The sequence below is a fragment of the Cryptomeria japonica genome, chromosome 5 (genome assembly GCF_030272615.1).
Source record: "Cryptomeria japonica chromosome 5, Sugi_1.0, whole genome shotgun sequence".
NCBI lineage: Eukaryota > Viridiplantae > Streptophyta > Pinopsida > Cupressales > Cupressaceae > Cryptomeria > Cryptomeria japonica.
This window is the reverse complement of record NC_081409.1, coordinates 873,560,958-873,633,046: the sequence shown is the minus strand read 5'-3', so window position 1 is coordinate 873,633,046 and position 72,089 is coordinate 873,560,958.

Here is a 72,089-nt window from a genome sequence, read left to right as displayed (position 1 = left end):
GTAGACCTATCTGGAGACATCACTACACTAGATATGGATCCTCCTACAATCACAAAATTACATGTTGCATCAGGTGATCAACCGGGTAATCAACTAAAAGTGGTTAGTGAACTGGCAACTGAACAACTGGAAAAACCCCATTCTCCACCGGTCATTGAGACTACTCAAAAGGAGTCTACTAAGGAAGCTACTACTTAGCAAACAAAAGATACAACAAAGAAAAACATAGAAAGAGCCATCATTAAGAGTATACCTCCTGAACTGACAAAGCAAGAACTACTTAATGATGATGATGAAGAGTCTTTAAGTATCACATGACCTATTGACATGAATACCCTGAGTGCATTAGAAAGGATGAAGATCGCTAATGTTATGCAGTCTCAAGAAAACAAGAAGCAACTCAAAGAGAAGAGGATTGAAGCAGAGACAATCTAGAATGTAGTAGAAATTTTGTCTGGTTTACTACTAGAAACTTATGTCGCACATCTTCCCACTCCTATCAACAAACTTGGTCAGTTAGTTGTAGATGCATCTGATCAAATTAAATCGCTTGAAGATTCTGCTCAAATATTTGCTGAGAAGAGTCATAAGAAGGCATATGGAGATAAACTAGCTAAGAACATTGAAAATAGCAAAATGGCTTTATCTCATAATGGCAATCTATTAAAGAAAGCTATTGAATCTAAAGGAAAGTATCTTGCCTCTACCTCCAATATTAGTTTTTTTTAATTCTGATATTTCCAAAAATCAAGTTGAAACTGAGTAGGAAATAGAAAGGTTATGCAAGGCATATGTCCCAATCCAGGACTCCATTCATGCCTTTAACCGGTTTATAGATGAATTGCATGATAGACTGAATAGGAATGATAATGAGAAAGCTAAGAGATTTCAATCTCTAAGAGAGCTCAAGAGTCAGCTCACCTCATAGGTTGACATTCTTAAGAGAGCCTACTCCAGTGTAGAAGCTATTCTTGCTACTCCTGAAACCTGCACGCTTGACTCAATGGAAGAATTCTATTCCCAACTGATGTCTACCTCTGAGTATATGGATAACATACTAGAATCTTGGAAGAATGCTCTATCCCAGATGAAGCAGAATTTCAATAATATTTTCATGAGAATAGATAATGCATAAACTTGTTTAAAATTATATCATGATGAACACTTTGATACAAATTTTCTATATATATATATATATATTTTACTTTATCATTTTGGCATTGTTGTCAAAGGGGGAGTAATAATATGTATGTGTGTTTTTGAAAATTTTGTATTTATGCATGCATTAAGGGGGAGTATTGCATTAAAGCGGAATATGAGTACATATGTAAATATGTTGTGTATGCACACTTAGCGGTATTGTATTTTTTTTTCTAAGTGTTGTCATCAATGCCAAAGGAGGAGATTGTTGGCTTGACGATGATTATCATGTATTCATCACATGTTGTCATTGATGAAACACTCTCACACACACATATGATTACATTGACTACCGGTGTAACTTCATTGATTTACATTGTTAACTGGTATGTTTAAGGTCTATCTCTAACTGGTACTCTATGTCAACCAGTATGTGCCTAAGAGATAACCTGCAGTTACATTAAGTCGGCATAGAAATGAAGATAAAGTTAAAGATGAAGATCAAGTGGAAGATTCCAGGACAACGGTTCACATATTGTGGTCCAACCAGTATTGACTGTTTTAACTGATATCCATTTTTGTGATGAGTTATATTTAAATGTCTAGATACACTGTGTTGGCATTCTACACTCTAATGAGAAATGATAGTGTTGTCACTGATCGCAACCTTCTGGCAACCACCTGACATTAAATTGGTAAAGCCACCGACAGGCATCGACACCGGTATAGACATCTACATACACCGACAAACACTTCACCGGCAGTGCCTACAATGTATACCGACACTCCAGCTGACAAGGAATAAACTTTTGTTTATTGTATTTAATGTTGTAGATAGGAAATGTCGAAATCATCAAAGCAATGTAAACATTAGCCTAGTTCAATCATGAAAAAATCAATTGCAATGACCAATCCTAATTACATTTAATGAAAACGTGAAAACAAGACATTAAATATGAAATCTAAGAAAACCAAATGTAGATCTCTCCTTCATGTGGCTCTATTGTCCTTCTTTCTCCTTCAAATAGCTTTGTTTTGTGGTTCTCACGTACTAGTGCATAAGCATGGTGTGAAAGCAAGTAGACAAGACGAGACAACAACATAAGGGTACTAGAAGCGTGATTGATTCGACCAGGGCCTTTGATTGAAGAAATTCATCCAATTTATAGATAAATTGGAGAAAAGACAAGATTAGCATGAGGAGATTTGAAAGGAAAATTCAAATCAAGAATGACAATTATGACAAATTATGACAAATTGACACTTTCTATGCAAGATTGATTGATTGTCAATTATGACAAATTGCTATGTCAAAATTGATTGATTGTTAATTATGACAAACTATGACAAATTTGCTATGTCATTCCCATGAAATTAGGAGAAATATAGGAGAAAATTGAAATTAGATGAATTAGAAATGAGGAAATTAGGAATTAGGAAAATTAGAAAATGAGGAAATTAGGAATTAAGTGAATTAATTAACAATTTTCCATTTATTAATTAATTCACAAAGAGGGAGGAATTAGTTAGCCAATTAAATAAACATTTAATTGTGACAAGACGACTTAGGATAAATAAATAAATTATTTAACCTAGAGGGAGAAATGACAAACAAGGTTAAATGAATAAATCATGAAACCCTAGAAGATGAATTAGAAATGCAAGGATGACAATTAGGTCTTGATTGAAGGATCGATTTGATCATGATTTTGACTTGATAAAAGACCAATGCTGATAAGTGATTTGATTGATAAATGCATCAATTGACGAGGAACAATGACTAATTGATCCAAATTGACATGATTGAGAAAGACGACAATTGATGACAAATCAATCGCAAAATGACAAAATTGACAAGACAAGGATCGATGACAAAATAGATTGCAAAATGACAAGATTGAAAATGACCATGATCGATGACAAATCGATCGCAAGACGACAAGATTGAAAATGACAACGATCGATGACAAATCGATTGCATGATGATAAGATTGAAAATGACAATGATCGATGACAAATCAATCGCAAGATGACAAGATTGATAAGAGGACAAAACCCTAATTAGGATTGACGATGTCCAAAATGAAATCGAATTGATGATGTCAAAATATGACAAATGATCATGCACATTGATGCGACAGGATAAGATCAATCAAAATCATGATTGAAGATTGTTATTGACAAGACCAAATTCGAAAGCAAAACAAATGAAGAATGCAGAAGAAGGACTCGATGCTCGCAAATGATAAAGACCAAGTGCGCGACATAGGAGAAATGTTAATGCGATGCAAAAACCCTAAAATAAGGCAATGCGCAAATGTTAAAGTATGATTCCGCAAGCATTGACCATTTTTAGACGTCTACATTTTGCCCCTCTTTGAGAGAATGCGATTCTAAGTGTTGTTTCAAAGAACAATAATGAAAATGCCCCAGATAATAACAATGACATATGCATGCCCCCTCGAGGAATTGGCCGGAAACATCCAGAAAAGAGGCCAATTGATCGATAAGAATGATAGAACATGATAGGAGAAAACAAACTGACAATCAGAGACCGGATGCACGAAGGAAAAGCAATTGAAGGTGCAAAAGACCACAACAAACATAGGATGGAAAGAGTGCACGTCCATCTATGTACTGACAAAGATCTATAAATGAGACAAAGAGAGTGAAAATTGCTCATTTGCACTAGCCAAAGAGGAGAATTTGTTGCTCTGGAAAAGGACACTTGCAGAGAGATGGTGAACATTCCAATGGTAGATCACCTTGGAGAATGTGTATGTACCTACAGATGATTGGATGATGCGGGAGTAGCGGTATGTATCTCAAAAACCCATATTGTCAATTTTATGAATTTGACTTGCTTGCGGGACATTGCGGGGCCCACAGGGAATGCAGAAACTGACTTCTACGCCTGTGTGAGTGCATCCTGCACTTGTGTAGGGTATCTTGCACTTGTGTAGGGTACATAGGCACAATTTGTTGCTACATAGGCACAGGATACAACACACAAGCATAGTTGTGTACTGGGAACTCAATTTTGGTCAAAAATAGCATGCGAATGATCCGAAAAGGGGGGATAAGGGTAGGATAGGTCAAAATAGATTGGAAACACCTTGATTTGGACATGAAACAAGGAAATGTGGCCCATAGGAGTAAACTCTAAAATTGACAAAATGTGCCCCAATTGTGATGCAGAGTCGACAGTATCCATTGATCACGTGAGAGAACCGACCAGACTGCTTCATGTTACGACATAGACTTAGGAGCACAGACAGAGATACATTAGCAGGACTTGGGATATATTATATCACATTCATGCCCAAGATTAGGGCAAACACAGGACTGTTTACTGCATTGGCAGAGCGATGGCATTTGGAGACCTCCTCATTCCATCTGGCAACTGGAGAGGCGATTGTGACACTAGAGGATGTATGGTGTATCCTCCGCATTCTGCTTCATGGGGAAATGATAGAGTATGACCCAGTGATAGGGAGAGACTCTTTATGTAGATTATTTGAGTGTGACACAGATGATCTAGATATCGTAGAAAGGGAGATCGTCTAGGAGACCATGGCATCAGAGTATGATCGACGATATGTGGTGATAGCATGCCTACTAGCAGGGGACAGATGAGGACATGGATTCCCTATTGGATGGGGAAGAGTGCTAGAGAGGATGGCGATAGAGGGGATAGTGTACACATGGGGACCATGTGTACTTGCTATGCTATATTTTCAGTTGCATCAGATAGCATATCAGGGGGTTCAGACTTTGCGCTATGGAGTCACACTGTTACAGGTATGGGCATTTGAGCACATAGCCATATGTCGACCAATTGCAGAGAGACAGGTAGTACCACATCGACCATATGTGTACTACTATAAGGGAGCACTGAGATAGGGTCCTTTTGAATACATACTATATTGGCGACATGAGCTAGACAGATTGAGAGAGTTCACATGGAGGCCATATCTTGATTGCCCTGGATGGTTCGATGATAGTGATGAGCTATCATATTGCAGACAGGAGAGATACCTGATTGGGTGACTAGTGAATCACCAGAGAGTGATTGAGATGTACCTTCCAGAGAGAGTTAGACGATAGTTTGGAGAGAGGTAGGATGTACCTAGAGGGACTGCACACTTTGCCCGATCTCACAGAGAGACGAGTCAGTGGGGGAGGATGATTCAGCCACACATAGCATATGCTGACTTCACACAGCTACAGCAGAGATAGTGGGATTGGAGATCAGATGTGGTGGATGTCAGGATGATAGAGGAGTATGAGCGATGGTTTGTATGATGACGACCAGTGCCATTGACAGATCTTGATATTCCGGTACCGAGGAGACAGGAGGACTTCCCACTCACAAGAGAGGAGGGAGATGATGAGGACAAGGAGGATGAGGGTGGTGATGAGGATGAGGGGGATGATGAGGATGGAGATGATGATGAGGATGATGACTATGAGCCAGATTCAGCCAAGTAGGAGTCTTTGCAGGTAATACCCATAGAGTCGGAGACAGCTAGGATAGAGGAGATGGAGATGTGCAGGGCTAGCATAGCAAGTCAGCAGGATCACATTGCAACATTAGAGAGACAAAATGCCATCTTGAGGATAGAGTAAGATCAATTTAGAGTGGAGATAGCCAGACTTACAGCGGCTCGAGATACAGCAATAGCCCAGGCACAGTGAGAAGAACAGAGAGTCACTGAGTATATTGGGTCGATTAGGGATACCAGTGCACGGGAGATGTCATAGATGTTGGTAGAGACCAGAGAGGAGATACGTCATTGGAGGACACTATATGAGAGTGCAGTTCCACCAGAGCAGAGAGAAACATCATATTGGGCATGATCAAGGACAGAGAGCAGGGCATGCTCTCGGAGGTCAGTGAGTAGCATGGGGGTGAGTGGACCTATGAGACCACCACAACCAGAACCTTGGATAGGAGGGACATCATCCTTGAGACATGGCAAGGATGAGGAGGATAGAGGGAGCACCCAGTGATAGAGGCACATACTCCTTATGATAGACAATTGAAACTATGTAGTGTGACATTATGTAGTCAGTCTGCGGGCCATACTGAGGACAGATAATACAATTTTGTACTTCGATATTATCTTGATATATGATATGATATGCATCGATATGATGGGATGCAATGTGTTATGACTTATGGTTATTTTCCATGTATGGATGGCTTATGCACTATTTATGTACCATTATGGAACATGTATGGATATATTTTTTTATGTGCTTTTGATGCATTTATAATATGAAATGGATAAAATGCTTGATGTGATGCTTGATGTAATGCAAATGTACTAACCAAATGGATGCAGGATACAACATATGTTTTTGGAGATCAGAGCACTAGATCGGACTGATTGCCCAAACTAACAGAAGAAATGTGAGTAAGAAGAAATGAGACAGAGGACAGTTAACGACGAAGAAAAACTTGCTTTCAGTAATGCACTTTGTAGGTGAGAACCTTTATTTAATGTAGCAAAACAGATGCATAGCATCATGGCATTGAAGGCCAGAGCTGAAACGTAACCCTTTTTGCAAAAGATAGACACATCACACACAAGGAATGAGTGAAGCATCCTAGGGTGCATACATCAAGGGTCGAGGTATGTGTGGTGTTCACAAAGCAAACGTACTTATCATAGACACCCAAGGATATAGTTACCCCAGTTTGTAACAATCATTCCATAAATAGCAATCATAGCAAAAAAGAAAGGGACCATGAACCATCCCGGTCACTCTAAATCACTCAGTGACATCATCCAGCAACATAGGAACATGATCAAAGATAAATCAATAAATGATAAGACTCGCTAATTCCAACAAGTCAAACAAACATCTTGATCTTCATTGTCAAAAGTTGAAAGTGTTGATAGGATGATCATGCTATCTGGTTTCAGGGAATGCGGTACCCTGTCTAAGACAGGACACAGTCTGGTTTCGAGTATACCACACCCTGTATAAGACCCATGATAGTGTGCCAAGGACGAATGATATTAATGTTGATGTTCGATTGATAAGACAATTGTGATTAGTTTGAATGTCTGGTTTGATTGAAAGAGTTCATTTGTTAATGCGTGATTTCATGAAAGCACAATGTTTGATTGATTGTGTGTCGTTGGAGGGATGCTCAGTGATCTGTCTATGCACAAAGGGGATATTGTTTTGTTTTTTGCTTTTTGAGTTTTTTACAATTTTTTTGTGTTCATTTTTTCAGGACTTTATTTGACTTTTCGGGGAGTTTTTTTCAGGACATTATATGATTTTTTTATGATTTTTTTCAGGACATTTTTCAATTTTTTAATGATTTTTTCAGAACATTTTTCAATTTTTTATGATTTTTTTAAGGACATTTTTTAGTTTTTATGATTTTGCCCCTAGTGTCTAGCAAGGAAAGGAATATGACAGGTGAATAAATAGGCTTTTTGAAATATTGGTGGATAGAGGGAAGACAAAGGCCTTTTATCATGAAGACAATGCGGATGCAATTTTCAAGGGCTATGGATAGGATAAACAAGACCAAGAATGGATAAGGGACATGGACTAAAGGTCGGGATAGGATACGGGATAGGCTAAGGGATAGTGGCAAAAAGTTGCAATAAGCTAGGGAATATGGATGAAAGGTTATAATAAGCAAATGGGTAAAGACCAAAAGCTATGATGGACTAAAAGCTACAAACAAGATGCATGATGCTCATGAATATCCTCAGCCTTGTCAAGATCAAAGGTGGAAAGAGGAAATGGACATGAGGGACAATAGGATATGAAGGGTAATGACAGGGGTTTGATAGGATAATGGAACAATGAAGGACAAAAGGATATGATAGGATAAAACTTGCCCCCAAGTGTGGTGTGCAAGAAGTTCATAAATTACGCATGACACCTGTTTGCCAAGTTTTCATCATGGTACTTGCCCAAGGTGCCTGTTTGCCAGGTTTTCACCAGTGGACAGATTATTTTTTTGCATTACATTTTTTTTTCTTTTTTGTCTTTTTTCATCTTTTTTTTTTTTTTGGCCTTTTGACTTTTTCAATAGAAGATGGACAAATGATGGGGGATGGAAGAAGGACTCAAGCGTATTATTGTTTGGATAGTAGCCTTGAAAAAAAATGGACCATGACCTTTAAAAGTATGCTCAAAGACATTGGTAGGACGAGGACATGGAAAATAAGATGAAACTAAGGCAAGGATTTATGTAAAGGATTGGATCAAAGGGATCAAAGGGAAAAATATGCATTGGATAATGGATAGGGTATTGGAAGAATTGTGCTTCACTGGATGGAAATGAAGGCAGGATCAACATTGGCACACACATTGAGGGGAGATGGACTGATGGAGGAAAAATGTATTTTGGATATTGAGATTTTGACGAAGGAAAGGCTATGGATTTTGGGACATAAGGGCCCAAAATGGATGAAGGTGGTGGTGGAGGAATAGACTTGGAAGGTTTGGATGGAGGAATAGCAACTTTGGATGCCAAGTTGGATGTTTCTTTAGGCTTTTGTGCTTCAAGGAGCCATTTAGGAACCCACATTATTTTTGATTTTTTATGCTTTTGTGGTTCCTTGGAGTGCATTGCTTGCACAAGGGATTTAGGAACCCATATATATTTTGACTTTGTTTTATTTTGTTCAGTGGGCCTTTGTGCCCTTTTGGGTTTTTCCTTTTCCTTTTGGATCATATTGTTCTTTGTTTTGACATGTCGATTATATTGGACATGTTGATCCTTGAATACATGTGGATTTCTAGACTTATGACTTTCATACTTGGCATCCAAATTGCTTAGAGGGGGAAAGGAATGCATGGATGGATATGAATGAAATGGATTTCTTTTGGATGGATGAAATTTACTCAAGGATGTGTGCCTTTGCTGACCTTGCATAGAGGATGAAGGGATATAAGGACCTAAGATGGATGGAAAGTATGATGGGGAAGGTGTATGTTTTGATTTTGATGGAGGGATACCAACGTCTTGAGAGTGAGTTGTGTAGACATGACCGTTAAGATCTTCTTTGATATGGAGGGGTTCTTTCTCATGAAGGTCTACTCCTTTGCCTTTATGAATATTTTGACTTGTAGGATACTCTTTTCTTTGGGAAGAAGACGCGAGTCCATTATGAGGTGGATATGATATGAGATAAATAATGAGATCATGAAGTGGATCAGATTGGACCAAAGTGGAAGAACCCATTATGCATGTCGAGGGTTCATGAACATCTTGCACTGACATGTTAGAATCATGAGGGGGATTATGTTCATGAGGGGGACTAGGATTGTGTAGTGGACATGGTTCAATGATAGGTTCTTCAAGAGATGGAATGGGAGAAATAATGGGATCATCAAAAGAAATATGATCTTGGAGTGTATATGGAGCATTAAGACAAGGAGATGGAGGAACAAAAGGATCTTGTGGAGGATTTAAAGAAATAATTTGATCTTGACAAGGAGGAAGATCATTGGAATCCTCTTTAAAGTTGTTTTTCTCTTGACTTTTAATGGGATCATCAGAAAGGATGGAAAGGATATCTTGATCTTTCTTAGGAAGTGGAATGCCAATGAGATTTGAAAGGACATTTTTTTCATGAAATGGAAGGGGATCGTTTGGGATTGGATGGACTGGGATATCTTGATCTTGCCTGGGGAATGGAGTGTCAATAGGACATTGGATAGGATGGACAAGAATAGGGGAATCATCGTGAATGTCTGGGAACATGGGGTCTTGGTCAACAATTGGATGGGATGATAAGGTTTCGGGATCTTGATCTTGATCTGTTTTAAGACACGTTTCTTCATGCTCTAAATTATCCTCTTGACATGAGGTTGGACTTTGGATATGCATGGGGGTTTCTGACAAGGAATCAATTTTTTGGCATGAAGGAAATGCACTTTGAACATTTGTGATGGATTCTAGCAAGGAATCAATGCTTGAACATGAGGAAGAGGGACTTTGAATGGGGTCCTCTAAAACAGGTAATGGCAATAAAGTGCATGGTTTCATTGGGTCTAGTATTTCTAAAACATGACAAGGATGTGCATCATGAATTGGATTATCATGGCAATCAATTATGGATAGTCCTTGGATAATTTCATCCTTGGGTGTATTGTTTGATGAGGACAATATGGAAGGTTCTTGTGAAACTTCTAAAGGTGTAGGGATAGATGCCACTAGAGAGTCAATTTGTTTGTGGGGGGATGAGGCATTGCTAGACATAGTTGTATTATCTTGATCTTCCTCAAAGAACTCACTTGGTAGTTTCCTTAAGATCATTGCAATAAAGCCACCTTTCTTTCAAGGTTTTGACATAGTTGTATCTGGAATTTGAACTTGTTTGGAAAGGAGTTGGTTCTGGTCTGATGTCATGTTTTGATTTTGAACTAGATGTTGATCAAATTGGTTTGACATGTTCAAAATTTGTCTTGGTGCATGTTGCAACCTTTGTTTTTGAATGTTTGGTTGTGGTTGTTGACATTGATATGTTGATTGAACTTGTTGATATTCCACCATTGGTTGAACTATTTGTTGACATTGTATAGTTGGTTGGACATATTGTTGAAATTGAACCATTGGTTGTGTCTGTTGGAAATGTTGGAATTGTTGAACCATTGGTTGTGATGGTTGAAAATGTGATTGATAGTAAACACCTTCTTGTTCTTGTTGTGGAGGCACATAATGTTGAAATTGATGTTGTCTCTTTTCTTGAAATTGTTTCATCATCTCTATTTGTGAGAGGAGAGCTGGTATGTCTGATCATTCAAGAAGAGATCTTACATCAATTGGCTCAATCTTTGGATTTCAACCTAGAAATTTTTGAAACATTTTGGAGATTTGTGATCTATTCTTCTCAATGTTTTTCACTCTTTGTTCCAAAATCTCATTTTCTTGAGCTAGTTTCTCCTCTAGTTTTTGTATTTGGACATTTACATCATCATGATAAGTTTGATCGATATTGCCTTGTTGTTGTGTTGGATATAATTGTGATTGTCTTGTATTAAAATTCGATTGCATTGTCGGTTGATACATCAAACTTTGTTGCATCATTGGTGCTTGAAACCTTGTTGCAATAGACATGTCACTATGCAATGTTTTTGGGATTTTTTATTTTAAAAGGATGATGTATGATATGCAACTAAATGCAACCTAAATAGATGAAAATGTAATCTATGGCAAGAATGAAACCTATGTTTTTGTTCTTTTTTCAAGATTTTGACAAATTTATGAATGCAATTCTAAAAATGAGACCCTTAGGAAATTGAAATGATGTCTAGACCTCAAAGGACAAAAGGACCAAGTGACAAAAGGACAAAATGACAATGTCTCCCCTATATGCTTGGATACTAAGTGTGAGATTTTGCCAAGATCAAGAGGCAATGGAAAGCACAAATAAGAGAGAATAAAATAGAATGACAAGAACAAACTGTATTCTCATCAATATGCAAAATGATCAACTGGATTCTTTAATACAATGAAAATAGGCCTGCTTATATAGGCAAGGCCATATGGATGTATGACATGTGAGATTTTGCCAAGATCAAGAGGCAATGGAAAGCACAAATAAGAGAGAATAAAATAGAATGATAAGAACAAACTGTATTCTCATCAATATGCAAAATGATCAGCTAGATTAACCAATATAATGAATATAGGCCTGCTTATATAGGCAAGGCCATATGGATGTATGAGCACACAAATATGACATGTGGCTCAATGAGAAACAAGGGTAGGTAATAAATACTAAGGGTAGGTAGGAGAAATAATATAATATTCAACAGGAGGTGGATGACCCACTGAATGTGGAGTGTAACAGCAAAATAAGACCACAAAAGGTGGAATGTCTCCTACAAGCTCTATCCCTATGTGCACACTTCCCTAAGTGTCTCAAATCCAAACTACGAAGAGATGCATTATCCTAAGTTAACTTAAGCAAGTGTAATAATATCCAAAATGAATATTTATTTACACCAACACCCCCCCTTAAGTGCAACTTAGGGGAATGAAGACTCAATTCAATAATGCAAGATGGGTCCCAGCTACTAGGCCATGATAGGTACCCATGTACAATATGCAAATGCAAGCAAAACTATGCAATGCAATCTCTCACAAACGGAGAAAGGGAGAAAACCCAGTGGGAAAAAACTCCCCCCCAAAAGAGAGATGAATGTACAAAAGACTCTCAAAGAAGAAGGACAAAACCTCAAAGAGGAAAAAGTCCCCCCCATAAGAGAGGAAGGAGAAGTCAGCTGAGCCCCCCTAATGACACATCCTGCACCCCCAAGAGAGCTCACAATTGCTGGAACTTACACTCGGTGAAAGGTTTGGTGAATATGTCAGCAACCTGCTCTATTGTAGGACAATACTGCAAATCAATGACCTGCTCCTAGATGAGCTCTCGGATATAGTGCATATGAATCTCAATGTGTTTGGTCTGCTGGTGCTAGACCGGGCTCTTCAAGATTGCAATAGCACTCTGATTGTTGCAATGTAGAACTATTGGTCGTGGAGTGGTGAATCCAAACTCGGTGATAATCTGTTGGAGCCAAATGGTCTCAGTCATTGCATTAACAGCACCTCGATACTCAGCCTCAGTCGAAGAGAGAGCAATAGCATGTTGCTTCTTGCTCTGCCAACAAATGGGGCCCAAACCAAGGTGAAAACTATAACCAGAAGTAGACTTATGATCAACTAGATCACCAGCCCAATCGGAGTCTATGTAACCAACCAAGTGAAGTCCTATGCTTGCTGCATAGTGAATCCCATAGTGATGTGTACCTTGGATGTAATGAAGGATGCATTTGGCGTCTTTCCAATGAAGCTCATGTGGTTCCTGCATGAAGTGGGAAACCATGCCAGCTGCAAATGAAATATTAGGGTGTGTATGAGTCAAGTAGATGAGACTACCCACAAGATGACGATACAAAGTGGCATCAACTGGTGGAGAAGAACAATGAGCCTCAAGCTTGACTCCTAAAAGAAAGGGAGTCGGGGCAAGCTTACAATCAGCCATATGAAAGCGTGCAAGTAGATCAAGAGCATACTTGGGCTGTGATAGTGTAATCCTGGAAGATGACTGTGAAATCTCTATCCCAAGAAAGTAGTGCAAAAGACCCAAGTTAGTCATCGCAAATCTATCATGCAAAGCAGATTTGACCCTGCTAATGATGGATGAAGTATTCCCTGTAATGATCAAGTAATCAACATAGAGCACAAGTATCAAGTGAGAGTCATCCTGTTGCAAAATGTAGACATTTGGATCATAATGACACCTGGTGAACCCTACGGAGAGAAGAAAGGAATCCATCTTGGCGTACCAAGCCCTGGGGGCCTACTTAAGGCCATAGAGAGATTTCCTTAGTCTGCAAATCAAGGAAGTATCCTAGATGAAACCCTGTGGTTGCTCCATATAAATCTCCTCATCAAGATCACCATGAAGAAAAGTATTGTTCACATCCATCTGATGTACAGCCCAACCATGAGCTGCAGCAATAGCAAGTGTCAAATGAATGGAGTTCATCTTGGCTACGGGTGCAAAGGTCTCAGTATAGTCAACACCTGCAACCTACGAGAAACCTTTCACAACAAGCCGAGCCTTATACTTATCCACACTTCCATCTGCTGCAAACTTGGTTCGATAGATCCACTTACATCGAACCATCTTTCTCCCCTTAGGGAGATGAACTAGATCCCATGTGTTGTTCCTCATCAAGGAACTATACTCTTCCTCCATAGCTTGGTCTCACTTAGGAACCCCTGATGCTTCCCTAAATGTCTGTGGATCAGAAGCCATAGCAATGAATGCATGTGGAAGATCCTAATGTTGTGATCAAGTTCTCTGTGTATCTGAAGGATCCCCAACAAGAGAACCTGCAGACTCAAGTGTCTATCAAGCCCAATGAGGTCTAGGTGGAGGTGGAGAACAAGGCTCCTCAACTGCAAGTGGACCCTACAGAGGTGTAACCCTGCGAGTTGGAGTTGAGGGAGTCTCATCATCTGAATCACTAACATCACTATCCACAATGGAGAAAGGTGGAGGAGGTAGAGAGGCTAAGCTAGGAGAGCTTTGCTCAAAGTGAACACTCCTCTCAATGAATACCGCATGTGTCTCTGGATCCATCAATCTGTATGCCTTAACACCCTCAGGATATCCAACAAATATGCAAGGCCGACTCTGAGGTTCCAATGCCTTGCATTTCTGTAGAGGTATGCGAGCCCATGCTGGACACCCAAAGACTCTGAAATGTCTCACAATTGGTTTCCTACCAGCCCAAGCTTCAAATGGAGTAATACCTTGCAAAGCTTTGTGAGGAACCCGATTCTGGATATGTGTGGCACAACTGATAGCCTCTACCCAAAAGGCGGGATAAAGAGAATGTGCATGTATGATATAGCTAGCCATTTCTTTGAGAGTTCTATTCTTGTGTTCTGCAACTTCATTCTATTGTCTCTTTTATGCTTTTCATTGTGCCCTTGATCTTGGCAAAATCCTACATGGTATCAGTGCCATTGGGGCTTCATTGATCGGTTTTTGGAGACATCGTGGAAGGCTTCTATTTTTGGATTTGGGGATCTTCATTTTTTGGGGGGGTCATACAGCAATTTGGACATCACCGTTGAATCCAGGAGGCCATTTCCATAAATTTCGACTATAAAGTCGACCTATTTTGGTGAGAAATTTTTTTTCCCCATTTTGGCTATTATCGTACGGATTTCAAAAAAAAATTTCAAAAAAAAAAATTCAAAGGCAATAAAAAAAAAACCAAAAAAAATATATTGCTGTGTTTGGGGGTCTGCAGACCCCCCGTACCTGCATGTCGCAGGTGTTGCAGGTTGTACCTACTCTACCGCCAGTACCTACCGGTCTTTGCACCCGTGTACCCTCCAGAGCCCGCCGCCGCCGTCGCCGACTGTCCCATCCTCCTGGCTTCCTCCACGTCACTGCTCGCCATCGCCGCCCCCGCTGGCTGCCTTGGCTACTAGCCCACCACCGGCCTCCCCTCGACTCTCGATGACCATGGCTCCCGGCCGGCCGGGATATTCCTCTCCGACAACGCCCCCTTCCGCCAACATTTTTTAAATCAGCGACCCACATCTACCATGTGGCCACCCTACATAGTGACACGTTAGGTCCGTATGCCATGTCACCCGCCACGCAGTGCCACATCATATCCATATGCCCTATCAGCCGTACTGCATAATCATCTGCCACATCAGCCTGTCCGTACAGTACGGATGCCCAGTCAGCAGGGAGGGAAGTTTTCGCGACGGTCATACGGTCATCAAATTTAACATAATGAATTTCTGACATCAGCACCACATCAGCACTTTTTGGAAATTTTTTGACCCCTCTCCATTGGGCTTTTCAGTTTTGCAGTCCAACTTTGAAAGGCCATATCTTGCTCATTTTTGCTCTTTTTTAGTTGCAATTTTTTTTGAAATGGGCTAAAATTTCATGATCTTCGTAGTGGTGTGGTTATTTTCTGATTTTAGTGCACAAGGTTTTTAGAATTTTTGGATTCTCTCAGCTGTACCTATCTAATCCTCAATTCTGCAACTTCAAAGGCCTCGTTTGAGCTCATACGACCTCCTTTTTAGGTGCCATTTTTTTTAAAGTGCTTATTTTTTTGTCTACTTTCATAATCTATGATCAGATTTCAGAGATTTTGAGTGGAAATTGTACTTTCAGATATTGGTCTTATTTGGCCTATTAGGTACTTGTAAATTGCTTGGATCTTAGTTAGATCTCTTGCATTATCAGTTTGAGTCTCTTTTTGGCCTTATTGAGGTAGTTGTAAAATTGTAAATTAGAAGTCCACTTTGCCTTTTTTTTGCAAGTGGCCCATTGTATATGCACTACTTATAAAGTGCCAAAATCATCACATTTGGGGGGGTGTCTTGTGTGATTGTGCCTCTCTTTGTGCTCTTTCCATTTTTGTTGCAATGAGTCCTAATAAATTTCCACCTTTAACTCCACATAATTATGCATCATGGAAAATTAAAGTATGGAGTAAATTAATGGAAAAGGGTCTCACACACTACATAGATGGAACAATAACAACACCACCTAATCCTAAGGCTGATCCAATTGCTCAATTAGAATGGCTCACAAATAATTGCATGGCTCTTGGAACCTTACGCAAGTATGTATCAAATGACCTCATTTTTCACATTGAGAAGTGTAAAACAATCAAGGAGGCTTGGGATATGTTTCAGAAATTGTATGGACAAGTTGATGAAATCAGAGGCTATCAAATTGACAATGAGCTCACCAACTTAGATACCAAGAGTTTTGATATAATCCAAGATTATGTCACCAAAGCAAATGAGCTAAGAGAAAAGCTTAAGGATTGTGGAATTGACAAAAAAGATGCTCAGTTGATATTCAACTTGTTGGATAAGCTTGCACTAGAATATGCAGCAGTTGTGTCTAGCTTCCAAACTCATCGTTTGACAGTGGGGAGTTCTTATGTTATGCCTTCATTTGATGCTTTCACAGAAATGTTGATATTGGAACAATCTAAGTTCTTGAACATGGGATTTCTCAAGTCTTCAAAGTCCAAGGCTTTGGTGGCTAATCAAGGGAATCAAGGAAGTCAAGGCAAAGATTCCAACAAGAAGAAGAAGCAATCTAAGTCTAAGCCACACCAGGAAAAAGGGAAATCATCCTCTCCATCACAAGGTAATTTTTCATCCTCTTTCAAGAAGGGGACTCTACCTAAGAAGGATAAACCAACTTGTGCATATTGCAAAAAGTATGGTCATGATGAGCATTGATGCCACGCAAAGCAAGTTGATGAGTTAACCAATCTTCTTAAGAAAAACAACATCAACTTGCCATTCGCCTACATAAAGAAGGATTCATCTCCTTCCACTTCCTCACAGTCTAAGGGAAAAGGGAAAGCATTTGTGGCTACAACAGGTTCTTCATAGCAATGGATACTTGACTTGGGTGCCTCATATCACATGGGTTCTACAAAGGAGCAGTTTTCTTCATTGGAGCCATCTAAGGTACCTCACATTTACATAGGTGATGACACACAAGTAGAGGTTGAAGGGAAAGGTTCAGTTGACATGGATGATGGAACATTTGAAAATTTTCTCTATGTTCGTAACTTGTCTACCAACCTTCTCTCCATCTACCAAATCACTCACTATGGGAATGGGAAAAAGGTTGAGTTTACACCAGATTCAGTTGTGGTAAAGGAACTTGATGATGATGCCTTGGTAGTAGTGGGACAAGTCAATGACAACTCAAGGCTTTATTCATTCTTCCACTTTGTGCCAACTTCACCTTCTAGGGCCTTGCTTACTCATTCAAATTCAGAAAGTAAGCTATGGCATGAGCAGTTTGGTCACCTCAACTACCGCTATCTTCAGCAGCTAAGCACTAAAGACATGGTCACAGGTCTACCTCGAATCAGTTTTTTAGAGGGTGTATGTTCAGGTTGTTCCATAGGCAAGCATCCCGAAGAGAAGTTTGATAAGGGGAAAGCTTGGAGAGCTTTGGAAGTTCTTCAACTTGTTCACAACGATGTAGCAAGTCCATTTCCAGCACCTTCATTTAGCAAGGCCCACTATGTTCTCACCTTCATTGATGACTACTCCCGCTTCACTTGGGTCTACTTTCTCATTCATAAGAGTGAAGTATTTGACTGATTTTAGGACTTCAAGACTCGTGTGGAGAAGCAATCAGGGAAAGTTGTCAAGATTCTTTGCACAGATAATGGAAGGGAATATGTGAATAAGAGACTTGAGGATTTTTGTACATTTGAGGGGATTGATCTTCAACATTCTGTAGCATACACTCCATAGTAGAACGGGGTTGCAGAACGCAAGAATAGAACTCTCAAAGAAATGGCTAGTTGTATCATACATGCACGTTCTCTTGATCCTGCCTTTTGGGTAGAGGCTATCAGTTGTGCCACACACATCCAAAATTGGGTTCCTCACAAAGCTTTGCAAGGTATTACTCCATTTGAAGCTTGGGCTAGTAGGAAATCGATTGTGAGACATTTCAGAGTCTTTGGGTGTCCAGCATGGGCTCGCATACCTCCGCAGAAACGCAAGGCATTGGAACCTCAGAGTTAGCCTTGCATATTTGTTGGATATCCTGAGGGTGTTAAGGAATACATATTGATGGATCTAGAGACACATGTGGTATTCATTGAGAGGAGTGTTCACTTTGAGGAAAGCTCTCCTAGCTTAGCCTCTCTACCTTCTCCACCTTCCTCCAATATGGCTGGGAGGGGAGATTTTTTCAACTCGGGGTGACGGAGGCCGATTTCGATGAATTGACAGTCGATCTTGGGGTTTTTGGGCCTTCTGAGTGCAATGGCGATGACTGATTTGACCAAAAATGATCCAAAATTGTAGATCGCTGTTGGGACAAGTCACCACCCTCCACCCTCAAACGGCTCTAGATTTGGTCTCAGATGTCGGATTTGGATGAAATAAAAGGTGATTCTTACTTTCTCAAACCTCCTCAATCCAATGGTGGCCTCAGATCTGACCCAAGAAGCTCCAATAATAACCTACAATAGAAAGCTCCAAAATGCAAACCCCAAAATTCTCTCAATTGGCAAACCAATGGCACTCTAATGGCTCTGATACCATGTGAGATTTTGCCAAGATCAAGAGGCAATGGAAAGCACAAATAAGAGAGAATAAAATAGAATGACAAGAACAAACTATATTCTCATCAATATGCAAAATGATCAACTGGATTCTTTAATGCAATGAAAATAGGCTTGCTTATATAGGCAAGGCCATCTGGATGTATGAGCACACAAATATGACATGTGGTTCAATGAGAAACAAGGGTAGGTAGAAAATACTAGGGGTAGGTAGGAGAAATAATATAATATTCCATAAGAGGTGGATGACCCACTGAATGTGGAGTGTAATAGCAAAATATGACCACAAAAAGTGGAATTTCTCCTACAAGCTCTATCCCTATGTGCACACTTCCCTAAGTGTCTCAAATCCAAACTACGAAGAGATGCATAAGAGATGCATTATCCTAAGTTAACTTAAGTAAGTGTAATAATATCCAAAATGAATATTATTTACACCAACACTAAGCTAGGTTTGACCAAATGACATTGATGACAAAAAGACAAAAGTTTGATAAGGTCTAGACTTCTTAACAATGTCTTAGGGTTGTATCAAAGATTTGCATTAGTCAAGTATGACAAAACCTAGTTTTGGCACTATATGCAAAGGGACAATTACTATGCAAATGACCCTAATATGATATGATAATGACCTAAGCTTGATGAAGAGACCTAGGGTATGCAAATGCAAATGTATGACAATGTCAACCTAAGGCAAAACCTAAGGTTGAATTATGAAATGGTATTACTCTAATGCAAGAGGACACATGCAAAAATGGATGACCCTTATTGATATGCAAAGGAGTGTGACCTAGGTGAAACTTAACCTTGGTAATTGACAATGAATTTGCAAAATGCAAACCTAGGATGAACCTAAATCTAAGTGACATGAATGTTGAGACAAGATTTTGAAAAATGTTTGACAACCATGTTTGAAGGTGTTTTGAACTTTGTTGAATGAAATAGTCTTGTGTTTAACCTTGTTTTGAATTAATTTGTCTTGTTTTTGAAATGAGACACAACTCAACTTTTGACAAGCAAAGAAGACAAGATATTTTAACTTAGACTCAAGACAATCATGCTCATTCACACATTTCTTATGGTAGGTAAGGGCAGTAGGTACTTGAGAGGTAGACTCGTTATGAGATTCAAGGAGAATACATAGATGCTTAACCCCATGGGCTCCCCTCCATGGCACTCACTTCTCAGGGCAGCCAAGCATCAGTCCCCATGGAAATCTCCCCATGGCGAACTTAGTAACTCTTCCAAGTATCCAAACTTGTCCTTCTCAAGCAACTAGAAGGATTTTTGGCCTCTAAATACAAGGTGTTTAGTAAGGATTTCTGTTAAGCATTACTCCTTGGTATCATGCAAGCGTGATTGAGACATTAAGCCCACCAAGATACCAAACAAATGTAGTCACACAAGCATGATTTAGACCTTGAGGCCCTACTTAGATGTTGATATGAGAAAGAGTCCAAGGGTCATCACTTCCCAAGTAACTACAATTCCCATGTAACCCTTCCTTCAAAGCTTTCGCCCATTAGGTATTTATTTATAGTGAGTTAGAATGCCAAGGTATTCTAGATATACTCACTTTGGGTCATTCCTTCTCACGATTATCACTTTCTTGCAAAAGAAAGCAAATGGTCGGGAAGGCAGGCCCTCTAAAGGTAACAAACAATCTGAGCCCTGAGAATGGTATCGAAGATCTGGATTTCTGATCACCCTAATAAGGATGAGAGCATACTCTCCTACTCCAATGTCAAACTCAATAATCAAAGTAAACACACGTTCATTCCATCCTATTTAGCAATCATACTAGGTGCCTAATTATGAATTACAAACACAAAGTTTAGTTGGAGTACAAGGCAACCTGCAAAACCACCAAGTCAGAAGTTTGATTTGTTTGATCTTTGACTAGTGAACCTGCATAAAATTTGTTAGTAGTTTCATTTTTGTCTTTGCCATGCGTAATGCCAAGGTGCTACACAAAGAATCAGTACCAAAGAAAAACCAAAATGTAGAAATAGAATGCAAAACAAAGCAATTTGCAAGTAAAAACAGTGCCTTTTACCTCTGTTTCTGGCCTTACACAGACGCAGAATGTCTTACACAGGCGTAGAATGCAGTAAGATAGGTGCAGAATGTAGTAACATAGGCGTAGATCCCTTTGACATAGGCACAGAAGTCCTTGACACAGGCGCATAATGCTTGGCACAGGCACAGTTTGCTCCTACATAGGCATAGAAGTTCTCAGAAAGCCCTGCATTACCCTGTTTGTTGGGTTTTTTACCTGCAAATCATCTCAAAAGCACTCAAAAGCATGGTTAGGGGGTTATTTCACGTCGGGTTCACCAATTAATGTAGATAGGAAATGTGGAAATCATCAAAGCAATGTAAACATTAGCCTAGTTCAATCACGAAAAACTCAATTGCAATGACCAATCCTAATTACATTCAATGAAAACATGAAAACAAGACATTCAATATGAAATCTAAGCAAACCAAATGTAGATGTCTCCTTCATGTGGCTCCATTGTCCTTCTTTCTCCTTCAAATAGCTTTGTTTTGTGGTTCTCACCTACTAGTGCATAAGCATGGTGTGAAAGCAAGTAGACAAGACGAGACAACAGCATAAGGGTACTAGAAGCGTGATTGATTTGACCAGGGCCTTTGATTGAAGAAATTCATCCAATTTATAGATAAATTGGAGAAAAGACAAGATTAGCATGAGGAGATTTGAAAGGAAATTTCAAATCAAGAATGACAATTATGACAAATTATGACAAATTGACACTTTCTATGCAAGATTGATTGATTGTCAATTATGACAAATTGCTATGTCAAAATTGATTGATTGTCAATTATGACAAATTATGACAAATTTGCTATGTCATTCCCATGAAATTAGGAGAAATATAGGAGAAAATTGAAATTAGATGAATTAGAAATTAGGAAATTAGAAATGAGGAAATTAGGTTAATTAGGAAAATTAGAAAATGAGGAAATTAGGAATTAAGTGAATTAATTAACAATTTTTCATTTATTAATTAATTCACAAAGAGGGAGGAATTAGTTAGCCAATTAAATAAACATTTAATTGTGACAAGACGACTTAGGATAAATAAATAAATTATTTAACCTGAAGGGAGAAATGACAAACAAGGTTAAATGAATAAATCATGAAACCCTAGAAGATGAATTAGAAATGCAAGGATGACAATTAGGTCTTGATTGAAGGATCAATTTGATCATGATTTTGACTTGATAAAAGACGAATGCTGATAAGTGATTTGATTGATAAATGTGCCAATTGACGAGGAACAATGACTAATTGATCCAAATTGACATGATCGAGAAAGATGACGATCGATGACAAATCGATCGCAAAATGACAAAATTGACAAGAAGAAAAGGATCAATGACAAAATAGATTGCAAAACGACAAGATTGAAAATGACCATGATCGATGACAAATCGATCGCAAGATGACAAGATTGAAAATGACAACGATTGATGACAAATCGATCGCATGATGATAAGATTGAAAATGACAACGATCAATGACAAATCGATTGCAAGATGACAAGAATGATAAGAGGACAAAACCCTAATTAGGATTGATGATGTCCAAAATGAAATCGAATTGACGATGTCAAAATATGACAAATGAGCATGCACATTGATGCGACAGGATAAGATGGATCAAAATCATGACTGAAGATTGTTATCGACAAGACCAAATTCGAAAGCGAGACAAATGAAAAATGCAGAAGAAGGACTCGATGCTCACAAAGGATAAAGACCAAGTGCGCGACATAGGAGAAATGTTAATGTGACGCAAAAACCCTAAAATAAGGCAATGCGCAAATGTTAAAGTATGATTTCGGAAGCATTGACCATTTTTAGACGTCTACAAATGTAATTATCTTTTGTAAAGCTGACATGGCATATTGTAAAAGACTTGTATATATGTATGAGATCTTACAGGTCATTTTGTGTAGTAAGAAAGAAATATATGAGAAGGATAGCATGAATGAGCGATAATTTTGTATAAGGAGATATAAGTTGACAATGAAGCTTTTGGTTATAGAATGAGCTTAAACCGGTACTGAACCTGGCATAGTTGATGCTGATTTGAAGCAGTACATTGTATTGGATTTTGATAATCTATTTTGTAAGTCAGTGAGACTTCTATCTTGTAAATTGAGCAGTGAGTTCTAGGCAGTTGACCTTCCTACATGTGCAAGCCCCTCATTGTAAGTAATATTTATTTATTGGCCAGTGAATGAATATTGTGGGTCACAAATCCCACCGAGGTTTTTTCGACACTGGGTTTCCTCGTTAAACATCTTGTGTTATGGTGTGTTTTCTATGTTGTCTTTATTGTTCTTGTTTATTGCATTAATTCATATTTATCGGTACACTATTTTAGAATGCAAACTACTTAATAACGTTAAATATTATGTTAACCAGTTAGGTATTGATTCACCCCCCCCCTCAGTATCTTTGGGACTATCATTAATCCTAACAATTGGTGTCAGAGCCTGGTCCTCTATTTTCAAAAATCCTAACAACTTGAGGAAGATTCTGACACTAGTACAAATGGAGAACTTACTATTGCTAGAAATAAAAGAAAACAACTTCATGAGAAGATGTAGAATGATAATGATGAAAAGGAAACTCTTAATGAGCTTGTGAATAAAATGAGACAAGAAAATAGTACTATGAAGAATGAAATGCAAGATATGACTATGAGATTTTTTAAAGGCATTGAAGAGAAGAAGAAGAATGAAGATGACTTGAATAGGAGACTTAATGATGCTAGAAATGAAAATCCAAGACTCGGTCATGAAATGATATGTTAAAGACAGATCTGATTCACACACAACATGATAAAACTGAACTTATGAGACAAATGAGAATTCTGGAAAATGAGTTGGCCACTACAAATCAACACAAAAAGAAATTCAAGAAAAGTTCAGAGGAATTTGATAACATGCTGAAAAGTTAGAAACCTAATGGAGTTACAAATGGACTTGGATTTGAAGTTGGAGAAAGTTCTGGTACTACAAACAATCATGATCATAGTAAACTGGTAAGATAACCTAATGCTTACAAATTTAATGGGAAATGCTTTAACTATAACAAGTATGGTCATAGAGAAAATCAATGTAGATCTAGAAATAATCATAACAGTAATGCACCCACCAGTCAATGTTCCAAATGAAACAAAGTTGGTCATAATTTAGAAAATTGCAGAATGAATGTGAGATGTTATGTTTGTGGAAGATTTGGACACTTATCTAATCAATGCAGAACACAAACTAGCATAGGATATGGAAAGGCTATTTAGAAGAATAATGTGACTTGTTATGCTTGTAACAAAATTGGACATATTGCAAAATTTTGTAGAAGCAAGACTTCACCGGCAAATAATAAAGGACCCAGTTTGAAAGGCAAAGAAAAGGTTGATGACGTAAAACAAGAATTTTCAAAACAATGGATTAGAAAGATAGATTAGAATGTTGATGAGACTATTTCTTCATCGATAGAACAAAGTATTACTCCACCGGCAAGAAATGCTTCATCCAACTGAGAAGCAACCCTTGGGGGTATTGTAGCAAATTGAATATCATGCAATTTACCCTCAGTCGATGGTGAGAAGATAGATTTCTTCTTTACCGGCAGATGTGTTAAGTTTTCACTTAACCGATGAGCATTTAATGCAGTTGTTGAAAGAAATTTCATTATAAATCATCAGTTTTCCTTCATTTTTGATTCACTGAGCATTCAAATTAGTAGAGAGCATGAAATCCGAGGAAAGGCATTCAAGGCGAAGGTGTGAAGTGATTCCTTTCAAGATTTCAAACATTATCAGACAACTTAAGGTATTTTTCAAATGGCTTCCTCTTCTTCTCCCGAATTTATTGAAAACCCTACTATTGTGGAAAATGTAAAATGCCCTAGGCCCGTATTTTAAATTATTCTGGAGATAGCTAAGCAAGATGATTCCATAGGCACATTTTCAAAGATTCCTAAAGGTGTAGCTTATGTTGAAGACCCTAGGATATATATTCATTGCAATATTGAAGAATTAGGTTCTAAGGAAGTGTTAAAGATGTTTAAAACCATAATTTGTGATGAAAATGGAAATGTCAAACCCAAGCAAAAGGTTATTAAGACTTTAGGTTTTCTCAAAATCTTGAACATCCCTGAATTTCTTGAGGAAGTTATGAGAACTGTCCTAAGTAGGGCGCATGGAGAATTTCTTTGGTTAGATTCAGTCTGCAAATTCACCCGACAAATAATTAGGGCAGTGACAGGTTTACCCTCAACTGACAGCAGACTGACAAAACTAAGAAGTTTCCTAATAACAAAGTCATGACCTTAACCAGAGCAACATCTGATAGTAGATCTCTGAGAGTGAATGGCATCAAGGACATTAATGTGAGATTCATAAGTATAATCTTAGGCTATAAGACTACACATGCAAACAGACTTAATTCAATTCCTAGTCTTTGCATTAATAGTTCTTATTAAATGGTAAACAATAATGCAAAAATAGATGTGTGTGAATGGCTAAAGGATGAACTAGTTGATAACCTAAAGAAGATAAAAGGTGATAAGAAAGGGACGTTTCATTTTGGCAATCTCTTAGTATGCCGTATGTTGTATTTCACAAAGGAAATCCCCGGTATTGGACAGAAAGACTTTGGATATGACATACCTATAGGCAAATAGTTGCAAGAAGCTTTCACCGGCATGGGTACTGCCAAGGAAAACAACATAACTACATATTTCAAAGCTTTCCAAAGCAAAATGAAAACCAGAGAGAGACTATCACAGAGTGTAGTAGATAAATATGATAAGGAAATCTATTTTGTAATTAAGACAGATGAAACATGGATAGAAGTTGTATTACCTAGAACTATATGGGTAATAGAAATGGGTTATGAGGTAGATCTAAACATTGCTAAAAGTTATGCAAAAGCTTTATTAGATGCACCTAGAGAACCATCAGAAGAAGTTTTTGGTAGTGTAGAAACAATTGAGAGTGGTGTACAAACAAAGAAACAAAGGAAGAGAAGAGAAAAGTATATAAGAGATGCTTCTAAATAGGTAAAGGAAATAAAAGAAAATGTTATGAACCTTATTGGTATAAAGGAAAGTGAACTGGAAGGAATGCAACTAGAGGCACACATTTCACTGGTTGGCACATCATCTGATAGCGAGATACTTGTTGAATTAAAGAGAGTTCATAGGAAGAGAAAAACCTCACCGATACCCTCTCCTCCACCCAAGAAAACAAGAACCTTGAGAAAGAAACAACAAGTAGTAAGGCAGCCAGAAAAGAAACGTACACCCAAGAAGAAACAGAAATAGGTTATACCACCATTGGATAATTTACTGAATGAAATCACTGATGACAGTAAATTGGCAAATGTGAGAAAATTGTATAACACATTCACAGATTCAGAAAATGAAAGTATTGAAAATTGTATAATTCTACATCTGGACATATACATGAAAGTGTTAATTGAAGTTGTAGATGATTTACCAAATGATCTATATAGAAGGTTAGATGCAAAGAGGATTGCATTAATGGAGTTGGACAAGAAACTTAAGGTTGAAAAACTTCTAGCTGTACATCCAATTAACTCTAAAAAGGAAATTGATGACTTAATTTGTGAGGCCAATAGATCAGTTTTTTCTAGCGGTCATCGACAAGTGAGCTTAATGGCTGGTAGAGTTAATGAAATTGCAGAGGAAACAATTGATAAATGGGATATCTTTTTTGTAGAAAAAGAAAAACAAGAGGAATTGAAAAGGTCGAAGAAAACATTTAAGGTATATCAAAAAGATAAGGACAATGGGAAAGGTAAAGTTGGTGGAATACCAAATATCAAAATAACTGACAACTTACCACCACCCTTAGAGACTGCACTGGTACATACTGATGATACACCAGCTACTAAGGACAACACATAGGTACATAATGATATTGCTGATAGTGGAAACATTGTTGAGCAACCGACAGAGAATGTTGAGGGCAAAATGCAAACAGACCAAACAGAGCATACACTACAAACATAAAAACCATTGGACACTAGTATGAATACTGGTAGTATAGATGCCGACACTGAGAAACCTATAGAAATAGAGATACCAACAACTGAGAACACAAAGAAACCAACATAGAAACTGACAGAGGCACAGGTACATACCGAGATAGTGAAATCGGTAATCATTGAGAAACCCAAACCATTGCTAGTAGAAATAGAGTACAGAAGGAGATAGATAATATAGCTGATAACATTATTGGTTCATCCAAACCTATATTAGTTATTGAGCAAGAAATAGTAGGATTTGAAGAAAATTTGGAGAAGTTTGAGAAGGAAAAAGCAAGGATCAAAGCAAATGCTAGAGAGCTTAAACATAAACTTAGTCCTAAATTGGATAACCTTATCTCTCTGAGAAATGAGATCTCTAAGGCATTAATTCAAGGGGAAAGATCATCAAAGGAGCATATGCATTATCTCACCAGCACGATCCAACAAACTAAGGCAACCATGAATGATAGCAACAAATTCATGCAGTGTTTAAACTTGGCTTGGGCAGACATATTTCAGATTGTAACCAACCGGTTACAAACCTTAAGGTGAAATTTTGCAATCATTTGACAATTTTTGACAACCTTTGTCATTGATGTCAAAGGGGGAGTAGTAGATAGAGAAAAATGACCATTCAAAGGATATCATCTTCTCAAGGGGAGCACATCTTTTTGGTAAATTTTTGGACTTCACTTTTTGGAACATTTTTGGATTTTTCTCATGAGTGTTGCCATCAATGCCAAAGGGGGAGATTGTTGGCATTCTACACTCTAATGAGAAATGATGGTGTTGTCATTGATGGCAACCTTTTGGAAACCACCCAACATTCATCTCATAAATCCACCAGCAGGCACCAACACCAGCATAGACATCTACATACACCAACAAACACTTCACCGATAGTGTCTACAATGCATACCGACACTCCAGCCGACAGGGAATAACCTTTTGTTTATTGTATTTAATGTAATTATATTTTGTAAAGCTAACATGGCATATTGTAAAAGACTCATATATATGTATGAGATCTTATAGGTCATTTTGTGTGGTAAGAAAGAAATACAGGAGAAGGATAGCATGAATGAATGATAATTTTGTATAAGGAGATATAAGTTGACAACGAAGCTTTTGGTTATAGAATGAGCTTAAACCGGTACTGAACCTGGCATAGTTGATGTTGATTTGAAGTAGTACATTGTATTGGATTTTGATAATCCATTTTGTATGTCAATGAGACTTCTATCTTGTAAATTGAGCAGTGAGCTCTAGGCAGTTGGCCTTCCTGCATGTGTAGGCCCCTCATTCTAAGTAATATTTATTCATTGGCCAATGAGTGAATATTGTGGATCACAAATCCCACCGAGGTTTTTCCCACACCGAGTTTCCTCATTAAACATCTTGTGTTATGCTGTGTTTTCTATGTTGTCTTTGTTGTTCCTGTTTATTGCATTAATTCTTATTTACCGGTACACTATTTTGGAATGCAAAATACTTAATAAGGTTAAATATTATGTTAACCAGTTAGATACTGATTCACCCCCCTCTTAGTATCTTTGGGACTATCATTAATCCTAACACATTGAACCTAGGAAATTGTGTTTCTATGGCTGCCATAAGTTATGTATGTCTATTTAAAGACATCTTAGTGAATCATTTTAACGATGAAGAGATAACTGATCTAGAAGAGGTGATCTATGTGAATACTGATATGCATAAAGAGTGAAATCTTTTGCTGAAGAGCAATAAGTGTTTAAATGGAGAGCAGTGTTGAATGTACTTAGAATGATCTGATCAAGCAAGTCTTGTGCTACTCAGAATAGATCAAATCTTTCTTGTTGTTTTCTAATAATTACAACAAAATCAAATCCCCTAACTGGTGTTAGCATTTCACAAGGAGATTGTTGGCATTCCAATAAGTTTGTTGGTATGAGGATATTGAGAAGGTTGTTGAAGATTATGGATATAACTGAGAAAGGATGATTACTGTCTTAATAATATTATTTTGTCATTGATGTCAAGCAATTGATTTTCTGATTTAGTATGATGTTGCCATATCTTAATGAGTATATTTGGATGAGTATAAAGATGTCAGTAAGTGACACAGAAAGAATGAAAATGAAGGGGAGCAAAAAGTTATTCAATGGGCAACTATTACCAAGTTAGACAATGATGAGATCTTGTTGTTTTGATTGTTTTGATATCCTATATATGAGTATTCGAAGACTGAACAAGAAGGAGAAAAGATTTCAAGCTATAGAATTAGTTAAGGTTTCATACTATTTTCTATTACCGAGCAAGATGCTAGTCGGTAAACCCTAAGGTTATCACTATCAGTTAAAGAAGGTAGAATATCTACCGAGTAAGGTTCAGTATTTACCGAGTAAAAATTGAGTATTAACAGAATGTATTGGATGGATAAAAGCATTATTAAATGAAAGATGCCAATGAGATGGAGATGTATAGATGATTGATATATCGTGCAAGAAGTTTATTACAGATCTGCGACAACGAAAATACAGGAATTAGATCTACAACGTAGATTGAATGGTCATAACCTAGCACAAGTTCTAAGGAAGGAATACAAGTTCCAAGGTGAGATAAAACATTTTTAGGTCAAAAGATATAATGAACCTAGTCAAGTTTTAAGATCTGATGGCTAAGATTGATCATGGGAAATGTGATCAAGGAGATTAAGCAGTTAGGAATATTTTATAAATAAGAAATTGTTGATGAACAATGAATGTGGGCAAATAGAAGAAAATTGATACTACAACAGTGATCACTGAGCACATAAGATTGAATATCTGATTAAAGAATAGATTGAGAAGCCCAGCAAGAGCAAGATAATTCTGATGATAAGATTATCTTGAGTACATTGAGCACATAGAATCTACTTTAGCATTTTAGATGTGAAGTTGCAGATATATATTTTATACTGTTATTTATTTTGTAAGTGACAGGAAATCTCTTAACCTAGTGTACCTAACAGTCTTACTTGTAAATCCTCTAGCAAGGTAACATTCTGAATGAGTGTTTGAAATCCTTTGACAAGGTCACTTCTAACAAAGTGCAAGACTCTAACAAGTCTGAGGGAAATCCCTTAACCGGGTCACATCTAGCAATGTGTTTATGTAATTTGTAATAGGATTGGCTTTTAACCAAGCATACTCTAGAAGGGTATATTTCCTAGTGGGTTCGAAATCCCACAATGGTTTTTCCCTATTTGGGTTTCCACGTTAAATCTGGTGTTAAATGTGTTATGATGTTTTAAGTGTATCTATTTATGAGTTTTGAATGATTTATAGTCATAGTTGCATAGCAGTAAAGGCTACCGAAGTTGAATCTGATAAATATATTGCAAAGTGTTTTTTTATGATTCACCCCCCCTCTCATCTTATTAACAATGGTTATCAGAGCCTACCTAGCCTTTATTAGCCAAGTATGTCAAAAGAAATCATGCATCAAGTCAAATTATAGGAGATAAGGATGATCCAGTGATGACGAGGAACAAACTGAGACAAAACACATGTCTGATATCTAAATTTGAACCGAGAATAGTAAAAGAGGTATTTAGTAATGAAGATTGGGTAAATGCTATGATAGAAGAGATTGAAAAAATCAAGAAGAATGAAACATGGACATTGATCCCAAGACCAAAAGAGAAAAATGTGATCGGTACAAAGTGGATTTTCAGAAACAAGCTAAATGAAAAAGGAGAGGTCATTCGGAATAAAGCAAGACTAGTTTGCAAAGGTTATGCTCAAGAAGGAGGAATAGATTATGGTTAGACTTTTGGACCTGTGGCAAGACTTGAAGGAGTGAGAACATTGTTGGCATATGTTGCTTACAAAAATTTCAAGGTATATCAAATGGATGTTAAATCTGTATTTTTAAATGGTATACTAGAAGAAGAAGTTTATATTGAACAACTTGAAGGATTTATTGAAGACATGAATAAAGATCAGGTATGTAAGTTGAACAAAGCATTATATGGTCTAAAGCAAGCACCTAGAGCATGGTATGAAAGACTGCACTCTTACTTAATCAAGATTGGATTTATAAGGACAAGTAAAAATAGTAACATGTATATGAAGAATGATGAAGACAATGGAATACTGCTTTCAGCCATATTTGTTAATGATATTATTTTTGTGGAAATGACTCTTTATGCAAGAACTTTGGAAATGAAATGTGCAAAGAATTTGAGATGTCATTAATTGGTGAAATAAAGTATTTTATAGGTTTACAGATACTGCAAATGAAAAATGAGATTTTCATTACTCAATCCAAGTATATAAAGGAAATCTTGAAGAAATTTGGAATGGAGGATTCTAAACCTATAAGTACTCCTGTGACTACCAATTGTAAACTATCAAAGAATGATGAATCTGCATCTATTGATGAGACACTTTACCGATTTATGATTGGAAAGTTGCAATATGTGGTTCACAGCAAGCCGGATATAGCACATGCAGTAGGTATAGTTGAAAGATTTTCTGCAGATCCCAAAGAAAACCATATGACAACAATCAAGAGAATTTTTAGATACTTAAGAGGCATTGAAGATTATGGTTTAGTGTATAAAAAGAGGAATAATTTTGACTTAAAAGTCTACACTAATGCTGATTGGGCAGGAAACATTGATGATAGGAAAAGCACAAGCGGTGGAGCTTTCTTTTTGGGAAATAGACTAGTAAGTTGGCTTAGCAAGAAACAAGGATGCATTTCACAGTCAACAGCTGAAGCTGAATATGTCACTGTAGCATTGAAATTGTACCAATATTGCATGGATCAAACAACTGTTGGAAGAAATGAATGAGACAGTTACCGAGCCAGTAACTATATTCTGAGATAATACTAGTGCCATTAACATTTCAAAGAATCCAGTAATGCATTCTAAGACAAAGCACATCTCTATAAAGTATCATTATCTCAGAGAAGAAGTTCAAGAGAAGAAAGTTGTGCTGGAATATATTAGCTCAAAGGAACAAATAGCAGACATTTTCACAAAGCCACTACCAAGGGACACCTTTGAGTATCTCAGAAGTAAGTTAGGGGTCCTACCCCTATCTAGCACTCACTGACAGAGTTTGGTGAATGCATCAATTCTATGAATCTACAAGATAACTATTTATGAGTTGATGCTAATTTACACACTTTAGGAGGTTACCTAAAGTTGTACAGGAAACAGTGATTGAAGACAAGTTGCTCTGACCAAGACTGAGATGATACATTTGTATTTTGAGCAAGGAAATTACTTCACAGCGGAAGGAATCATGAATTAGTTTTACTTTTTGGCATTGTTGTCAAAGGGGGAGAAGACAAATTAGTAAATATTAATAGGTGAAGATGGGTAAAGACTAATGACCGGGGGAGAATTCAAGGAAAACAATAGGAGAAGTTTAATAGCAATCCGAATCCGAATCAATTGAAATAAAATCAAGTTGGTATTGCCATTAAAGTTGGTTTTGCCATCAATGCCAAAGGGGGAGATTGTTAGTATTTCACAAGGAGATTGTTGGCATTCTAGTAAGTTTGTTGGTATGAGGATATTGAGAAGGTTGTTGAAGATTATGGATATAACTGAGAAAGGATGATTACTATCTTAATAATATTATTTTGTCATTGATGTTTGCAATTGATTTTCTGATTTAGTATGATGTTGCCATATCTTAATGAGTATATTTTGATGAGTATAAATATATCGGTAAGTGACATAGAAAGAATGAAAATGAAGGGGAGTAATAAGTTATTCAATGGGAAACTATTACCGAGATAGACAATGATGAGATCTTGTTGTTTTGATTATTTTGATATCCTATATATGAGTATTCAAAGACTGAACAAGAAGGAGAAAAGATTTCAAGCTATAGAATTAGTTAAGGTTTGATACTATTCTATGTTACCGAGCAAGATGCTAGTCGGTAAACCCTAAGGTTATCACTATCGGTTAAAGAAGGTAGAAAATCTACCGAGTAAGGTTCAGTATTTACCAAGTAACAACCGAGTATTAATAGAATGCATTGGATGGATAAAAGCATTATTAAATGAAAGATGCCAATGAGCTGGAGATGTATAGATCATTGATATATTGTGCAAGAAGTTTGTTAAGGATCTACGACAATGAAAATACAAGAATTAGATCTACAATCTAGATTGAATGATCATAACCTAGCACAAGTTCCAAGGAAGGAATACAAGTTCCAAGGCAAGATAAAACATTTTCAGATTGAAAGATACAATGAACCTAGTCAATTTTTAAGATCTGATGGCTAAGATTGATCATGGAAAATTTGATCAAGGAGATTAAGTGGTTAGGAATTGTTTATAAACAAGAAATTGTTGATGAACAATGAATGCGGGAAAATAGAAGAATAGTGATACTACAATAGTGATCACCGAGCACAGAAGATTGAATATCTGATTAAAGAACAGATTGAGAAGCCCAGCAAGAAGCATGATAAGTCTTATGATAAGATTATCTTGAGTACATTGAGCACATAGAATCTGCTTTAGCATTTCAGATGTGAAGTTACAGATACATATTTTATACTGTTATTTATTTTGTAAGTGATAGGAAATCTCTTAACCAAGTGGACCTAACAGTCTTATTTGTAAATCCTCTAGCAAGGTAACATTCTGAATGAGTGTTTGAAATCCTTTGACAAGGTCACTTCTAACAAAGTGCAAGACTCTAACAAGTCTGAGGGAAATCCCTTAACCGGGTCACATCTAGCAATGTGTTTATGTAATCTATAACAGGATTGGATTTTAACCAAACATACTCTAGAAGGGTATATTTCTTAGTGGGTCCAAAATCCCACAATGGTTTTTCCCTATTTGGGTTTCCACGTTAAATATGGTGTTAAATCTATTATGATGTTTTAAGTGTATCTATTTATGAGTTTTGAATGATTTACAATCATAGTTGCATAGCAGTAAAGGCTACCGAAGTTGAATCTGATAAATATATTGCAAAGTGATTTTTTATGATTCACCCCCCCTCTCATCTTATTAACATACCAGGTAAGCTCTAACAAGCTTCATTGTACAAATCCTCTAACAAAGTGATCCATTAGTTTGGATTCTAAAATCCTTGAGCAAGGTTACTCTTAAGAGAGTAGTACTCTTAACAAGGTATAAGCTTCTAATCAAGCTTGAGATCTCTAACAAGATTCACTCCTAGCAGAGAACTTTGTAAGACCTTGACTGGTTAGTTTTCTATTACTGCAGATAGTTATCTTGTGAGTTCCATCTCACCATGGTTTTTACCTATTTGGGTTTTTCACGTATAAACATGTTTTATGGTGGATTTTCTACTTTATGTGGATGTTGTTATTTCATTTTGGATAGCATGTATTTTGTTCAAATTCTTAGTTAAGTTCATCTGTCAGTTAGTGTTTAAAGTTGTGCTTGTTTTGGTGTCACTGATTTACCACCCCTTTGAGTTCTTTTCAAGACCATCATCTGGCTCATGTGTCCTTTGCTACCTTCCTCCCTACCCTTAGTGTTATCTCAGCCTCTATTTAGCGTCGAATCACCTAATCTCTCCCTCTCAGTGCCCCTCAGCTATCTCCTAAGCTTAGCTATATCCCTCTCCAGATCCTGGATCTCATCTGCCTGTCCCTGGTAGATCTCCCTCAAGGATAGTAGCTCATCCTCCTCTCTCCCCTTAGCCTATCCCTATGGCTACTCCTATCCTTGTCCCCATCCCTATACCTATCTAGGAACCTATGCTAGTGGCACCTGTAATGACAATCCACCCCTATGCCTAACTACTTGTTCCTATCTCTCCTCTGCGCAGCTCTCCTTTCTACCACTGCGCCCCGCCTCCGCCATCAACCTCTACCTCCACTATCTTCACCATCATCTCCATCACCTCCACTATCTCCCTCTATCGGCTCCCCTGGATCTTTCAGTCATGGAAATGGATTCTCTACGCAATACACAGTATACTCTGCATCCATCCCTGCATCCGCTACATCTACCCATATATCCCAAGGCATGGGAACCATCTCTAGCAGTTGTGTCATAGCTTGATCATAAGAAAATAATGGCCCCAAATGCACCTAATCCCTCACGGTCTGTGCATACATCCCCAACCCCCTGGCATCTGATGTATCCTGTCGAACATTTACATACCCTATTAATCAACTATCGCTCAATATTATATGGTGTCTGACAGATCAGATACCTACTCTAGAATACATATGGAAGCCCCACTGCATCATCCTCCCACTCCTCACAGTCTAAGTACGACCTCCATACCACACTATCTATCTCATCAATAACCTTGTGCCAATACTCCAGTCTCCCAATCCGTGGTTGTGACATAATCATATCATACAGGTTTACATAACTGCTTCCATGTACCCTGCCTCTAAAGTGTATTGGTCATGTCAATGACAGATGCTCATAAGCCCATACCTGCAACAAGGTCACTCTGCATCCTAATACTGTTGATCCATGATACACAAACTGATGCAACTCATAATACAAGTGTGCCAGCAAACACGGATCCCATGCAAACTTGGTGTGCTCAGTCACCAATGTCTCCAGTGTCCTCCCCCATCCCACTGTCAACCCTTGTGTCACCCTATCTAAACATAAGAACCCACTGATAACTCCTTCCAGCACTACTGGTAGTGCCAATCTTGTCACTGTCATGGTGTCCAAAGCCAGATGTCAAGCCCTCATCTCCAATCTTGGGTCTTGAAACACTCATCTTAGTGCATCCCTATCTCCGTCTTGATTGTAAGGAACCAACTCCCCATCGATCGATATCTGCAGTATCCTATATACATCCTCTAAGGTGACTGTCATCTCACCCATCGGCAAATAAAATGTACATGTCTCTGAGTGCCACCTCTCAGCTAATGTAGTCAGCAATCCCATTTTTGCCCAAAACTCGGGCACATACATAATATATCGCAGTCCCATGACCTCAACCACTACTCTATCCTCAAATGCAGCTTTGGTTGTAAACTCTGAGTCTAAGGGAATCTCTCCGATGACTCCAGCATAGGTAATTCCTCCTATAGTCAAGCAAATCACCTGTGTCATTCCTAGTGGTACTCCCTGTTCATCACAAAGTGTTTCTTTTTTATCCTAGTGTTTATATCTATCATATGGCACTCAATCCTAGTAGTACTCCCTGTTCATCACAAAGTGCTATGTTTTTATCCTAGTGCTTATATCTATCATATGGCACTCAATCCTAGTGGTACTCCTTGTTCATCACAAAGTGCTTCTTTTTATCCTAGTGCTTATATCTATCATATGGCACTCTAATCCTAGTGGTACTCCATGTTCATCACAAAGTGCTTCTTTTTATCCTAGTGCTTATATCTATCATATGACACTCTATCCTAGTAGTACTCCCTATTAATCACAAAGTGCTACTTTTATCCTATCTTTTAGGGCACATACTTGAGTAGCTTATCCAATTGACAATGTATGTTCTATCATAGAATTGTCAATTTCAGCCTAATCCAGTTGACAACATATGTTCTATCATAGAATTGTCAATTTCTTTGGTACTCCCTATTCATCACAAAGTGCCTCGATTTATCCTATCCTAGGGCCTCTTCTTGAGTGTATCCTCTTGAGTAGTTTCCTGATTGGCAACGTATGTTCTATCACAGAATTGTCAATCCTAGCCCTATTTGTTTTCCTAGTCTTCCCTAGAGGACCCATTTGAGTGTATCCTCCCAGCAACTTATCCAATCGACAACGTATGTTTATCATAGAACTGCCGATTCGACCTTCACGACACAAACATGCTTTCATACTTCACAAACGTGCCTGCTCTCCACAGACGCTCCTAAATCACATAGACATGCCTCTGCTCTGCATAGACATGTCTTTCCTACATAAATGTGTCTGCACTTTTTTGATGCGCTTGCATTAAACGTAGATGCACCTAGCCTACCCAGATGCACTTGGCACCAACGGAGACGTACCTTGGCATTTTTTACCCTTCTTGACTTTTTTTGCAACCTACCTAATGTGCATTTATTGACCTACCTAACATGCATTTATGACAACAATTAATATACCAAGGTACAAGGAGGTTTTCTGGTACTCACCGGCTCTCCTGCATCTGTTGGCCTTTGATATCGGTGAACATGATCAAATCTATGCACCAATGCCATCACTGTTGACTACTCTTTGCTCCCTCTACACTCTAATCTCTTAGGTGTGTGGATGACAATGAGGATGTTTTCCCTCATAGTCTATCTTATAGACTACCCTAGCCCTAGTCTCCCATGTCAGTCTTCTTTATCCCATGACTCTCTCACTCCATCTTATCCGGTCAGTCCTTTCTAGCCTTTCTTTCTTATTGAGAGATTGTCTCCGATCTTTTCAGACAATTTCATTCAATCTCTCAAGGGGGCATATCATTCCCATCTTGGGGTAACTTTGCATCAGTGCATCTTATCTTCTTTAAAACAACGCAACAAGCTGCATTGTGTCAAAGAGAGGAAAAATGTAGACACCTAAAATTGTCCAGTCTAATTAAATAAATATCTTTATTTATTTAATTATTTAAGCCTAATTCTTCTATTAATTAAATGAATCTTTATTTATTTAATTAATTAATTTACCCTTTTCTATCTTTATTTCTCATTTAAATAAATACCTTTATTTATTTAAATTATCCTTCCCCTAAATTAAATAAATACTTTATTTATTTAATTGATCCCACTTCCTCTATTAATTAAATAAATCTTTATCTATTTAATTAATTATTTAGCCTTTTCTACTCATGACACATGTCATTCATCTCTTAATTCCTACACTACCTACCCTCTCATTATCTTCTTATTTTCTCTACCTACCCTTTAATCTTAGCTAACCATTTATCTCTTACTTCTCTTAATCTTATTCCTCCATTTCCTATAGTGTCTTCTATATAAGAGGATGCTTCTTTCATTATCAACCCTAATTGTCTCCTATTCAATCAGCTAAGCAACCCCAACTACGCTTTCAAATTTTCACATGCAATCAAGCCTACTTGCAACCATATTTCCATTCTTTGTTGAGCTCTTGTGCACACATAAAATCTAAGAGCAAATATATCAAGCAAGATAAATGGAGATAGGAAGAATGGAGATCCAAACCCTATTGGACATGTGATGGATAATCTTTGTGATTTTATTTGATTTGCATTGTCTTAGGTAATCTTTATATGTTATGGTGGATCTTTGTTGTTGTTAGGCTAGGGTTTTGTGGTTGAATTTATTTTGTCTTTCAATATTTCTATTCCATTTTTACCATAAACAATAACTTTGCTTGTAGTATATTGTATTTTGGTTTTGGTCTGACACTTAGTCATTTTTCACTAAGTGTTGCCATCAATGCCAAAGTGGGAGATTGTTGGCAAGAGACACTACATGTATGTTGAGATGTTGTGATTGATGACAACTCATATAAAGTTTGGCTACTTGAGTCAGATATTCGATCATCACTTGATTCATTCATGTCGAAAGATTGATTAAGGTCTGGCAAGGTACATGGGAACAGGTTATTTGGTAGTGTACATCATCTAGTTGGATTGATTTGTGTTGCATATTTCCCTTGTGGATCTGGGAGAAGTATTATGGATATGTAATTTACCTTATTCCAAGCTTATGGCCTCCAATATTGTGAATTGAGTAAGTTGGAAGATCCGGTAGACTATTTTATGGTAGACCAATGTTCATTGGTAGTAACATGTGAATATTCTATGTGCAAATCGTGCAGAGTAATTTTGGTAGTTGTTTGCGTGATTGAGGTTGTTGAGCCATCAAGTAGAAAGCATGTGGACATCTTGTTTTGGTTCATTTAGTTATTTTTGGAATGGATTGAGTCAACTTCGGTAACATGTTTCATGTTGTGGATATATAAAACCAATTGATTTGACCTTTTGGGAGATACATGGTTATATAAGAAGTGTGTATGAATGATTGTGTGTAGTTGCACATGTGCCGTTGGAAGATTGGTGCTCTGGTATGTTGCCAAATATCATAACAAAGCATAGTAGCAGAGCAGAATGTGATCGCATGTTTAACTAGAACTATACAAAGGGTTTTTTTTATTCTATTAAATAGTTCAAACTCTCTTCTATCCCTTATAATCATTGTGTAAGGTAATGAGCCTTCTGGGTTGTAGCCCTTATTGTAAACTTTGAGAAATGAGCTCTAGGTAGTGTGTCTGAATGCATGTGCATTCTCCTTACATAATATTCTTATACTTCTAAAAGAGTATATTAATAGTGTGGGTTTGAATCTCATTGTGTTTTTTCCCTTAACTAGGTTCCCACGGAAAAATCTTGGTGTTATGGTGTTGTTGATCTTGACTTTGTGGTTTTGCAATTTTTTTTCTTCATTTGTGTTAAGTGGTTGAAAAATCAGGTTATTAAAGTTAAAATTGTTGAACACCGATTCCCCCCCCCTCTCTCAGTGTTCCTTTGATTCCAACATATATATGCATACATACATACACATGCATATATATATATATATATATTTGTGTGTGTGTGTATGCATATATGTATATATGTACATATATATATATATATATACATGTATATAAATATACATATATATGCATGTATATACATATGTATGCATGTATGTATGTATGTATGTATCTATCTATCTATCTTAATGTGTTTCATCCTTTAGTGATGAGCTAGATTTCTTGATATCTATATCTCACTCTTATTATCATAAAAAATTGTAGGAAGTATGAGTGGTTGTCATTCATGTCAAACCTGGTTATTCAAATGGATTTTGGTTCGAATATCTCCTGGTTATTGTAGTTATGTTTTGTATTGCAAATTGAGTTTTTTTTTTTTTGGTGTTGGTTGTCGTAGTTTGACTTAGATAGTTATTTTTGTTCTCTGGCAACAAGTGTGTATATCATACTAGTCTAGAAAGTCTTCAATGGATTCCAGATATGTTGCAAATTGTGTTGAGATTTAGTGGATGTGATTTCATGGCTCATTTAGTATTCTTAGTTTTCTTCTCTGGTGGATTGTTTTTTATGCAAAAGAGATTTGTTGATTAATGTTTGGGATATTTAATTATGTTATGATTTTGTGTGTATAATTGAGTTATGTGGATTGGATCATATTCCTTTGTTCCAAATATGCATTGGAGGATGTATATGAAGTTGTTATGGATCTCACATGAGGTATTTGGCATCATAAGATGTTTTTTGGCTTACAGATTGCTATATTTACATGCTACATTTGGTAACAATTTTGGTGCATGTGTTAGCATGTGTGGATCATTGGATTCATCTGGGAAGAATGTATTGTGATATATTTGGGTTCCTCTTTCTCCTAGAATAGACCACCTTGTTTATTTTTGGTTTGGGTGGCTTATTTTGTGTAATAATGGGTATTCTATTCTTGGTTTATCCTAAATTAAGTTTCAACGATCTATCTCATATTTAAGGAGTGTTGTTGGAGAAATTGTATGGTAGATGGATTGTGTGTGAATTGATATAAAGTGTATGTTAATGATGTGCAAGAAAATTTGAGATTGCAGAAGTGCAAAATTTAGAGCTTTGAGGGTGATATATTTAGTGAGATAGTTTATTGTGATAGTGGTGGTTATCAGAGATGTTTTCCATGATGTTGGTTGCTTGATCTATTTGTTCAAGGATAATTTAATGTTCAAGAGATCTTTCTAATTTTCAGTTCTACTATTTCCTTTGTTTATTGATAGTGAGTCCTTCAGCACCATATTGTATCTTGCTTGGAAGAAGTGAGCCTCAATTGTGCAAGTCCTTGTATCTTGCCCTAAGGTAGTGTGCCTTAGTCTTGCAAGTCCATCAGGTGTTGTTGCTACATGGTAGTGATCCTAAAACTTTTCAATCATTTATACTGATATTGTGAGTTAGATTCTCACTATGGTTTTCCCTAGTTTTAGTTTCCCATGTAAATCAGATGTTCACATGTTGATGGTTGATGATTAATGTGTTATTGTGATGTTATTTAATGTTGTTTATAATTGATCTATTTGGAAGTTGTAGATTGATTCACTCACCCCTCTTAGTTCTATTGTGTGTTGAATAATTGGTATAATAGCAATAGTTCCTCTTTGGAAAGCTTAACCGCTTGAGGTAGATCCATAATGATAAGGGAACTTCATCTTAAATCATTGATGTTTTATGGAACAAATTTTCCTTATTAAAAGAACATAATGGAATCTTACTTTGAGACTTTGTAGAGTAGAATTTGGGATATTATCCTGATTGGTTATACACCTCCTCTAAATGGACCTACAACTCTAGATCAACTTAAGGTGAAAGAGACAAATGTAAAATCTAGAACAATACTTATTAGTCGTCTGAGTGATGTAGTATTTGGTAAGGTTAAAGGATTGAAAGAAGCTAGGGAGATCTAAAACAAATTGTGTTATGCATGTGAAGGTCATCTTAAGACAAAGCAAGCTAGGTTCATGAATTTGAAATAGAAATATGAATGTTTAAGAATGAGAGATGATGAAAGCATTGAGAACTACATACATAGAGTGAATGATACTGTTGAGGCTATTTGAGCTATCAGTGGAACTGTAGAAGAAGGTGATGTCATAAGGAAGATCCTGTTTACATTGACTAAACCATACAAACCAAATAAGTGTGTGATTGAAGAATGGCATGGCCTAAACAATTACTTGATTGATCAACTCATAAAAAAATTATCTTCTTTTGAAATTGGAGAGATGGATGATATACAAATATATAGGAAAGAAATTGCATTTAATGTTTCAAAATATCAAAAGATGAAATGGGAATAAGTGAAAACTTGGATGATATTGAATATTGGAAGAAGATTGAAGGGAGGAACTAGAAAGTACAAAGGTCTGATACCCTTGAAATTATTTAATTTTGGTAGAATTTTTCATTATGCTTCTAAATGTATGTATAAAGAAGATTATTAAAAATCTGATGACGATGAAAAGAAAAGTAGATGTAGAAGACATGATTTTAAGAAAATGATAGATGATAGAGATAAAGGGAAAATGAGTTTTTATTCTATGGAGACAAATTCATTTGAGAATGAAGATGGTGAGGACACGAGTGAAGAATATTTATTCTTGGCTATAGAAGTGAAGAACTAGGATGGGTCTAGAAGAGGGGAAGATGTTGAAGGTAATAGAAAGATAGCTAGAGAAAAGACTTCATTGCATGCTAAGCTTGAACCAATAGTGCGAATCGTTCATTCTGGATATTCAAATGATATGATCAAAGACTTATGTAAATATAAAGTCACCACTCACAAGAAGTATGATGGTGGATTAGTGATTTTTGTAGGAGAGGAAGCATCACCTATTCGTGGAATAGGAAGTATCTCAATTGATGGTAAGCATAAAATTGGTGATGTTTATTATGTTGAAGGTTTGAGATATAGTCTATTGAGTGTTAGACAGATGTGAAATAAAGATTATGATTTTTTATACAGTAAGACCCAATGTGTGACTAGAAAAGGAAAAAATGGAAGAATGGTATTAGAAGATATTAGAACAAATGGAAATATTTATTTCATAAAAGACAAGAGTGAAAGTAGATGTTTTATGACACAGAACAACGAATTTTGGTTATGTCATAAAAGGAAGGGACATGTTAATTTTGATAACATGATAAAGATCAATAATACTAAAGCAATGAGAAATTTAGCTGATATTATCAAGCCTATTGATACTATATGTCGGGAATGTCAATTAGGAAAGAACACAAAGAGGAATTTCAGCAATGAGTATTACACTTCAAAACCATTGGAGATGGTTCATACATATATTTGTGGGCCTATAGGGACAAAAGGACTTAATGGAGAAAGGTATTTCATTTTACTTATTTATGATTATTCTAGGATGACATGGGTTACATTTGTTAAATGAAAAATTTGAAGCTTTTGAAATATTTAAAGTTTTCAAACCAATGGTAGAAAATCGAGTTGATGCTAAAATCAAGTGTTTAAGATCTAATAGAGGCAAAAAAATTAATTCAAATGAATTTAAGAATTTTTGTGTGAAATATGGTATCGGATGACACTTTTCTACTCCAAGAACTCTTCAATAAAATGGTGTGGTAGAAAGGAAGAATAGGATTGTTATTGAGATGGCTAGAACTACATATGATGAAGGATGCTAACCTAGCTAATGTATACTAGAAAGAAGCTATGTGTATTTATATTTACATTCTTAACATGGTACATATAAGAGTTGTATACACCTAAAAATGGTCTGAAGATAATAAATTAAATAAGCAATTATTTAATTAATCCTCCCTTGCCAATTTAATTGAATTCACTAAGCAATTTGATTAAATTTCCCTTTTCATCTACTTATTAATAAATCTAAGGATTTATTAAATAGGTTCATTTCATTTCACCCCTTTAATTAATTAATTCAAATTAATTAATTCCCTCCATCCAAAATCATTTCCTCTAAATCCTAATTAATTAAAAAAAATCAAACTCATGAGTTGTTGAGATTAATTATCCTTTTCATATTATTTTAATTTTTAAATTCAAATTCTCCTAACTTCTACCACTCCTAAACCTAACCATTCCTAAACCAAACCCATTCTAGCTACCACCATGTCCCCTTTCATCCAACATCTTCTAGAACCTTTGTGACACTTGTCACTAAGTGTTTCCTTTCATCCAAATCCTTCTAGAAGCCTCTTGACACTTGTCACCATAGAGATGATAGATGTTCCCTTTAATCCAACCTCCTTTTTCATCCTCCTCCAATTTAACCATTGATATCTTCAGATCAATCTTGCCCATTGATTCCTGCCACCTCACCCCTATCCTTGGAAATCCTATAAATAGACCTCATTTTGGAGCACAAAGGGTCCCAATTTCATATCATTTTTGCATCCCATCTCATTCTCATCTTATGCATTGTTACTATAGGCATCTAGATTATAGTTTATCATCTTAGCAATGTTATCATGCTCATTTTAGCTTAAATATTAGCTTAATTTTCTTATCATGTAGCTTAATCATCCTATTCTTTCTAGGTCATGCATTTTCATCCATCAAATCCTCCATCTAAGTGTTGTCAAGTCACTGGAGTATGCATAATTAGATCTGAGAGCATTTTTCATACTCGCATTTACTAGGAGGCAATAAGTCGATTAGCTATGGTTTTGTCTTTCAATGCTTCAATTTACTAACCATTGCTTATAATGATTTATTGAGTACATTGTGGTTGTAGGTATAGGTACACTTCACAAAGCATGACAAGAGTAAATCATACTAAGACACTTTATTAGTTGTGGAATGGAAGACCTCCTACTATAAAATATTCTAGTTTCTTTGGGAGTAAGTGCTATATCAGAATAGATGAATCTTATCTTGGAAAGATTGATACCAAAGCAGATGAAGGAATTTTCTTGGGATATGCTACAAATAGAAAGGTCTACCAATGTTATAATAAGAGATTGAAAAAGATAGTGGAGAGCACAAATGTGAAACTATGTGAAGCATGGGATCAGACTACCTTTGAACACATATATGAGACTAAATTTGAGATTATTCATGTTGTTGTAGAAGAAAAGACATATCCGAAAGACGAAAATGAGAAAGAGACAGCTGAAATTAAAGAGGAAGAAGAAAAACCCAAGCAAGTGATTAAGATGTAAGCAAAATATGTACAAAAGAATCACCTAGAATATCAAATAAGTGGAGAAAAAAACAAAGGAGTTCAGACAAGAAGAAGGGTTAGAGAAGAAAATGGGTAAACAAACTACTATTTTCTTTCATTAGTGGAACCTAAATCATATGAAGAAGGAAGCAAAGAAGAAATCCAGGTGTAAAAAATGGAAGAAGAACTGAATCAGGCTAGGGTCCCATGGAGGGGGGCTTCCTAAAAAATAGAGTTGGAGTTGTTGTATTTTTTAGAAATATTTTAAAGTTGGTAATCACAAGAATTTTACACTGCAATTCAACTTAAAAGTTTAAGCTCTTAAATTTAAGGATGATGGCAGTCCCATGAACTTTGTAGTGCAATCAGCTTAAGTTTAAACTCCTAAATTTAAGCAAGCTAGTTGTAAATAAATTTAGTTTTCTCTCTAAAATTCAAATGATTGACAAGTGGAATAAAATATTCCTATGTTGGTGAGGAAACTTCTAGCCTCACCCCCCTTTCACCTTCTTAAATTTATAGGCCTAAAAAATATGGGTTCCTATTCTTTTGGAAAAGATTCCAAATAATCCTATAGCCAAAAAATGATTTCTTCATGGGACCACCTCTTCCTTGAAAATGGATCTTAATCCCCCCTCATGAAACCCTTGCCTTAGACGTGGGAGCTAGTACCTAGATCAGTGGACAAAAATATGATCTAGGAACTAAGTAGGTATTCTAGAACAAACTAAATGAACAAAGACAAGTTACAAGAAATGAAGAGAGATTGGTATCTAAAGGATATTCACAAGTTGAAGGTATTGATTTTGAGGAAAAAATTTCTCTAGTAGCTAAGATGGGAGCTATAAGAATGTTTCTTATTTTTTCTTCTTATAATAATTTCAAGGTACATTAAATGATTTTAAGTCAGCATTTTTGAATGGAGAATAGGAAGAAAAGGTACATATTGAGCAACCAGATGGATTAAGATTGTCAAAACATTTAGATATAGGTTGGAAGATAAAGAAGGCATTATATGGACTCAAATAAGCACCTAGATCTTGTTATGTTAGATTGGGCAAATATTTGTTATAAATAAACTTCAATAAAGGTACTGTAGACAACAATATTTATTTTAAGGTTGAAGGTAACAAGTTGTTGATTGTTCTTATCTATGTTGTTGATACTATATTTGGAGGAAACAATGTTCTGTGCAAAAAATTTGTAGAAGAGACAGAAAAAATTTGAAATGTCAATGATTGGTGAGATGCCATTCTTTCTTGGTCTACAAGTTACTCAGTTGAAAGATAGAATCTTTATTTCTCAAGATAAATATGTCAAAAACATGTTAAAGAAGTTTGACATGGAGAAAATTGTAAACTGGTTACTACCCCTTTAACGGCTGGTTGTAAATTAAGAAAAGATGACACATCTCTAGATGTTGATCAAAAGAAGTACATATCTATAATTGGAGGACTATTATATCTAACTACCTCTAGACTAGATATTATGTAAGGTGTATGTTTAATTGCAAGATTTCAGGCTAATCTGAAGCAATCACACGAATAAGCAATGAAGAGGATTTTTAGGTACTCAAAAGACACTCAAGATTTTGGTCTTTGGTACAAGAAGCATGGAGGTTTTATGTTGACAGAATATACTAATGTTGATTGGGCTTGAAGCATTGATGACAAGAAAAGTACTAGTGGTGGTGCATTATTTTTGGGAGACAGATTGGTTTCATGGATGGGTAACAAGCAAGACTCACTATCATTATCTACTGCAGAAGAAAAATACATTGCAGCAACATCCTGCTATACACTTGAGTTATGTGGATGAAGCAGACTCTTAAAGATATTAGAGTGGTATACGATGAAGCTATTCCTATTGTGTGTGATAATAATAGTTCTATAAACATTTTAAAGAATCCAATAATGCATTCAAGACCTAAACATATCTCAATCCAAAAGCATTTATCAAGAGAGAAAGTTGTGGACAAGTCAAATTGGAATATATTTCTATGAAAGAATATGTAATAGATATTTTCACTAAAGTGTTGGAAAAGGATACCTTTGAGTATCTCAGGTTGAAACTAGGGATTATTTCCCCTCCTTTCTCTAACTATATGCATTATAGTGGTGAATCTTTCTAGGGGGAGATTCAATGCTTATCATTTATCTCTTGGATTGATGATGTTACTACTCTTGGGGGGACCAATGGTGTGTATTGGTTAGTATATCATGCAACACCCTTTGTCATTGATGTCAAAGGGGGAGAGAGTTGTTGTGAGATTTGTTCAAATATGTTGCCATCAATGAAAAAGGGGGAGATTGTTGGGAGTATGATCTTGTATGGTTCTCATTGATGTCAAACTTAGTTATCTAGATGGATTTTGGTTAGGATGTGCTCTTGGTTATTGCAGTTGTGTTTTGTGTTATAGATTGAGTTTAGTATTTTGGTTTTGGTTGTGGTAATATGATTTAGATAGTTATTTAGATGTTTTGTAGCAACAAGTGTGTCTGTTAAATTGGTCCCTAGAAAGTCTTTGGTGGCCTTCATATATGTTGCAGATTGTGTTGTGATTTAGTGGATGTGATTTTATGGCATGTGGTATTATCATTCTTCTTCTTTGGAGGATTATTTTTTCCCTAAAAGAGCTTTGTTGATTTATTTTTGGGATATTTAGTTGTGTTATGATTCTATATGTCTGACTGAGTTATCATGATTGGATCATATTCCTTTGGTTCAGATATGCATTGAAAGATGTATTAAGAAGTTGTTATGGGTCTCACCATGGCGTGTGGAGATCCACGTGAGCTACTTCACATTAGAAGATGTTCCTTGGCCGACAAAATTGCTATATCTACACATTATGTTTGGTAATTACTTTGCTGGATGTGTTAGCATGTGTTGATCATGTGTTAGAAGTAATTAAGCTTAGCATACCACACTCAAGTAGCCTATTTGAGCACTTAGAGATACTTTAAAAAAAAAAACAAGTGAAGGATCTTGTATGAATCTCTATGACTTCTCCTTATACATTTCCTCTTAAAGATCACCGTGAAGTCACATCCATTTGGTGAACTTCCCAATGATGATTTACAAATACAACAAGGACAAGTTAGATGGAAATTATTTTTGAAACTTGTGCAAAAAGATTAGAGTATTCAATGATCTAGGATAATCATTTTACAAGGTCAAGAAAGGCTTATGCTTGTCAACTAGCCCATCTATTGCAAATTTTGTCTAATAGATCCATTTTTATTGAATAATTTTCCTTCCCTTTTAAAGAGGGACAAGATCCCATATGTGATTCCTCTCAAAGGAGTTTAACTCTTCTTCCTTAACAATATTTTACATGAGGATACTTGAAGCTTCCTAAAAGGAAAATGGATCAAAAGTTGAAGTAATGAAGAGATGTGAAGAAAATTCAAAATATGACCTTGTCCTTCTAATATCTTATGGATCACCAACCCGGTCACCTATTGACCCTATTGTTTGATGAGTAAAGAATATTTTAGAAGTTAGAGACCATCAAACCTTAAATGATTACAAAGAGAGGAATGTGAATCCTCATGATCACTATCATCACCTAAAGTGGAGGAACAAGACTCCTCATCAAGATGAAGAAGATTAAGATCCTCTAAAGAATTATCATCATAATTCAATGTCTCTAATCCTCTAGTGAATGGAGAAGTCATTGGAGAATTAGAAGGGAACTCCTCAAAATGAAAACTCCTCCCAAGAAACAACTCATGAGGGCTATGATGGATAATCATGTGGTCTTTGAGACCATTTGGGTACCCAAAAAAAATTAAAGGTTTTCTCTACAGATTCAGAGCATTATGTTTCTCTATTGGATTATGGACCCGTGCAAGAGAACCAAAAACTCTAAAGTTCTTAATTGTAGGTTTTTTATTAGTCCAAGATTGAAAAGGAGTCACCCTCTTCACAACTTTGTGGCAAGCTTAATTCTATATGTAACACACACAATCAATAGCTTTGTCTATTATTGAGGTTCCAATGATTTGGAGTGTACCATACATTTTCCATCTCCTTCAAGGACCTACTATTGCATTCTATGACACCATTTTGTTGGTAATTGTATGGAATTGAGTGTTAATGTTAATACCTTTTAAAGGATAGATTTATTCAAATCTATTGTTAACATATTCACCCTCATTCTTTGCACACACAATCTTAATGAACTTCATTGATTTTTTCTCTACAAAATCTTATAATTCCTAAAATTTCTTAAAGACCTTATGCTTACTTTTGAGAAATTAAACCTAAGTGTATAAGAAAAATTATCATTAAATGTCAAGACATATCAAGCCCTATTGAAATATTATTATGGCAATGGTCTTGCCAGGTCACTATGTACTAACTCCTATAGCTGTATAGGAATAAATTCCTTTCCTTTATCATATTTATCATTAGAATGCTTACCAAGAATTCATCCTTAGAAAAATTCATAAAAAAATCAAATAGAAGGCAAGCCCAAAATCATGTCTTGTTGACTAAGCTTCATCTTCATCACCCATGAAGCTTGTTCTTCATCAATTTTTGCATATTCTTGATTTTCCACTTCCTACATTTATTAGAATTGTACTAGATTGGCATTTGGCATCATAATCTTTCATGGACATGACGACATTTGACTAGTTTCCAAATGCACACAATATTTGGATTTAGATTCCTAATACTTTCAGTTAATGGGAGTGACTTTTCTTATCTCCAATGGATTAGTTTCTTCCTGAGGGGCGAAATGTTGTTTGTAGATAGTGGATCATGTTCTATTCTTAGGGTTTCATCATTCACACAAGAGCTACTTCTTCATTGGGTGGATTCCTATCTTGTTTTTCTCTCTATTATATATCAATATTTTTCATCATTTCGATGTTGTCATGTCTTTAGTGATGGTGTTTATGGGACTTTCTTCTAAAGATGAAATAAAGGTGGTGTCCCATGGATGGGTTTTAAGGACTATTTTTAAGGAGCAAGAGGCCCCTTGAGGGAAAAAATGTTATATTATTATAAAGTACAAATTTGTGTCACACTTTTATAAAGGAAATGGTCAATGATGTTTCATTTTTTAAAATTAAATCAATAGGAAGTGAGATATATGTTTTGAATTTTGAAATGATGTAAACTAATAAAATTTATATTCTTATGTCTAATTTATATTTATAATTTTAACAAAAAAATAAAATAATATTTGAATGTAGTTTTTTATAAAGTAAACACTATAATTTAGTTGCTAATAAAATGTTGAAATTGAAGTTACACAAGCCACCACTTTATTTAGTAAATTTTACCTTTTTTTATTGATTTTTATTTTGTATATTGATAACTTGAAACTTTAGTGCAAGGATATATTTTTTACTATTTTTTATAAATATATATTTTTCAATAAATTTGAAAAGTTGTGTGTGCTGAAATATAACTCTTTCTAATTACCACCACCTTTTTTCTTAATTATTTATCCAAATTAGAAAATAATTATATCATCTTAATATAGATTCTTTTCTCTACTGCATCACATTTTTTTCAAAAATTTTTAATAAATTTTAGTATTTTTTCTTGACAAGATAATCAACCTTATATTTTAGTATTGATGACCTACTTTCAATAAAAAAAATATATAAAATATAAAATATAAAAACTAATTAAAATATTAAAATATATATATTTTGGAAAATTCACTTATAGATCTATAAAAGGGTATTTTTACATTTAAAAAAAAAAATATTTATAAGAGTAGGAGTTGTTGAAACATCAAGTTTAATTTTTTTTGTGATTAGACCAAAAGTAGTATAAAATATACATTTAGTGACACTTCCAATTGGAAAAGTTGTAGCCCATATATAACTTAGCTATAATGAATACATAAATTGGAGCCCTTAATTTATAATTTATAATTTTAAGTATTTTCATTTGGGGTACGACTGGATATTTTCCCCACCAACTTAAGAATTTTTTTATCACTTTTCAAACATATAGAATTTTTAGATTCCTGCCAAGTATTCTAGGAAAGTCTTTGGAAGGAAAATTATAAATATTTATCCTTTTTAATCTCTTTGTTTGCAAGGCAACTAGAGAGTAGTATACAAACTAAACAAAAACAAAAAAATGAAATATACTTTTAATTATTATTCCTATATTTCAAAGATAAAATTTATTTTATCAATTTATATTTACTAACTATTATTCCATAGAGCTTATTGAATGTAATTTTTTTTTTTGAGGTTTTCATGTGTATTTTAAATATTTGAGCATAACAAAACATAAGCATCAAAATTTGCAACAATTTAGTTGAAGCTCTTTGCACTTTGTATAGTGGGTATGTAGACACCGAATTGAAGTCTCCCACACAATATATTTGAACATTGGTGTGTCTCATTTTTTCAATCATTTTATATGTACCATGAGACCATTAGCTTCTATAAAATTCAAAACTTAATTGTAAATTTTAGAATTTAAACTTTTAAGGTTGAGCTGCACTACAAAATTTAGAGGGGTCTTTAAAATATTCTTACAAAAATATCAGCAAAACCCACTAAACTTTTTTATAATACACCTCACTATGACACCACAACCTAAGTGTGTGACTTTTTCTCTAAAAACTGAAGTTGTTAGACCACCAGCTTCAATAAATTTCAAAACTTAACTTTACATTTTAAAACTTAAACTATTAAGCTTAAACTACACTACAAAATTCATGCGACCATCAACTTTATAATATTCCTAAAATATTTCAAAACCTACTAAATCTTTTTTAAAATCCTTAAACTACACTATAAAAGTCATGAAACCATCTCTTAAGATGGGGCAAAATGTACCATTATGGTTTACTTGTCTCGCTATTATTCTAAATATATTTTATCGGGAAGTTTTCTTGTTTAATTTAAATATTTCTTAAGCATCAAAGTTTGAAATGATTTAATTGAACCTATTTAGGCTTTGATTTGTAGATATCTAGACACCAAATTGAGCTTTCTCTACACAAAATATTTTAACATATTCTATATCAATTTTTTTATCATTGTATATGAACCACGAGTTCACCAACTTTTATAAATTTCAACTTATATTTAAATTTTAAAATTTAATATTTTAAAATTAAGCTGCAGTAAACAATTTATAAAAAACTTTAAAATATTCAATAAAATCTCAATAGAACTAAATTCTCTTAATACCACAATCTAAATATACATTTTTTCTTAAAAATAAAATAAGTAGACCACTAACTTCAATAAATTTCAGATTGTAAACCACACTACAAAAGTTATGAAACCATAGATTTCAAATCTTCCAACGAATTTTATATTTTACCTTCTCTAATTGACATTCCTTGCATAAACTCTAAACGAATCAGGACTCTTTAATAATCTACCATAAATTTTGCTATTGTTTTATGCAGGTGCCAGCCATTTAATTGTACAATTTACCAAACAATTCGACCTGGATTTCAGTCAATTAATAATCCTTATTATATATCAATTTTTATCAAAGCCTTTGATTGTTACCCCACACCAAATTGAATGTGAATGGCTATAGTTGCAAGGATATATTTTGTATATTGATAACTTGAAGAGAAATATAAAGCTTCCTAAAATTATTATAAGAAATCTGTGAAATGAAATTTCAAAGTTTTTAATCACTTAGATAAAGTTCTTTGCACTTTGAATAGTGGAAATTGATATTAAATCTATGTCTTGAATTCAAATATTTCAACATATTATATATCAGTTTTTTAAATCACTTGAATTGTGTTGTATTTTCAGTGATGGTGTTTATAAGAACCTTTTCTAAAGATGAAATAAGGGTGATGTTCCATGCAGTGGCTGTAAAGACTATTTTAATGGAGGAAGGGGTCCTTTGAGACAAAACAATATGTAAATTGAAGCATTTAATTTTTAATGTTTAATTCCACATGCATTTGGAGTGAGACTATGCATTTGGAGTGAGACTAGAAATTTCCACCACTAGCATAGGAAAGTTTTCTATCACTTGTCAATTATATGAAGTTTTAAGATTTACACCAATTTGAAAGGAAGTCAAGTGTGGAATAAATGCGTCCAAATGATAAATTTAATAAGAGAGATGATGCAAGACAACACAAAAAAATCTCAAAAAATAGCAATGAAACCACTACAAAATAAAAGAACATCCAACCAACAACACCATGGTACTCTTGGGATTAAGGTGCCTCAACCTTAGGAGTCCCAAGTAGTTTTTTAATTAATTATTTTATTGGTCCTATGTGTTGAAATTAATTAATTTAATATTTTTATATATATTTCCAAAGTGCAAGCAACAAGCATTGAGTATGAAGCAGAATTGTGGCACTTTTCACAAGGAGGGAACTTTGAGAAGTAATTTTCTTTGGAGCTCTTCAAATCACCACTCTTTTGACAAGTGGCAGCGTAGTTTTGTTTTCTTTCTTTGTGCACGTTTTTTGAAAATATTTTCACATGGATAGAATTGGAGCAAAATAGAAAGATCTTTTTTTTTGGTAGAAAGGCTTGATTTTCTTAGACACCTTGGATTTTTGGAATAAATAATATTTGTATTAAATATTATTTATGAAAGAGTTGTACACAAAAGGAAATTTCTAAAAATTTGTTGTAGATACATTGAATGTGGACGCTTTTGAGAAGCCACTTCCTTTTGCATTGTAAACTCTATATTTATACAATGAGTTGTAGAAGAGAAATAAGCGCAAAGCATTTTTGAAAGATGCCATTATGTTGCCGAAATTATTCTAGATTTTGATATCACAGTTGAAGACACCTGCAAGAGCATAAACTCTGGATATTGTTTGTAAAAGCTTTTTACTGTAATATAATTGATCTGTGCTTTGGTGTGGTGGGTTTTTTATCGAAAGGGTTTTCCCACGTTAAATCTTTTGTGTCATGTGTTTATGTGAAATCTAAAATTTATTTATGTGTGTTTTTATTTTATCTGTAACACTATTTAGGGGTTCACAAAGAAATTTGCATTCACTCTCCTTGGGGGTTTGTATTAGGAAGGATGTTTCCATTCCTCTGCTTTCATTTCAATTGGTATCAAAGCCTAGCCAACTTTGTTATCCTTGGTGGGTTTTAGGGTTTTTTATGCATATCCTTTTCAGTGGGAGTTTTTGTAGGTAGAAGTTTCTTAACCCAGTTGCAGATTTAAGATGGCAAGCACATCTTGAAGGATTGAAATGGACAGTTCCAATGGTAGCAATTTTGAGTTATGGAAAATCAAAATAGAGGACATGCTCATTGATAAAGACCTTTGGGCTCTGATATCTAGTCAAAAACCTCAGACTATAGCCCAAGATGTTTGGGATACAATGGATCAGAAAGCTAAGGGTCTGATAAGACTCTGTTTGGCTAACTCTGTGCTCCTTAATGTTCATGAGGAGAAAACTGTAGCTGCACTTTGGAAAAAGATTGGTGACATTTATCAAGGGAGATCCTTGGTAAATAAACTTTTCCTATGAAAGAATCTATATTCTTCGAGAATGAAGGAAGGAGGATTTGTTGTGGATAACTTGAATGAATTCAACATGCTAGTTGCCCAACTAAACTCTATAGGATCCTATTATGTTCTTTCCCTGATTCTTGGGACCACCTGGTTATGGTTGTTGGAATCAAAACAACCACTTTCAAAATAGAAGATATGGTTGCTTCACTGTTGTATAAAGAAATGCGATGGAAGTATTGTGAGATGGCCAAGGAGGCCCTTGTTGCTCGTGGTAGATCAATGGAGAAAGGCAAGAAAAAGTACAAGAAAGCAAAGTTGAAATCTTTGGGGAGATCAAAATCTCCTAGTAAAAAGTCCAAGGCTAAATGCTAGAATTGTGGCAAATCCGATCATTTTCGGAAAGATTGTAAAGAGGAAAAGAAAAATAAAAAGAAAAACAAGAAATCCTTTGATTCTGATTCTGACCGATCCTCTCAAGATGATGCAGATGATTTTGTTTCTACCTTGGCAACCCATGCATCAAAAGATGTATGGTTGATTGACTTGGGTGCTTCTTTCCACATGACCTCTCAAAGGGGTTGGTTCTGAAAGTATGAAGAATATGATGGTGGGAAGGTGTACCTAGGTGATGACTCTTACTTAAAAATTGTTGGTCGTGGATGAGTCAAAATCCAATGCGTTGATGATGGAGTGAAGGGGATTGATGGTGTACTGCACATTTGTGGTTTGGCTCGAAAACTTCTTTCAGTCAGCAAGTTGAGCGATGTGGGAGTGCAAATTGTTTTCTCATGAGATTGATGGAAGATGACTAGGGTTTCTATGGTGCTTGCTAAGGGTGTTCGGTTAGGCACTCTGTATAAAATGGATGGATGCATGATTTAGTGCAATAGTGCTTCTATGAAGTCCAAGAGAAGGGCTTTAGAATCTTCATCCTCACCATCAAATCAAGCAGAGAAGAAGACTATTGTATTGACATTTGATGGTTGTTCTTTCTAGGTACCTAAGGTTGCTAATGCTTTGGAGATGAAGATTCCAGCTAAGAAGACAATGTTGTAGCATCAAAGACTTCACCACATAGGTGAAAAGGGCCTGCAAGCCTTGAAAAATAAGAGTCTTGTTGAAGGACTTGTTGATTGTAATCTCGATTTAGACTTTTGTGAACATTGTGTATATGGACAACAACACCGTGTTTCTTTTTATTCCAATTCTCATAAGTCAGTTTTGGATAATGTTCATTTTGATATTTTTAGTCCAGTTAATGTGCCTTCATTAAATAGATCTGTGTACTTTGTTTCTTATATAGATGACTATTCTAGAAGGAAATTTGTTTATTTCCTCAAAAGTAAATCTGAATTTTTTCAGTTGGTTTAAGGAATTTAAGTCCTTGGTTGAAAATAAGGCTAGTAAAAAAAATTAAGTGTTTGAGGACGGATAACGGTGGTGAGTTTTGTCCTACTGAGTTCAATAGGTTTTGTAAGGACCACGGGATTGAAAGACATAAGACAACTCCATATACACCACAACAAAATGGAGTTGTGGAGAGGATGAACATAACACTGATGGAGAGGGCTAGGAGTATGTTAAGTGGTGCTAGCCTTGACAAAAAGTTTTGGGCTGAGGTGGTAGCTACTGCATGTTATTTGATTAATAGATCTCTTACTTCGAAACTTTTTGAAAAGACCCCTATGGAGGCGTGGTTTGGTAAAAATTCCTCATTGAGACATCTCAAAGTCTTTGGCTGTGAGGCATATGCTCATGTGCCTAGTGAAAAAAGATCTAAATTGGAGAACAAGGTGGTGAAATGTATCTTCATCGATTATGGTGTCAGTGTGAAGGGGTACAAGCTTTGGGATCTAGTTGTTGAGAAGGTACTCTATAGTATAAGTGTTATCTTCCATGAGTTGAAACCTTCCACAGTAGATTTATAGGAAGAGAAGGAAGAGAAACAAAAGGAGGTAGTTCAGATTCCACCCTCTTGAGAGAGTTGAACTACGTAGTCCTATGGGACCAGATAATAAGAGGAGCTCTAGCAGCTTAGAAATTTCAAAAGAGGAACAAGATCCTCAATCTTAGTCCTTGAGGACATCTACACATGAAAGGCGACAACCTAATAGATATGGTTATTCACCTGAAAGGTTTGGATATTCTATGTTGGATTCCAGTTGTATTTATGCTTTGATTACTAACACTAATGAGCCTAGGACTGTTAGAGAGGCTATGGGTATGTGTGATGCCGATTCTTGGATGGAAACCATGAATGAAGAGATGGTTGCATTGAAGAAGAATGATACATGGGACCTGGTACCTTTGGCTGAGGGATGGAAATCTATTGGTTTTAAATAGATGTTTAAGAAGAAACTTGGTCCAGATGGTAGTGTTGAGAAGTGCAAGGCATGGTTAGTCATGAAGGGATATTCCCAGGTGGAGGGAATTGATTATGGGGAGATATCCTCTCCTGTAGCTAAGCTGACATCCATTCAACTTTTGTTATCACTTGCAAGAGCTCATGATTTGGAAGTTCGGGAGATGGATGTGAAGACAATTTTCCTTCATGGTGACTTGGAGGAGGAAATTTAAATGTCACAACTAGAGCACTTTGTGGAGAAAGGTAAAGAGAATCTGCTATGCAAGCTAAAGAAATATCTTCATGGTCTTAAGAAGTCTCCTAGAATGTGGTACTGCAAATTCGACACTTATTTGTTATCATTGGGATTTCTGAGATCTAAATCTGACCATTGTGTTTATTATAAAGCTGAAAATGGTAATTTTCTCATTATTGTCCTATATATGGATCATATGTTGTTTATTGGGAAAGGGAAGAAATGATTTCAGATCTAAAGTCTCAGTTGTCAGCACAGTTTGAGATTAAAGATCTTGGTGCAGTTAGGTACATTTTGGGAATAAAGATCAAAAGGGATAGAGCTCACAGAAAGCTTTGGGTCAACTAGAGAAAGTATGTGAACTCTGTGTTGGAGAGATTCAACATGACAGATTGTAGGTAGTTAATTGTTCCAATGTTACAGGGGACAAAAATTTATGTGGAAGATTGTCCAAAGTCCCCTACTAAGATGAAGGACATGACTAAATTTCCTTACACAAGTGTTGTTGGTAGCCTAATGTATGCTATTATTTATATGAGACTAGATATTGCACAAGCAGTGGGAGTCCTTAGTCGGTTTATGGCTAATCCTAGATGAGTGCATTTGGATGCAGTGAAGAGAGTGTTCAGATATTTATGGGGTAGTTCGGAGTATTCCCTATGTTTCCTTGGTAGTCCTACTAGACCTTTACATTCCTTGAGTATTCATGGATATGTGGACTCTGATTGGAAAGGTGACATTGATAGTAGAAGATCCCCCAATGGATATCTTTTCACAATGTTTGGTGGTGCTGTGAGTTGGATGAGCAAGCGACAAGTTGTGGTCGCTTTATCCACAACTGAAGTTGAGTACATGGAAGATACTATGTTTGGACATTGGTTTTGATGTGGGACAAATCACTATCGATTGTGATAGCGAGAGTGTCATTTTCTTGAAAAAGAATAGTACTTTCCATGCCAAAAAAAGCATATCGATCTGCAGTTTCATTTTGTTCATGATATGGTGGAAGATGGAAAGGTGAAGTTGGAAAAGGTAGAAAATTTGGTGAATGTTGATGATCCATTGACAATGCCAATGAGAAAAAAGAAGTTCAAGTGGTGTACTAGTTCAATGGGCCTTGGGGCCTAAGTTGTGATATGTTGACTCTTGTAAGGTCTTCGTTAAGTGGAAGATTGTTGTGATTAAGGTGCCTCAACCTTAGGAGTCCCAAGTGGTTTTTAAATTAATTATTTTATTAGTCCTATGTGATTAAATTAATTAATTTAGTATTCTTATATATATTTCCAAAGTGAAAGCAACAAGCATTGAGGATGAAGTGGAATTGTGACACATGTCACAAAGAGAGAAGTTGAGAATAAATTTTATTTGGAGCTCTTCGAATCTCCACTCTTCTGACAAGTGGCAGTGTAGTTTTTTTTTGTTTCCTTGTGCACGTTTTTTGGAAATATTTTCAACTGGACCAAATCTTTCACATGGATAGACTTGGAGTAAAACAAATAGATCTTGTTTTTTGGCAAAAAGGCTTGATTTTCTTGGACACCTTGGATTTGTGGAATAGTATTTGTATTAAATATTATTTATGAAAGAGTTGTCCACAAAAGGAAGTTTCTAGAAATATGTTGTAGATACATTGAATGTGGACACTTTTGAGAAGCCACTTCCTTTTGCATTGCAAACTCTACAAATACAATGTGTTGTAGAAGAGAAATAAGCATGAAGCATTTTTGAAAGATATCATTATGCTACCGAAATTATTTGGGATTTTGATATCATAGTTGAAGACACTTGGAAGAGCATAGACTTTGCATATTGTTTCTAAAATATTTTTACTATAATACAATTGATTTGCGCTTTGGTGTGGTGGGTTATTTTCTGAAAGGGTTTTCCCACGTTAAACCTTTTGTGTCTTATGTTTATGTGAAATCTGAAATTTATTTCTATATGTTTTTCTTTTATCTGTAACACTATTTAGGGGTTTGTAAAGAATTTTTCATTCACTCTCCTTGGGGGTTTGTATCAGGAAGGTTGTTTCCACTCCTTTGCTTTCCTTTCACGTACAACAATAGTATTGTATCATAACTCGTAAGATGAATGTGAAGCTATGTGCGCAGCTATGTGTGAGGTGAGAGGCAGGAAAAAATTTAGAGTTTCTCTTGCATCAGGTGATTTTGACATAGATGAGGATGAAGATGGAAATGAGGGGTTTGTGGGTCACCCTCCTCCCTAGCCATGGTGGTTTGTTTCCTTTGTGATTATTCTATTATTTCCTTTGCCTATGCCGGTCAATGATGTCATTCACCTTTTCTATGGATTCTGCATTAGAGCTTTTAGAGAAGTTGGTGTGGAGATGTGTGTGTTTCTTGTTGTTTGTGGGTTCCACAGAATGTTGGAGAGTGGGGGTGGGAGTGGGAGTGACTAAGTTAGGGTTTTAGGAAGAAGGGGAGGTGCAGGGATCGATGCAATTGAGGAAGGATATTTTGACTCTGATGGAACTATCTCAACTATGCTTTCTTTAAATTTTCTTGTTGTTGGCTTTTTTTCCTTCGAATTTATCAAGCTTGGTGTAGTGGTCAATCTTGTTTGCTTCGAGTCTCCTTTATGGATGGATTTTTGGCATGGGTGTCTTTGTTATCCTTCTTGTGTTTCTAAGGTGATGGGGCCTCATCTCTTTGGTTTGCGCTGCTCTAGTTTCTTGGCCCCCGTTTTTGTTTTGGGCCATTTGTTGTTTCTAGGTACCTCTTTCTTTGTGGGATTTTGGGGTTCTAGGGTTTTGGGTGGTTGTGGTTTGTTCTCCCCCTGTGTTGTGGTATTTCTAGTGGGCTTATTTTTGTTTACCGTTGTCTTTGTGCGTTTCTTGGGCTTTATTTGGTGGTTGGTCTTTTCTACTTGGGTTTCTTTCCTGGTTACTCCTATGGCTGTTTATTTTTTTATTTTTTTGGTGTTTCCTATTATTGTTTTTCTTGGGACCTTGTCCCTATCTACCTTTTCCTATCTGGTGTTGGAATGATCTGATACCAATTGTTAGATAGCTTAGATACCAAGAGATAACTAAGAGGGGGGGGTGCATAAGTTATCTCATGAGTACAACAATTAATTCAATTATAAACCTTAAACTAGAGCACAACACAATGAGGAATATAACATGAAATCACAACATACATAACACCAACATTTTCACATGAAAAACCTAGAAAGGAAAAAACCACGGTGGGAAACCCTACACATAATCAGATGAATACTTTGTAGTAGTATTGCAAATAATTGCAATGGGGTTGGCACTTGCAAAATGACTAGCATCCTGGAGCACACTACTCATCACAAAGGGAAGTCTCACTGACTTACATAAACATCAGACTACAATCCATAAAGAAATGAACTGTGAAAGTAGCATCTACTAATGCTTGATACAGTTTCGGTTAAGCACGAATGTATGTTGTGCAATACAAAACCTTTCCAACCTTCATTAGAATGATATGACCTTGATCCCACATAAACCTTTCCCTGATAATGAAGACATAACCATTATCCAATACCATAACCATCCTATAACAATCACATGAATAAGTCACCTATAAATACAGATCATCAACCTTATCGACAAGGTCAGCTAAACCCTAAACCCATAAACCCATAATTACAAAAATTACATCACATGATACCATCGGACCAATATTATGATTTACATTACATAGCATGGACCTAAATCAAGTATCCAAACAATTATATCTGCCAAAAATTCCACTAAGACCAAAATCCAATACGCTTCACCAACTAGTAGAAACCCTTAGTGAAATAATAGAAAGTTTAACCGGATCCAAATAGGACCATCATAACAACACTCCATTCAATGAAAAGTCACCAAATACTTAGGACACGATCAAGAAACACCTTCAGCATGATAGAAACTGATTCCATAAGCCGGACCCAAAATCCACTGACCAAGTCACCAAATAATGCATATTGGTAAAGCTAACCGGGAAAGCCAGAAGCTAGCAAATACCAATAAACACTGAAAGAGATAACAACTAAAGGACCAAATTATAAACCAATAGAATATAGCAAGCATATAACCATCCAAAATAAGCATCCAAAACTGATTCCAGAGATCTAATCATACCAGATTAGAATCACAACTAAAACCAAGAATATCACCAAGACTAACTGCGATAGATCCAACTGGGATAGTCTACAACTGAGATATAGTGTTGACATCAATGACAACACTTAACCAAATCCATCATATTGCCAACAATCTCCCCCTTTGGCATTCATGGAAACATTGAATTTGAAAAACATACAAGTGCCAAGGAATGCCTACAATCTCCCAAAAGAGAAAAGACTCATCTGAAATAACTCCCCCTGAGATTAACACCTTCTCCCAAAAGATCTGAGTATTTTTCACATGAATTCCTTCTCCCCCTTTGACATCAATGACAAAGGATGGATACCAAACAAGGAATACTGAACCAAACAGTTGACTACTCCCCCTAAGTAGTAATACCATCTTCATCAACTTGGATCAGAAAAGTATGTATGATAAGCTCACTAGATTGATGCATCCCTTCATCTCTAGGTCTCTTCTAGAGGGTTGGTAACCCCCAACTGATCTCTGACATATTTAAAAGGGTCTTTAGGCAATGATTTTGTTAGAATAACTGCAATCTATTCCTTAGTAGGCACATAAACCAATTTGACTTCCTTTGCTTCAACCTTTTCCATCAAGAAATTATACCTTATAGAAATGTCTTTTGATTTGGAATGAAATACCAAATTATTTGACCTATCAATAGCAATAATATTATCACAATGAATAGAAATAGGTTCATCATAAATTACCCTTATATCCATTAACATTTGTTTCATCCATAAAATATGAGTATAGTTGGTAGCAATGACTACATATTCTTCTTCAACAATAGACAATGAAGTGCATGATTGTTTCTTACTAAGCCATGAAACCAACTTCTTCCCAAGAAAGAATGCACCACCAATAGTGCTCTTTTGTTCATCCACATCTCCTGCCCAATCAGAATCTGTATATACACATAATGTGAAGTCATGATTCTTTGGATACCATAACCCAAAGTCTATTGTACCTGCCAAATATCTAAATATCCTATTGACAACAATATCATGAGTTTCTCTAAGATCTAAGTGAAATCTAGAAGAAATACAAAAAACATTCATTATATTAGGTCTAGTCTGAGTTACGTACAACAAACCACCAATCATTGATTTGTATCATCTCAGATTCACTGTAGGGGATTCATCATCCTTTGACAATTTACAACCGATTATCATAGGAGTAATGACAAGTTTAGAATTATCAAGTCCAAATTTCTTAAGTAAATCCTTCACATACTTAGTTTGACAAATGAAAATACCTTTATCAGTTTAAGCAATCTTCAAACCGAAGAAAAACTTCATCTAATCAATCATAGACATTTCAAATTTATTCTTCATATCATCAGCTAATTTCATGCATATACCTTCTTCTCCTCCAAAAATGATATCATCCAAAATTACTTCAGTAGTCAATATGTCATCATGTTCAAGTTTGTAATATAAGTTACTACCAACATTACCTTTATGAAAACCAAGCTTTGGAAGATACTTATCTAATCTATCATACCATGCTCTAGGAGCCTATTTTAGTCCATATAAAACTTTCTTCGGCTTGCAAACCATGTCCTTGTCTTCTCATAAAGAAAATCCATTAGGTACTCAATATAAAATTTATCTTCAATATCTCCATTCAGAAATGCACATTTAACATCTATCTGATATACTTTGTAGTTCTTGTGTGCAACATAAGCAAGAAAAAGTCTTATCGCTTCAATTCTAGCAACCGGGGCATAAGTCTCTCCATAATCAATTCCTTCTTCCCATGAATAAACTTTGCAAACCAATCTAGCCTCATTCCTTACAACTTGACCTTCCTCATTCAATTTATTCCTGAAAACCCATTTAGTTCCAATAATGTTCTTCTCTTTAGGTCTAGGTACTAGTTCTCATGTCTTATTCTTTTCAATATGATATAATTCCTCTTCCATTGCTTTTATCCAATTTTCATCCTTACTTGCATCAATAAATGATTCTGGCTTAATTTGAGAAATTAAACATACCTCTTCGGTAGCTAACCTTCTCCTAGTCATCACCCCTTTCCTTTTATCTCCAATGATTTGATCTTAAAAATGATTTAGTTTTACATACCTGGGAGTCTTTGAATTTTCTTGATTTGCTGACTCATTCTGATGTTCATCTGTCACTATTGAATTTTCTGATGCTATCAGTGTCATTGGTTCACTGATCTGAACTAATTCTTTCATTATCGGTTCCGGTATGATAAATTCATCTTCCAATCAATAATCATATGATCTGATCTGATTACTGCCATGCTCATCCACCTTGACATTTATTCTCTGCATTATCCTATCCAAACTTTTTTTATAACATCTATATGCTTTTCTCTTTGTAGAATAACCCAAAAATATTCCTTCATCACTTCTAGGATCAAAATTTCCTAATGCATCATCTCTTCTAATGTAACATTTTCTTCCCAAAATTCTGAAATATCTGATAGTAGGAGTATGACCAAACCATAATTCATAAGGAGTCTTATTGATATCACCTTTGATGTGTACTCTAATGAAAGTGTATATTGTTGTATTCACAACTTCCCTCCAATAGATATCAAGTAATCTATCTTTAGTCATCATTGTCCTTGCTTCATCCAATATTGTTCTATACTTCCTTTCCACTAATCCATTCTATTATGGAGTCCTAGGTGTAGAAAGTTGTCTTCTAATACCATTTCCCTCACAAAAGTTGTTGAACTCACTAGATGTAAACTCACTACCATGATTTGATCTTAAGCATTTTATCTTTAGTTCTATCTTAGCCTCAACCATAGCTTTAAAGATTTTGAATTTCTCAAGAGCTTTATATTTTTCCCTTAAAAATGTTACCCACATCATTCTACAAAAGTCATCAATAAGTAACATAAAATATCTATCATCTTGAAATCTTTTAGTCCCTACCAATCCACACAAATCAATATGAGTAAGGTCAATAATTTCATTAGATTTATCATGTATATTTCTGAAAGAAGTTCTAACTTGCTTAACCATTTGACATTCTCTGCATACTGGATTATGAGGTTTAACAATCTTGGGCAAATATCTGACAACTAGTATTGAACTGATCTTCACTATGAAATCAAAATTTACATGACACATCCTCTTATTCCATAACCAACTTTCGTCAATCTGAGCAATCAAGCAAGCCTTCTCACCGGAGTTCAAATGAAAGATATTACATTTTTTTTGAGTTCCAGAAGCAATTTCCAATCCAGATCTATTGATGATCATACATTTTCCATCCTTGAATTGCAAATAAAATCCTCTATCCACCATCTAACCTACACTTAAAATATTATGATTTAAGCCTTCAACATAATAAACATTGTCAGTATTAGTCTTACCATCCAATGATATTGTTCCTTTTCCTTTGATCCTACACACCTTGTTGTTACCAAATCTGGCCAATCCACCATCAAATTCTTGCAATGTTAAAAATAATCGTCACTAGTCATGTGATGCAAGAATCCACTATCTATGACCCATTCATCCTTCACTTCAAATTTTGTAGCTAAATCTTTTTCTTCAGTATGAGTTGTTTCAATGACAGATTTCAAAGAATCATCCTTAATAGCAATAAAGACCCAATCTTTGCCAAAGGAAGATCCATTACCAGATCCACTCACAAGTTCATCATCATCATCAGTAATACCAAAATAATCATCACCAACATAATAACATGATTTATCCTTATTCCTTCTAAATCTAGGTTTTCTCTGATATTTAGGATTAGCCTTATAATTCCTCACAAATCTTTCATGATTCCTAGAATCTCTTTCAGAACACAGAAGAAAAATGACCAATATTATTACATGAAAAAAATTTAAAAGGGACTTTTCCTTCATACTTACTTCCAGTTGGTCCTTTAGGAATTCTTCTAGAAATCAGGGGTTCTAGCTCTTCAAGTTCTATTTTTTCTCATTTTTAGCAGCACTCTAATCTCCAAGTTCTTCAAGTTCAAAAGCAATCCATTTCCAAAGTAATGTATCTCTGGTCACAGGGGTACTTGACATTGTATGGAGTTCATTGATAGCAATAGCCTTCATCTTGTAAGCCAGAGGTAGAACTCTTAGAACTTTTGACACTATCTCATCCTCACTGGTTGATCCACCATATCATTTAATACCCATGAGAATCTCATTAAATCTATCCATGAAAGAACTTATCTTCTCATCTTCTTCCATCTTCAAACTTTCATACCTTACCCAAAAAACCTTTATGTTTACCAATCTTTACTACTTGGTCACTTTCATAAAGAGTTTCAAGCTTCAACCAGATCTGTTTAGCATTCTCCAATTCTATGACATTGAATAGCTTTTCATCAGATAGGGTGCTCAACAATGCTTCTTTTTCTCTCACATCATTTTCAACTCTCTTATGTTCATCAACAGGTGCCGGTGTTCCAAAATTGGGATCATGAGGTATATACCCTTTCTCCACTATCTCCCAAACTTATGCTCCAAGGCATCTGAGATGAATCTTCTTTCACTCCTTCCATATTTTTTAATTTGTACCATCAAATCTAGGGCTCTCCTTCCAATAGGGATTCAATATAGAACTTGATGCTAATGCCACCGAATCTCCTCAAGTGGTTAATCTTCTATAGAGAGGACCTTGCTTCAATACCAATTATTGGAATGATCTGATACTAATTGTTAAACAAATTAGATACCAGGAGATAATTGAGAGTGGAGGACAGGGATAACTTTAAAAACCACCCCTCAGGCAAAAGTGTAAAATATTGGTGAATCAGACATTATTTTTGGGGGACAATTTTCATATTGATGGCGAAATGTTTTTTCAAAATAGGGAAAAAAATGATTTTGTATTGGTGATTTTTTTCTAGGGTACGAAAATTCCATAAATTTCTGGTGAATAATACCTTGCTCTATGGGGAAAATATATACTGTAGGAGGCAAATAATTTTTGTTTAAAGGAACAAAAATATAATTGTATGGGTGAAAAATTTTACTCTGACGGAAAAATTATTTAAATGTATTGGTGATTATTATCCACCGCTTGAAAATTATTCAATTTTTTTTGGCTAATATTTTGTTATTTATGGAAAAATATATAATTTATTGGCGATTTTGTGAATTTATTGCCATTAATATATAAGGCACATCACATCACCTCAGTACATCACATTGAGTCTGGACTCTGGACAATGTATCAATAAGCGTGGTCTCTTTGACATGTGAAGGGTGACACATACCTAAAATCCATCAATGATTTTAAATCATTTGATGATCGTAGATCAATGGCTGAAGTTTTATTTCAGCCCAATTTTCTGAAGAGAACATAGCTCAAGAGAAAGTGCCCGAAATGGAATTGGATTCAATAGACACATATCAAATGTCACGATTGATCATTTTGGTCATTTAATATATGTCTAGTCACTAGCTACAATCCACTCTATCACCATGACTTCCAATGTGGTACTTTCCAACTTGGTACTGGTTTATAGCTGTTTCCAATTTTGCACACTAGTGCATTTATGGGAAAGATTTGTAGAGATACGAAAGATTTAAAAAAATTTAAAGGAATTAATATGATTAGAGAAGTAATTATTACAATCAAGAGCTTCAACTATTTATATATGATCTCTTCTTCTTTCATCTTCAATTAGCCTTTTCCATTTGGTAGATAAATCATCAGAGCTCATAGTATTTAAATTTTGCCTATGCTTTAGGTCTATAGGCTCAGGTTGTTTAATTTGGTAATCTGATTTCTCAAGATGCACACTCCTATCTACTTGAGAAGTATTTCTACAAAGGACTAGAGGGCCCTTTTGGGCTTCGTTAAAGACCCAACCCTCCAATCAGTCTACAAGGAGGTTGGGATGTTCACCAATGAGGCTGTGCGGATGGTATTTTGCAGAGACTTTCTACGTAATGAAAATAGATACCATGGTAACATAGATTACATCTCGGTTCTTGGTGTCTCTTTTGGACCTCAAAGGAGACAAGGTGGATATGTTGATGCTGTTAAGGAAGGTGCTTAATGAATACTTCCTTGGAGATGACGTTACTATTGTAATCCTTGCAGAAGTAGGGGCAGGGATTCCTTTGGGGAGTGAATTAACCAAGCTTCTTCTCCCTGAACAAATAGTGCCAGTGGCCAGACAACTATTTCTTCTGAACCTAAATGCAGAGCAGTTGTTGCATCACAAGAAATGGGTGCAGATTGGCAGAGGCTTTGATGTAGAGAGTCTTGGAGCCTTGAATGTTTCACCTTCTTGAGTGACTTGTCCTACTCAACCCTACAACTACTCAAGTCCTTCCTATGGAACTTGGCAAGGGTTATGACAATAAGACCTCCAAGGTCTGAACCTTCTTGACTTGCCTCCTAGATATAGCCAATGGTTTCTAGACAATCAACTCCTCCACTTGAGGTTGTCACCTCAGTTACTCAAACACACCCTCTTGGGCTCCAACCCCTCCTGCTAGGATTTTAACACACAAACTCTTCTTATGGTTTCCCAATGCATTAATAAGATGTGTTCATTGTGTTTATAAGTTTAAGACTTACCAAATCCATTTCCATGATTTCTCAAGCCTTCTAGGTCTCTACCAACACCTAAATAGGCCTGATTGCATTAGCCCTCCTTAAGCGGTTTTTGGGGTTTAATTTACAAAAATCCCAAACAAGCCTAGGAATAAATCATGTATTTTAGTACCCTTTTGGAAGTTGTAGAAAATACTATAAAAGTGCATCTGGTTTGTCCGTACAGGTGTGGTTTCCAACGCTACACTATTTTGTGGGGTTTTAGGCTTAACCAGTGGATTGACAAAATTGGTCTAGAACCTTTCACCAGTCAAATATCCTGCTCTAAAAACCTTGGTAAAATTCAAGGGAAATTGGAGGGATTTACAATAATATGCCACTTGTTCCTTCATCAATCTCCATGTGCTCACAAATCGCACTTTGCTTGCTGTCCTAACTCACCTACTCCCAGCGATGAGCCTAGGTCTTCATTGTTTCTCCTCCTCTTGGACCTGCAACATCACACACCCTACTCCAAAACTATATAAATACCCTAACCTAGCATTATTAATGATTTCAACAAGTTCCATTAAAGAATGCCTAGGCTAGAGCCATTTCTTGCTCTTAAACCCTACTTGCAAGGGTTTTGCTCCTAGTTGCAAAGAAAGAGAGAAATCTCTACAAGCTGGAACAATCAAACCTAAAAATAAAGATTATTGAAATAAAATACAATGAATATACAAATATGGAATTTAGTTTAAACCATCTAGTCCATATTGGACCGTACAAGCAATGAAAAAGAAGACAAAACTGTTACAAACCGGTGGAAACAAGATTGCTTCACAAACCAAAAAATTGTTCTTGAATTTCCAATCCTTCTAACCCATACAATGAAGTGAAATTTGGATTATATCCACTTGTTTCAGTCGGTTCAATAAACTTCCTAATTGCCATAACCAAAAATGCAACTTTTGTAAGAAATTGCAAAATTTTGCTCAACAACTTTTGACAACTTTTGCTCCAGGATGCAAATTTGCATTCTCTTGCATTCTAAGACTCCTAAAGGTCTTCAAACACCCTAGAAGACCTAAACACAATTAAATTGAATCCTAAATCATGAATACATTCATCTAGGGTATTTTGCATGTGAACTATCTAAGCATCTCACTTCTCAAGCTAACAACATCCTGAGTAGAATTGACTCAAACCAAAATTTGGACAACTCAACCATGGCTCTACTAAGTCATCAATGGTTGGTCCATTATTACATCACACATTACCTCACAAACTAAAAATAAATCAACTCTTACATTCTTGGAGTGCTAGGTGCCCTACACCACACTCCCCTGGGTCAAAGAACTCAAGTTCCTTAAGTTATAAGGTCTAAAATATCCACTCCATGTTGAAGTATATTTGCCTCTAACATCCACATGCCATCTGAATCTGGTAACCCTTTCCACTTAAAAAGATAGTTCTTGTCAAATCCTTTCCTTGTCTTTTTTACTATCTTGGTATCCAAGATACTCTCTAACTCAACCGATTGACTAGGTGGGAAATCCTTTACCCAATCTTCATGAGCCGATGATGGCATTTATTTCTGATTTATTGGTGACCCTCCCTTGAATAGATAGAGATCACATACATTAAATATAGGAGATATCCCTAAGGTAGGTGGAATTTCAACCTCATAGGCATTATGCCCATACTTGTGCACCACCTTGAGAGGTCCAATTTTCTTCATCATGAGCTTGATAGGCTGCTCTTTTGGATGTCTCTCCTTCCTAAGGTATGCCAACACTAAGTCTCCTACTTGAAATTATAGTTTCCTCCTTGTTTTATTAGCTTGAACCTTGTACTGCTTGGATTTTTGTTGTAAGGATTGCCTTACCTTATCATGCACCTCTTTAATGCCTTCTGCAAATTTATCCCCTTGTGCACTCTTGGGTGTCATTGAACTGAGATTTCTGAGCTCTAATATGCCCCTAGGTTGGTATCCATACACTATCTCAAAAGGACATTTACCAGTGCTACAGTTCACTGAGTCATTATATGCATATTCTGCCCGTCTAAGTACTAGATCCCAAGTCTACCCATGTTGCTTAGTAAGACATCTTAGCAAGTCACCCAATGACTGGTTGACTACTTCTCTCTGACCATCTGATTGAGGATGATAGGAAGATGAAAAAGATAACTTGGTGACCAACTTCCTCCAAAGTGTCATCCAAAAGTGACTCAAAAACTTCACATCTCTATCACTCACAATGCTAATTGAATGACCATGAATTCTGACTATCTCCTTGAAGAAGAGGCCTACAATATAGGTGGCATCATTGGTACTCTTGCAAGGTATGAAATGTACCATTTTGCTGAACCTCTCCACTACCACATACACACTATCAAATCCTCTTGGTGTCCTAGGCAAGCCTTGATAACTCAATGATTAGCAAATAGTACCAAACCAGTACTGAGAGGGGGGTGAATCAGTACAAGCAAAAAAAACAATTTCTAAACTAGTTCCCCAACAATTACTCCAAATGACTGGTAAACAGTGACACCGGTTTGCAACAGAGTGAAACCGGTAAAACCTAGAACAACTAAAACAATCATAAACCGGTTACTCACTTACCTTCCTACTCAACTCAGAACTACACTACCATTTCACCCTTAAGTATGAACAGGTAATCTATAATCATATCTTCACAATAGCTAGTTCAGCATGTTTTATTGATAGGCATAAAACATAGAACCATCATATGCATAACAGGTAACATCAAAGCATCACAAGATAAAAGCATCACACATGACACACATATTTTTCACATGGAAACCCAACTGGGAAAAACCACGGTGGGGATGAATACCCACAAGCTTTTTGTTGAACTCTTTTGAAGTCTACTTTGTTAGAAGCCTTGTCCAGTTTAAGACATTACAATAGGTTCTTCTAAGAACCAATCCTATTAGGGATCACCCGGTTAAGAGATGGCTACAATACCTGGTTAAGGGTTAAACCTGGTTAGGGTTACCTTGTTAGAGGACTTCAAGAACTCAATAGCTAAAGGATCTCTAGAGCTCTATAACTTCCTAGAACTCAATAACTTCAAGTTACCCTGTTAAGGGATTTGTATCAAGCCGGTTAAGGCTACCCTGTTAAGGGATTTCATAGCTGTTGAAGTGGTTAAAGATCAATAGGAATTACAATGATCTGGTAATAGAACTTAATGCTAATGCAGAATCATTTTGGCTCCTCTCCACCTTCTGCACATTCAGTTTGCAAGTATCTCCTCTCTCCTTTGGTCTGGCAAGAATCATGTATCACTTCCCTTGGATACACACAAACAACTTTTGCCAACAACTTTAGAAAGAAACACAACATCGACCTTATAGGAAACAGATAGGTCGGTAGCAAAAACCGTAAACCCTAAACCTGTTAGGTTAAGCAATTCAAATGGTTCAATCATGACAGTTGAATCATACTGCATTAAATGCAACACTCTTGAATCGATCTTAATACATTCTCCATCGTCCATTATCCACCAATTTCATGGCGGTTGATAACCCATCATGCGTTATCACCATTTGACAAACTTCGCACATTCCCAAGGTGGATAGGGATAGTCTTCTTCATGCAAGACCCTTCATGTGCACAGGGCTTATGTGGCAACATGATTTGTTCTCTATTATACTGCTAACTCATCACACAACGATCACCGATTGAGTCGCATAGGCTTGAGGTACTCCAATCAAAAATCCTGAAGTGGAAACTACCTACCAACCGGTAGTCATACAATGCTCCCATGTGCCGCTTCCCATGACTACATGCTGATTCACCTTGGCATGCCTGTTCATCTAGAACAAATATACCACTTCACTTTGGCATATATATCAGTTCACACATATGTTGGTTCTCTCTTCACATATCACATATGCCGGTTCACTTCACTTCACATATTGACATCAATGACAACATACAATATCATTATGTCCTCATATCGGTTCACATAATGCCAACAAGGCTAACACAAAATCCATGCTCAAACATTCCTAAGGCCTCTGAGGTATGACCAAGGGCTGATATAGACCTCCATTACTTGAGGTTCCTTTTTCTCTTTGGTAGATGGTACATTTCTCTACAAATCTTCTCACTTTTGATTGCAACTTGGGCCAATAATAAAACCTACCAACCTACTCCAAAGTCTTATCAATGCCAAAATGACCTCATAGACCTCCTTGATGCTTCTCTTGAATAATATTTTGTCTCATAGAACATTGAGGTATGCAAAGAAGATGACCTTTTAATATCAAACCCTCTTGTACCATGTATTCTAAATAAGAGACATGTGAGCTATTAGAAAAATCAGAACAAACCTTATATATCTCTGCAAAATCCTTATCATCCTTATAGAGGTCTTTTAACTCACTCAAACCCACACTTTGCAATTGAATCTCCTACATGGTCATGATTCTCCTACTTAGTGCATCCACAACTTTGTTGGTTGTCCCTTTCTTGTGTTTAATAGTGAATGTATAAGATTGTAGCTACTCAACCCACTTTAGGTTTCTTTGGTTCAACTTCTCCTTCCCATTGAGAAAACTAAGGGCATGGTTGTCAGTGAAGACTACAAATTCTTTGGGCAGCAAGTAGTGATGCCAGTTTTTCAATGCTTGAACCATTTCATACAACTCCAAATCATATGTGGAGTACCTTTTCTTAGCTTCATTTAAATTTTCTGAGAAGAAAGCTATAGGATGAACTTCTTGGCTTAAAACTACCCCTATTGCCCTTTGCCTTGCATCACATTCTATTGTAAACAACTGATTGAAATCAGGCAATCCAAGGGTTGGCAACTCTGATATCTTGGTTTTCAA